The 57,845-nt window shown below is 34.8% G+C and overlaps 3 protein-coding genes across 4 annotated transcripts; 1 reads left to right on the top strand and 2 right to left on the bottom strand.

The window, feature by feature from the left end:
* Nucleotides 1-10,777: 10,777 nt before the first annotated feature.
* LOC110107056 (polygalacturonase-like) lies at nt 10,778-15,458 on the bottom strand. The gene is made up of 10 exons (XM_020837198.1): nt 15,455-15,458; nt 15,062-15,294; nt 13,019-13,150; nt 12,750-12,920; nt 12,521-12,541; nt 12,222-12,429; nt 12,030-12,111; nt 11,744-11,852; nt 11,265-11,381; nt 10,778-11,017 (listed from the first exon to the last, which is right to left on the bottom strand). The coding sequence occupies exons 1-10, from the start codon at nt 15,456-15,458 to the stop codon at nt 10,778-10,780; spliced, it is 1,317 nt and encodes a 438-aa protein (XP_020692857.1).
* A 5,656-nt stretch (nt 15,459-21,114) lies between these two features.
* Nucleotides 21,115-25,842, top strand: LOC110107064. Of its 2 annotated transcripts, none has more exons than XM_028697939.1 (4): nt 21,115-21,344; nt 22,806-23,292; nt 23,471-23,620; nt 23,715-25,842. In XM_028697939.1, exons 2-4 carry the CDS (start codon nt 22,817-22,819, stop codon nt 25,666-25,668), a joined length of 2,580 nt encoding a protein of 859 aa, XP_028553772.1. In that variant the 5' UTR covers nt 21,115-21,344; nt 22,806-22,816; the 3' UTR covers nt 25,669-25,842. The 2 variants fall into 2 exon arrangements, with proteins under 2 accessions (XP_028553772.1, XP_028553773.1); XM_028697940.1 differs by lacking the exon at nt 21,115-21,344 and having other exon boundaries at nt 22,909-23,050; nt 23,134-23,292.
* A 1,891-nt stretch (nt 25,843-27,733) lies between these two features.
* Nucleotides 27,734-40,427, bottom strand: LOC110107065 (metal transporter Nramp6). Its single transcript, XM_020837206.2, has 4 exons — nt 39,757-40,427; nt 38,885-39,021; nt 38,153-38,805; nt 27,734-28,435 (listed from the first exon to the last, which is right to left on the bottom strand). Exons 1-4 carry the CDS (start codon nt 40,410-40,412, stop codon nt 28,226-28,228), a joined length of 1,656 nt encoding a protein of 551 aa, XP_020692865.2. The 5' UTR covers nt 40,413-40,427; the 3' UTR covers nt 27,734-28,225.
* Between the last annotated feature and the right edge of the window lie 17,418 nt (nt 40,428-57,845).

The raw sequence follows: 57,845 nt of genomic DNA, 5'->3' as shown, positions 1-57,845 counted from the left end.
TCGCTCTTTCTCGCAGCCGCTGCTTTCGTTTCGCTTTCGTCCCGCTGCTTTCGCGACGCTGCACAGCTGCAGCTCATATTCTCGCAACAAGGCGACCGGCGGCGGCGGACGACGGTCGGAGACGGCTTGACTTGCCTCGACGACACGCGACGGCTCTTACTCCTTTTGCGTCGGCCTGACTTGCTCGGAAGGAATCCGTGAGGTTTTTTTTTTTTAACAAACTCTTGTTTCACCTTTACTTTCAATATTTAGAAGGCATAAAGAAATTGATGCTCTTGCCGAGGTCTTCATCTTCATTGGTCGGATCTGATGTTTGGCCGAACGGCCCGAACTTCTGCCCGTCAACCAGGAGTTATTTTTTTTCTTTGTTTTTTTCATTTTGCTGCAATTGATTTAAGTTAATATAGTTTATTTTATGAAACGAGGCCCTTAAAGCTGGTTTCATTTTGCTGCAATTGATTTAAGTTAATAAGTTTTATTGTTTGTTTCTTGGCATTTATATGATTGATTTTATAATCAGATTAATCTTAAGGCATCTTTTAGTTGGAATATTATGGAGAGATATTTCAAACGATCATCAACTCTAAAAATATCAAATGACAATAGCAATCAGGTAGAAGATCATAAAGAAAAGCGAATTCGAGTGAAAACAAATTTACCTAACAATATAGAAGTGAGCGTTGAAAATCAATTGGATACTTATATCATGGATATGCGATATGATGATCAGTTCACCTCATTAAAAGATATTGGAAGTCTTGCTGAAAAAATGATCCAATGCATAGTATATCATGTTGTTTTTAAACTACTGGAATTGGCATTGATATTACCCGCTGCTACAGCAGGCATTGAAAGAGCATTTTCTGCCATGAATATTATAAAAAAATCGGCTGCGAAATAGGATTGGCGATCAATGGATGAATGATTTATTGCTTGCTTATGTTGAAAAAGAAATTTTGAATTCTATTGATAATGAAGTAATCATTCAACATAGACCTGTCAATATTGGACCCGACCCGAAAACCCGACCCGAACCCGACCCGGAATTTTCGGGTTTGGGTTGACCCGAACCCGAAACGGGTCGGGTTCGGGTCCGGAAAACCGACCCATTTGCAAAAACGGGTCGGGTTCGGGTTGACCCGACGGGTTGCCGGGTCAACCCGAAAACCCGTTTATTTTAAAAAAAATTCAAATTTTCCTGCCCCCGCGCTGCCCGCTGCCCGCCAGCCCCGCTCGCTGCCCGCCAGCCCAGCTCTCTGCCCGCCAGGCGCCAGCCCCACCGCTTTTATATCCCCCCCCCTCCCCTTGATAAACTTTCTGGCTCCGCCACTGGCGACAATCATCAGAGAACTGTAATTAAGTGATGTTGGTCTGAAAATCACAATCAGGAGATAATTGTTAGATGATCATAACAGACAAAAGTGGTCCAGTGGTCCAATGATGATGATTAAGTCATGGTTTGAGGCAGGTGGCTAGGCGATCATTTTCCAACGAAGGCAATTGGATGGTGGTTCTTCAATGGCGATCGATTGGTGCTCAGAGATTCTTAGAGCCTATAAGTTCCATTGAATCTCAAGCCAATGTTGTCTCATTTATGCAGAGAATAATGACATATTATAGATTTGTAAAAGTGACATGCCCTAAAAATATAGCCAAAATCGAAAACATTTCATCAAATTTTGATCATAGATCATTCCTTCTTTGCTATTGTGATCTGAGGGATTATGTTAATTAATATTTATAAAAAAATAGGTGTATATAATTTAGAAGGGGGACGATTTCGGATGGTCGTGATTTAGTTGGACGGATTATTGGGGTACTCCGCCCAATGATTATCGGATGGATGTCCCACATCGAAGCAGTCCAGGCGGCGACGAATCGATGGGGGCTCAGTAAATGGACGTGCGGTGGGTCCGGTAGGTGGTTGGATTTTTGATGCAATCGGCTTAATCTTGGCCGTTAGATAAAATTAGTTAAAATTGCTCATTTTATCACCGGCTAAATGCTTTACAAGAAAATTTTAGAATTATATGCAATATAAAAAAAGTAACAATATTTATTACAATTACAAAATTAGGGAGGATGCTGAAGATGAAATATTTGGATGATGTAAGTTGCACGATGATGGTCATACAATGGTAGTCAGACAACTATGGCCGAGCGATGTTACTTAAATAATGAGAGCTCGATGACGGTGGTCGGATGACGGCATAATAGCTATAGCATTCAAATAATGGTGATTAGAGGATAATGGTTGACAGCCATATGACGACAGTCGAGCAATGGCGGTCGACGATGACCAAGAGATTGCGGTCGAACAACTGTAGTCATATCATCGTGGTCAGGAGATGGTGGTTAATTAGATAATAGTAATCATGTGATGGCAATTAGGAGCTAGTGGTTCGACAATTGCAATCAGTCGATGGTGCTGGTTGGCGGTGATATATGTATTAAATGTCAAGTAAGATTTCATTTTAGACTACTTTTTTAATGCTTCTTAAATCAATATTTAGTACAAAAATTAATTTTTTTTGTACTAGAAAGCTGCTTTAAGAAGCAGTAAGAAAGTTGTTCCAAACGAAGCCTAAAACTCTAGAATTTTTTATATTTTCAAGTTCTCTTATAACTTAAAGTTCATTTCTCTTTCATGTAGAGAATGATGATTTATTTATAAATATTATTATTTATTAATAAATTTATAATTGGAGTAAGAATATTTAGCATTAACTTTTTTCATGCTCATTAATTGAAGTAAGAAATAAGAATAGCTATGCGGCAGCCGCACCTCCTCTACTGTGAAGCTGCCACCTCTTCCCACAGTTAATCCTAACCCTTCATTTCTAATCACCAGTTGAATCCCATCCGTTCGTCTCCAATAATCTCTGTTAGGAGCACAGACAGCGTTTCCCAACGCAGTAAGGCTTCTTTTGGGACAACTTTCTTGCTGTTTTTTGAAGCAACTTTTTAGCACAAAAATTTTAATTTTTGAACTAAAAAACTGTTTTAAGAAGCATCAAGAAAGCCGTCCCAAACGAAGCCTAAGTCTGATTATAAAGCCATTTATAATTTGCGGATATTGCACAAAATCTACAGATGTAAATTTGTTTGGGATGACTTTCTTACTACATTTTAAAGTAGATTTATTTGTATTAAAAAGTAGTAAGAAAGCCATGCCAAACGAAGAGTCTAAGATCTTTCTGAATTTTGTATCTAATTTTATGGATTATGTGAATTGATTGGAGTATTTTTATAATATTAGTTATGAAGTTATTGTATGAAAAATAAATTACATTTTGTTTGAGACAACTTTTGGGCTTCATTTATGACGGCTTTCTTACTGCACCTTAAAATAGCTTTTTAATAAAAAAATTAAAATTTTTGTAGTAAAAAACTGCTTTAACAAGCAGTAAGAAAGTTGTCCTAAACAAAATCTTCGACACTATTTTTTTTTTAATAAATTGTTGTAATAAAAGTTATTTTTAAAAGAGTAAGAAAATTGTCTCAAATGTAGCCTTAAAAACTTTTTCCCTACCACAGAAATTTTTGAGACGCCTGCTCGCGCTCGCCCAAGCGAGCCCGCTCGCACTCCCCCGCGCGCCCGCTAGTGCTCGCCAGCGCGGCCACTCGCGCACCCATTTCGAGTCAACCTGTTTCGGGTCAACCCGGCAACACACCGGGTCGGTCCGGGTTCGAATATCCGACACGTTTACCTACTCGGGTCGGGTTAGGGTCGACCCGTTTGAACCTGGATCATTTCCGGGTTCGACCCAAACCCCACCCATGACCCGAAATTGACACCCCTATCTGAAAGCAAAGTAGCAGAAAGCTCTCCCAAATTGACCAATCATTTATTTATTAAAATCATAAGCTAAATAATGAGTCATTAATGCTTAAATGAAATTTATAATCATTTATTTATTTAAATGTTTATATTTATAAAATTCATTATTAGTAGAACCAAATAACTTTGAGCCTATGATAAACTAAGATAGAATGATGAGATATTAACAAATTTAATTAGGATTTTTTTAATTAGAGGAGAGATTAACTCTTTAAAAATAAAATTTATAACACTAATTAGCTCTTTCATCTCAATAGTCATAAGATGTTCACATGTGAAAAGTGGTCACTAAAGGCATAGGAAGTCCTTTCATCTATTATTCTTACATCAATAATTATGGAATCTCACCAAACCTAAGCCCGGATCTAACATTTGTAGGACAAGAAAGTCTCTCTCTCTCCTCTCTCTCTCTCTCTCTCTCTCTCTCTCTCTCTCTCTCTCTCTCTCTTCATATGTGACTAATTAAATTGATTATTTAACTTTTATCTAAATGTAAAATTAAAATTAGTATATGTCTCTAATTGCATAAGAATATAATTATAAATTTCAAGTGTAGAGGCTTTCAAATGCCTATGAGTCAAATATATAGGTTATTAGAGATATATTTCATGTATTGAATATTTTTAATCGATAGAATATATAGATAAAACCCGAATTTTCAAATAGCATACCTAAGCTTTTCAATCATCCTTATAACATTCAAGAGCTTAATGACAAATTATATTATTTTGTAAAACTGATGAAAGTCAGGGTCTCTTTAGGGAGTGATTATTATGTGCGGTGTCCGGAGGTCAATTCGAATGCGCCATGTCACCCAATGCAATGTATATTGGATGACATGGTGCATCCGGATTGACATTTGGACGCGTCCAGGCACCGCACGTAATAATTTTTCCTGTTTATGATGGTTGCAATATTTTATAAAGTTGATTGTGAAGTTATTGTGAAGAAAATAACTTTTGCTACTATGAGTACATAAAACAACTTTTCATCACAGAAATTCTAAAAAGAAGTAAAAAATCAAGAAAAAGTAGCAGCTAAATGAAATTGTGATTAGTGTCTGAAAGCAAAATATGTAGCCAAAAAGCAGTTCTAAACAGACCCTCAAATCTCAATCTACATAGTTTTTTATCTAGCAAATCACATTTAACTGTTGATTTTGACTTTGAATATTACATAAGATGATAGGTTCAAAAATATAATTGAAAGGAGAATAATGATTTTCTACTTGTTTATAATGTAGATTAAGATCAAATCTCTTTAATTAACAATTGGATGTAGCATGATGAAAGATAAGTCAAAATAACATCACATGAAAGTTTGACTTTAAGCATATAGAAGAGTAATAGTCTATTGATGAAGACTTTTCTCTTCCCATGAGGAAAATCATGCTTATTTTGATCTTAATCATGATAAAGATATTCAAAAGGTCAAAATTATCTTTTATCTTTAATGCCACTAAAACTTATGACATGAAAATAATTTCAAAAATATATATTTTTTTAATTTTGTTAAGCTATTGAATCTAATTGTTTGAGATAATAGCAATGATTGAAGAGAGACTTTTAAATGGCTTATGATTAAATATATATGAATTATTTTGTAATATTTAAGTGTATTTAACTATTATTTTCTTGATGCTTTCTCTTTGCTTTTCAAAAATTTATATATTGAAAAGTTATTTTTTACAACCAAATCCGCTAATGTGCGATAGCTATGAGAAAGTCCTATTTTTTTCAAATTAGAATATATTTATAATATCTAAATGAACTTTTTAAAAAATTATTTTCCTCACAACAGCTTTACAAAATAAACTCTTAGTATCTAATCAATACTATTCGACATAAATTGAAAATTAAATTGTATGTTATAACATAGCTTCGTTTGGAATAACTTTCTTACTGTTTTTTAAAGTCGTTGTTTAATACAAAAATCTCTTGAAAGTTTTCAAAAAAAAGTAATTATATAAAGTTGTGTCAAACAAAGCTTATGATTAGTAAGCTAGGCTAGGCTTTGGAGATATATGAACTAATTTAGGTGAAAATTTGTTGGCACAGAAAGGTATGGACCAGCCCCTCAGTCTGGACCAAATGGTCTATGTCCTTAGATACACTGTTTGGCTAGAGAATAATTTAAGTTGGCTCCATGCAGCTGTGTACACATAAATAAGCAGCAGTTGAACTTGGTTCTCAGTGCTATCATTAAAATAAAAGTTTTGTGGAAGACATCAACATATAAACTACACAGTTCTCTCTCTCTCTCTCTCTCTCTCTCTCTCTCTCTCTCTCTCTCTATGTATTTCTTTCTCCCTCTCTTTCTTTCTCTCTCTCTATGTATCTCTTTCTCCCTCTTTCTCTATGTATCCCTTTCTCTCTCTCTTTATGTATCTCTCTCTCTATGTATCTCTCTCTCTATCTCTATCTTTTTCTCTCTCTACATAAATATATAGCTAAAACCAAGAGAATTTGTGTTTCTATGTATTGAGACATAACATGCCAACTTGTGCATTTTATTATTACCATTGATGGTGATGTCAAAGACCAATCGGTTTTGATATCATAGATTTCTTTTGTGAGGGGTGGGAAGATGATGAATTTTTTATTCTTTTAAAAATAATTTTATTCAATGTAATATAAAAATAGTAATATATATTATTAAGTCATATAAAAATATTGAGTTCAATCTTATATGAGAGTATATAACTTTATCAAGTGGTTGATATATTCTTATAGACCAAAATTTTTAGGTTAAAATGGATTTAGCATAGAGCTAAACAATTATCATCCTTTTATTCGTAGATTAATAAATGGTGTCAAAATAGATGATTCGATTGAGACTAAGGTTTTTGTTTGGGAAGAGTTTTTTTATCACTTTGTAAAAAAGTTATAGAGAAAATAACTTTTTAAAATTGTTATATATAAAAAAGCAGCTATTTAAGCCTCAACATTGATCTGTAGCTGTTAATATCATCGTAATAAATATTTATTTGGACTTATGATGATTTTAACGGGCTGTCAAAATCGAGTCACAGGTTAGATTCGGGTCCAACCCGAAACTGACCCGGCATAACTCGACCCAACCTGAACTATTTTTGACAACGGGTCAATTTTTTGGACCCAAACTCAACCCACTTCGGGTTTGGGTTAACCTCATGAACCCAACCCACTTCGGGGTTTGGGTTAACCCGACCCGACACGAAATACCTGAAACTTGGAAGAAGAAGTGCGCGAATGGCATGCCGAAGAAGCACGTGAATGGAAAGCCGATAGATGGTCATGGCACGCCAGCGAGGAACCTGAAACTCCGTCTGCAGACTCTGCTCCGCGTCAAAGACAGGCGGCGAGGCAGCAATGGCGCCTAACGGACCGAACATTGACGGAGGACGCGATCAGCATTCGACAATGCCCTTGTGGGCTTGACACAGATAAACGTTGTCAGGATGCGGACGACTCGACTGATAGGGGTTCAACATCTGCGACTGATGGGGATGCGATGGATGGACAAACATACTCAACTAATACGGTCTCGACATATAGATAGAGCATGAAACGGGTCAAATCGGGTCAGATTCATGTTTACCCAAAAACTCGATTTTACAAACGAATCGGAAATTCTAAACCAGACCCGAAATTTTCTAGTCAGGTTCAGGTCGGATTTCGAGTCGTGTCAAATATTGACACCCCTAATTTTAACCGCCACTAATTCAACCTTCCAAAGTTTTCAACCACTGCTAACAAAAATAGCTGCAAAACTATAAGTTTCAACAATTAAAGCTTCATCTGGGACAGTTTCCTTACGGCTTTCTCCAACATTTTTCTAACACAACTTTAAAAAAAACGAAAAAAGCAATAGCCCAAAACTATCCCAAACAAACTCTAAAACCGCTATCATCTTAAACATCATAAAAATCTTTTTACAGCAACCACAAAATCATTGCCGAAGAACTTTCCAACTGCTAGCAATCACAAATGGTAGGGAACCACTGCAAACTTTTTCCCCCCCAACGGTCAAAATCATCAGTGACACCCTATAAAATCACTTTTAAAAACAGCTTATTGCTTTTTAAATTTAAACAAAGCATTCACATAAAATAGTAAACGATAGAACGCTCCAATCTCAAAGACAGCTGCACCCCACTCTCCAAAATGAAAGACCAGAAGTCTCTGCATTATGAGCAGTGCACATGCTCTCATATATTATCAGCACCATTGCTTTCAGCTGCTCTATCTTTGTCCATTTTCTTAGGTAGATAAAAGAAAGAGTCATGCCGTGGATTGCGCCAGCGACTGCATGTCCAATCATTAAGGTCTTGTTTGGAATAGCTTTCTTAATGCTTTTTAAAATAACTTTTTAGTATAAAATTTGTTTAAGTTTTAAGTTTTTGTATTAAAAAACTGTTTTAAAAAGAAGTGAGAAATTTGTCCCAAAAAAAAGCCAAAATTATTAATGGCTGCTCATCCCAATTATTAATACTGTATAAATAGTGTTTTGATGAGCCAATGGGCCATCACCAAATGATTTTTATCAATATGTTTATAATATTGAATCTATCAAAGATTTTCAGCTTATCATCTTCAAGCACATGCATGATCATTCAAGATATAGTATTTAATATAAAGAAAAATATGTTCAGTGTAAAATAAAGAAAAATATATATATTCTCATATCCTTTCAGATTATATATATAATTTAGGATATGAGAATAGAGATATTATGCAGCTCATCTTGATCCGTTGGTTGGGTGCTTTGACTATTAACCAAGAGGTCTTGAATTTGAAGCTTACATATATTATATGGTGTGAATTTGTCTTAATTGTTATTTGCATCTGTTAAATACCATCGGTTTTAATCGCTGGGATAGCCAAACATAACCCTAGGTCTTAAACCTGGTCGGACGTTGGCTTCTTAATCTTGTTCTCTCGCGCTTTTGATATCCACCCTTCATGGCCTGCATGCGAGCATGATTCCCTCTTCCCGTTCTTTTATTCTTCATGCATAAATCTTAGTATTCGATCGGAGAGTGAGTCGACCAACTGCGTAAAAGTATTAAATCCGTCCGCTCGTGTCCAACTCTTAAAACACTTGCAAAGAAAAAAAATGGTGGTTATAACCGTCAGTATAGGTCAAAATTTATGCTACGATAGTCCTATTTTTTGGTAGAGCTCGTACCATATTTTAACAACAAATTTATTAATTTGAGGTGAACTATTGGTTGATGTTCTCTAAAACTTTTAAGAATAAGCTCCTTCAATGGGGCTCTTTATATTATGTATTTAAAGAATGAAGTTGCACAGTCTTTTTTCAGTAGAGAGTCACCATCAATGATCAATCAATTAATAGAATGAACATAATAACCACTTGGTTAAGAGGCCATGGAGATGGAGAACAACCTACAAAATTAGCAATATAACAATCATCTTTAGAACGAGGAACTCTCCTAAATTAACTATTTATAACAAAATCTCCGGTCGTACAATCCTATCTAGGCGTATAATGCATATCATTTTTGTAGAAGATATTCCAAATATGATTAATGCTTCATTTGGTACGGCTTTCTTACTGCTTCTTAAAGTAGTATTTTAGTACAAAAAATATTTTTTTATACTAGAAAACTGCTTTGAGAAGCAGTAAGAATGTCGTCGCAAACAAAGCCTAAAACAACTCCAATAACATTGCAGAAATTTCAAGATATATAGAAGATAGGAGATTATTTGTTACGATATTAACTCTTCAATGCTATGAGATTAAGAAATTTGCAATAAAAATTTTGTTTTATTAGAAAGAAATTTTGCCATCCCATTATATTTAATTAGCTACAAATTGGCATATGCGACTCAAAATTATAAAATTATTTGGCATAAATTTCCTTACTAAATTTAAAAAGGTTGTAGCAAAGTGGGCCGTTTACTGTGGGCTAACTCGCATGCGGGTATTCCTAAACTGGGCCAAATTAGAAATACACAACCTCTTCTGTAATGAAATGGGCCGTTTGTTTTAGTTACTATTGGGCTGCTTTTGAGACCGGTTTATAAGTAATTTTAAAGGAAAATTTGCGGTTGACCTATCCCCAATTTATTTCAGAATTGATGGAAGCAATAAAAAGCAATTATATGCTTCTAATAGTTTAATATTTGCCTCTCTACTTAGGCTTCATTCGAGACGATTTTTCTTGATGCTTCTTATAGCAATTTTTTGTATCAAAATTTTAATTTTTAAATTAGAAAACTACTTTAAGAAACAATAAGAAAGCCGTCCCAAACGAAACATTAATCATTCACCATTTCCTTCTCATTTCTTCTACTACTACATGTGTATGAAAAAAAAAATGGAGAGATCGAGCTGAAAGAGACATAAATGAGAAAAATGGCTACAACGGTGCAAAATAAGCTGTTGAAATGCTCGCCACCTCCTTCTACTATACATTAAATCAACAAATTAGGTTTCGTTTGGGATAACTTTCTTATTGCTTTCTAAAACGGCTTTCTAGTACAAAAATTTTTTGAACTTGAAATTTTTGTATTAGTAACCTGCTTTAGAAAGTAGTTAAAAAACCGTCCCAAACAAAACTGAATTCATTTGGGACGGCTTTTTTACTGCTTCTTAAAGCAGCTTTCTGGTGCAACAAATAAAACTTTTATACTAAAAAACTACTTTAAGAAGCAATAAGAAAGCCGTCCCAAACGAAGCCTTAGTATCAATGATAAGCACTTCCAAGTATATATATTTTTTTCTTTGAAGTTGAGTATTAGCTAGATATGTTCTTTTCATGTGAATTTTATTCATCCATCAACTACACTGCATATACTTGCAACAAGCTAGTATACAACTACATCACATATGTTAAGAGATATACAGTCACAGAAATTATTTATATGTTTTCATATCTGCAACCATGCATGAAGTTATATTCTATGTATCTATCATGAACATGATTGTTCATGCATCTTCAAGCTGTAAAGCACAGGGTGGTGGGATGACTGTCCCTTCCTTGGACCACTTGACATTTGCACAGAAGCTCTTAGCTGAGCCACCACCATTTTTAACCAAGTCGATGTCCTCTAATACTATCCCACTGCATGGAAAGCTTTTGCTGCAGTTGAAATTCATTGCAAACTTCGAAGCGCTTGTTCCTTTGATGTTACTGTACTGTACATTGCTCACTTGCACAGCAGATTTCTGCATAGAATAATATAATAACTTTTATTCATAAATATTCATGTTTTTTTGTCTGATATCTTCTCTAAAAGTTTAAGGTTTTGTTTAGGACAGTTTTTTTTTATTGTTTTCTAAAGCAAGTTTTTAGTATAAAATTTTTTACTAGAAAATTGCTTTATAAAAGAGAAAGAAAGCTGTCTCAAACGAAATCTTAGATTATACGTTCATAGTTTATATTTTGGTTTGTGAGTTCTTATTGATCATTTACCTGTTGACCACACGGCCTTTTGGAGTCGCAATAGTTTTGGTCTATGATGATTGGATTTTTGACATTGCTCATTTCAATGTTTTTGAATACAATGTTCTTAGCATAGCCTTTTCCACCCTAAAAAAGAGAGAGAAAAAAAAAAAAACATGTTGATGTGAGCATGAGGAAATGAAATAATATGATTGATTTTATTTGTTTGTACTAAGTTCATAGTATTTATGAACCTAAAGATTGAAGAGATGCATATAGTTATTTTCTTTATTATGATGCTATTCTTAAATTTAAGATCTTAATTGATCCTTAGATGACCTAATTAATTTGATCATTTTTTACTTTTAGATTAGTGTAATTTATGCTATGTATATATCTATTGAATTTACTTTTAGATTAGTGTAATTTATGATTAATCAATGAAAATTTATATCATATTTATATCAAAATCAAATGTATGAATTTTGTTCCTTAATTTAATTAATTACCTGCCATGTCTTAATACGAACTCCATTTGAAGTACCACTAAATTGTGCAGTGTTTACAGTCACACCTGAGACTTGGGCAGTGGAGCCCTTTGCTCCCAGACTTCCAATGCTAGATAACATTAATAATTAAGGAATGTTAAAATACATTAATTAATGCAATCAATCATAAAACACATCCAATTTCATTTAAATTAATAAAGCCAAATAGATATAACATTAAGGTTTCATTTGGGATAGCTTTTTATTGCTCTCCCAAATGAAGCCTAAGTTTATTTTTTATATGCACCTGATTCCATGACCTGGGCCACAAATTATGTTATTGGCATGCACATCCTGAGATCCAGTTACAATTGAGATACAATCATCTCCTGTAAGTTGCAATAATATGACAGAAATAAATTTACCATTTTTACCAAATAGAGGTAAATATTCACCCGAAACATCATGTGTATATATATGTCAATGATATTATACATACCAGTAGCAATGGTGCAATGATTGATGGTAATATTTTGTGTTCGTGTGACATGGATTCCATCTGTATTAGGGCTATTGCCTGGTGCACTTATACTGAGACTCGAAACTATAATATTCTTGCTATTCTCGAACTCCACGTGTATTTGTTGGCTATTTATCACATTCAAGCTCTCTACTCTCAACCAATTACAAGAATTAAAAGTCAAAGCCTACATTAAAAAAAAGTAAAATTATTCATTTATTTATATGTCAAGAATATTAATTTCATGTAATAATGTAATTTATATGATGATTACATACCGTAGGTGCATCTTTGCATGGCTGAAATAGGTAGTTTTGTACGTACAAAAAGGCAAGAAATCAAATTAACATGTAAGTACAATTAAATACATATAGATGAGGATTTAAGAGCAAAAATCAAGGCTTCATTTGGGACAACTTTTTTATTGTTTTTTAAAGCAGCTTTTTAAGAAGCAGTAAGAAAACCGTCCCAAACTAAACCTAAATAAGGAGGAAAAAAAAAGCTTACTTGTGATTTATCTACTTTGCATGATTTTTGCCACCAAACCTTTCCATTGCCATTGATGGTTCCACCTCCTAGAACAGCAAGATTGTTTACTTTGTTGAAATAAATCCAAAGCCTTTGATTCTTTCCATTCCAATCTGATGGGTTTGAAGAAGCTTCAATTGTCCCTTCAATCTGAAAAAAAATTATATTTATGCACAAATATTAATGCATTAGAGACCTTATATAACTTTGATGATTTGATTTATATATGATGAATGTTATGGTCTCACCATGACTGAAATATCTGAGTTGCAGGGGCCAGAAAATGTGATGGGCTTCAATAGGTATGTGTTACCCTTAGGAATCAATAGAGAGACTGGGCTATCAGAGGAGCAAGCTGCATTCCATGCCTTTTCAAATGCCTTGCAAAATAAGGTAATTAAGTAAAATAGATGTGAGAAATGGCTTTTATAGATGAAGTAATGATATTATTGTTATGCATAATTACATGGAGTTTCATATAGAATTGACATGTAAATATTTATGAGTGCTTTCAAGTATATTTGTAAATATGTTGGCATAGAATAAAGATTGATCATCTTCATTTAATATTATAAAAAATAGTAAGTTGCAATTGTATTTTTTTATCAACAACATTGATACGTCGTCAAAAATCGCTTTAATCGAATATGGATCTCGAGATATATTTGATGAATTAGAAACTTTTAAAATTAAATTTGGGATCATCCAAATTATAATTTAAGCAAACTTATAGCAAATTGAACGTCTCGACGAGACAAACTAAATGACATCAAACAATGGTCCAATCTGAGCCCCAATATGCCCAAATCAAGGGCTTGAAGAATATTTAAAAGATTCATGACATTAGTTGGACAACTAAATTAACTTCAAATTTGACATACTTATATTGAAATCAAGTGGCTTGATGAGACCAATCGAATGAGCCCAAGAATGTATGATATTCTAGCAACGTTTAAGCACATGAATGTTGAATTAACAATTTATGATAGAGGGAATCAATATAGTCCATTCGATGGAGTGCTCCGGATTTGCAATAGATTTTTTACTTTTTTATAGGTCATGCCACTACAAAAAATATATAAATAGGCCCCCACTCCAACTTACATGAAGTGGGGCGTGGACCCTAGGCTAGGGAGTGAAGAGAGCACTATGGCTTGAAAAATCTCGAGGCTCCATCTAAGCACTATTATGGATGAACCCTCGCTACCTGGCCATCATCGCCAAGCCTCCTTTCGATTGCCGCCATAGGAACTTTCATTTAAAGACCATCACAGCCGAATTCCTCCACGATGTTGTTGCAATCTTACCTCTGTTGAATTACAGTTGTCACACCTTTTGTAGGCCAACCACCTCCCTCGGACCACTATCACCTAATTATAATTCATCTGACCTCCATCACCCGACTATGGTCCCTCTGACCACCATCGCTCATCTACGATCCCACCAACCTTCGTCACACAACTATGGTCTCCCCGACCTCAAGCCCTCAATTATGATCCCTCTAACTATCGTCACCGAACAACAATCCATCAAATCTCCATCATCATACTACAATCCCTCCGACCTTAGTCGTTTGACTATTGTCCCTCTAACTTCTATCGCCTGACTACAGTAGCTTTGACCTTATACGATTCCTCCGACCACTGCCCCTCCAACCTCCAAGGGCCGACTATGATCTTTCCATTACTCTAGCTCGTCTATGATCCCATGCATTGACCTCCATCGCCCTGCTACGTATGGTCGATTCGACCTTGGTCGTCCAACTATGATCCCTCCTCCTACCACCATCTCCTAACTACAGCCCCTACAACCTTTATTACTTAACTACCATCCTTCAACCACCATTGCCCGCTACGTTCTTCTAACCACCATCATCCGATTACGATCCTTCTAACCAAACAAGTAGGCAAACGATCTCTTAAGAACATCTCTCATGCCATTAAATACATTCTTCCAACTACAATCATATAATGTGTTCTATACAATGTGTATTTACTATATTGAGCCAATGTCTTCCCCCGAGAAAAGGCGTCATTTCTAATTAGTGGGGAAAATTGGTGAAATCATTTCAACTATGCCAAGTCCCGCAATTTTTCTCTTTCTTGGGTTTTTTCACTTAAAAAATCAAATGTCTCTTATAACTCTTGCACCTTCTCTCTTAATTATATTTATGTGTGCTGGATCTTCATGTAAAACTAGGGTCATTAAACTCACTATCTCTCCAACATACGACAAACATAAAATAGAAAAAAAATATTACAATATTAAAAAAAAAACAAATTTAACCTTACCATGGTATCATCGGCTCCACCACCTTTTGCACCATAGTCCTCCACACTAACCATTTTCTCATTTGATCTTCCTCCAAAGTTTCTTATTTGATCAATGCTCCTCACCAATAGACCCCCTTCATCTCCTTCCATCTCCTTATAAAAGCCAGCAGCATAAGCCCCCACACCATGCAAAGAGAAAGCTCCCAAAGAGCTCACATCTTGATCAAAGTCAGCCACACATGAGGAGAAGCCTTCAAATGACAAAATGAGGAGAGAAAACAACAGAATCATTTTTTAGCTATATCGAGAGAGAGAGAGAGAGAGAGATATAGAAGAAGAAGAAGAAGAAACAATATCAATGCAGATATTCAGAATAACTACAGATATAAGAGAGACCAGATGATTACTTACCCATGCCTTGATGCTCACATATATATACATATAGTAAGTTGAGGTATGGCAATGAGAAGACATATTTAGAGAGAGAGAGAGAGAGAGAGAGAATTATTTTCAGCAGAGATTGAAACGTGAGGGTCTCTGATCATCACCCTTTCTTTAATCTTCCATCACATCAGTGTTTGCCACGTGTCTTATTTATTTTCCTCCATAACCCCGGTGCCAACGAGTCAAGCCCAGCTAAAGTCACCTATCATTTGATCTTGAATTTGATTAATTAATCGAGTTTGAACCTGCTCACAAGTCAGCTCATTTATAATTTTTATAATAAAAAGCTTAAAAATTGAAAAGTTAGAAGAATAATAATGAAAAATCACGTAATATCAGAAAACCCTAAATTGAATATATAATTTTAAGTGAATTTTATATTAATATTTTTTAAATGATCCATCACACGATCGAGCTAAAGATTCGAGTCAGGACTGGCCTACTCAAGCTTAGCCCTTCAGTTCATGGAGTTCAGCTCACGAGTCATTTATTGAGTCCAACCTGAACTGGACGTGTCAGCTTGACTCACTTACCCATCTCCCATAGCAATATATTTACTCGGCAGAGGTTCAATTACATTGTTTGATGTCTTTCCAAATTGATCAAATATCACATCATAGGATAAGCTAAAGATGGCTTCCTGTACTTAACTGAACACAGTGCATGTAACTATTTAGGTTGACAAATTTTGTATAGAGAATTCTTATTAAAATTTGTCTACAAAAATTTCCTCAAAAAGTACTGTTACTTCCTTAATTTTTACAAGTTTTAGTAAAAATAAAAAAGAATCATAAGAAATCAATTAATTACATTTTTATTTAATTAATAGATTTAAAAATATATTGTTTTTTTCTTGCACAAAAATTGTATTTATTTTCTGCAAGAAAATAATAAAAAATATTAAAATATTGATAATTTTCTTTTAAATAAAAGAAAAGGGTTAAAATAATGGAGATAATTATTTATTTTTAGTTTTACTAATTAAAATTACATAGGATATAAATTCATGCATGTGAATGAACAGAGAAAAGTTTTTATGCGTTTATTAGAAGGGTCTATGTTCAGTGCATTTATTTCTTTTTTCATTAAATATTTATTTATATATAGATGAATATTAAATAAAATATTTTATTATAAAATTTTTCTAATTTAATGTATGCTAAAAAAATTCTCTTCATAACTACTATAAATTTGGGGTAGTTCTGTAAATATTTAACATTTACATTTTGCCATCTTTGTGGTTCAAGCATTATGCTCATGGATTTTTAAGATATTTATTTCTCTAGTTTAAGATCAAGGGTCTACTTAGGATGGCTATAGCATTTTATAAAGATGATTATGAAGCTGTTGTGAGAAAAACAACTTTTATATATATATATATATATATATATATATATATATATATATATATATATATATTATAAACCTTAGTTTCAGATTACTTATGAAAATGAACTGATAGCCAAACTATTTGTTGGCTTCAAGTATTTAAGGACCTGAATTGCAGCAATTACTTGTAAGAATCAACTCATATAATTAGTTAGTTAATCCAATTTGATTTCAATTGTTTCATTAGCTGTTAAACATTAAAATAATCATTAATCAACTGATTAATTAAGAATATTTTGTAATTATTTGATTAATTAACAGATAATCTGTCGTTAATCACAGTATTTCGTTGAAGATTTCTGTAGGATCTCTCTGATCAAATCTGATGCAAATGTGAAACAAAGAAGTCAGCAAATCAATTGAAAGAGATAATTAATGATGTCATTAACAGTATATAACCTTACTTAGTCTCGAAAACTAACTAATATTAGTATAGAGAAGACAGATCTTTACGTGTATCTTAGTGCAAGTAAAATATATTTAAGTACTGTTATATTTTGCTTGTCTCAATTAAATTTAGCTTTGACTCACGCCATCACGATTGTTTATATTTCATGTATTATTCATTATATATTGTAAGAGGATCAAAATTATTTTTATTTTTATAATTTTATCTTACCATTTTATTTCTTAATTATTATTATCATTATTAATTATAGATCATATATAATTTTAAATTTTAAGGCTATGAGAAGAATGCATTTTATTAATTTTTATAATGACTTAGGGTTTGTTTGGGGTATCTTTCTGGTTGCTTTGTTCTTTTAGCTAATAATAACAATTTTATTTGGTTGTTGCATTCTTCTGTTTTCTCATTGCTTTTTAAAATTTTTTATAATGAAAAGTTGTTTTTGTAATCAAAATAGCAAAATTATTTTCTCCACAACATGCAGCTGTATTATTATGTTTATTTAATGCTACAGTTATCACAAACAGACCCTTAGGATCTATTTGGGATGGCTATAGCTTTTTGTGATGATAATAGTAAAGCTATTATGAGGAAAGTATTTTTTTTTAAAAGCTGATGTAAAAAAATAGCTTGTTGATATATAAATTTCATAAAAAAAAAATGAAAGCAACAGTTAAATAAAATTGAGTGAAAAGCAAAACAGTAAGAAAGTTATCACAAATTGTCTCTTAATCGGTCATTAAATATTTTTTATAAAATTGTAATAATTAGGGTGGGTGATATGTAAAAGTCATGCAAAAAAGCAAATAATCACATCATATTTAAAAAAAAAAAATCTTTAATATAAAATGTGAGAGATAGAGAGAGAGAAGTAAATTTTGAAGTCCTAAATGAGGATAAAACCAATTCCATTTGGCCAATTACTTGTTAGGTATCTAAGCATGGGCAATTGCGCTTTCATATCACCTTCATCAACATCACCACAACTTTCAAAGCAAAACCACACGTGTCAACCATCCAAAGCTCACACGTGTTTACACATGTGATATTAGTTTGACACTTGTCTAATCTCAAACCTAATTATCTCTCTAATCAAAGTAATTTATGAATGGAGCTAAGATTAGAACATAGCTAGCTTGTAAGCATAAATGGTTTGGATTACCATAAATGGTATGGATTAGTTGAAACTAATTTCTTGAGTGTGTGTAACTGTATGACTGCTCCTAACTTGCTAGAGAGAAGAACAAAGGTGTTGAAAATAATGAGAGATTAAAAAAAATATATTATGATAAGTTTGATAGCCCTTGGATGTGCATTGAGATTAGTGCTAGACTAATATTGATGTAAATCTAAAAGGCTAACAAAATTGTATATTAAATAAGGCATGATATCCTTTGACAAAATTTATTATAATATTTTTTTAGGATATTAAACTTTTATATTATATATATAAACAAAATAATTTATTGTCTAGGTCTTAATATTGCATATCAATTGATTTGGCAATAATAATGGAGTTTTAGCTATTAAAGATATGAGAGAAGTGCAAGTTCACACTTTCCTCGCAATGTCATTGTGGGAGTAAATAACCTTATGAGGAGAGGAAAGTTATACACAAAATTCTTAAGGGTCATTTTAACTAACTTGACAATGAGCGAGGGATAAAAAAGATACACGTTGTTGAAAAGAAGAATAAAAATCCAACAAGTGAGTATTACAAAGATAACGATCAACCTTGGTGCGGAAGTGATCGTTAATTTGATTATTGAACTGAGTAAAGGAAAGATTTGAACTCGAAAGTCCCAACAACCCGAGCTCAAAAAGATAATTATTGAAGTAAGTCATGTTGGATCTTGTAGTTTGCCTCAATCTTTTTTAACCAACCAATGTTATTAAAGCTTGATAATTCAATCAAAGATGTTCAAATTTTCTTGCTATAGAGAACATCATTGATAGCATAAATAAAGGTAACTGATAACTGAATATATGTAGAAAAAAGTAATATTCTTGTTAATGAGACAAGAGGTAGAAACTAAGGTAGTAAATGTAGTCCTCAACTGGTTTCATTTGATCCAAATTCTTCCACAAAGGCAACTTTGAACATTATTGTAGCAACTTTTTATTGAACAAATTATACATCCTCCTATTAAGAAAAAACATTCACCAATTTGATCATATTAATGTTAGTATCAAAGAAGCAAATTAGAACAATGTAAAAATTCTAGAACATTTTCCTACCATCCAAAACAAGAAATTATGATACATACCATAACCAAAAAACTTACCCTAAGTTCCCTAACCGCCTACCGACATATGACCCTACTTGTCATTACCTTTAAAAACCCCACCTCTTATCACAAAATGTAGAATATGTAGTACCAGATAGAAGACTTTTTAGGGCATCCATTACTAAAGAGAGGCAGAGCGATGAAGAGTAGAGCATTGTTTAAGATAAATGATATATATGTCATCGAAACTTATTCTTAAATAGGCCTAAAAGATATATGTGAATGTTATGAACCATAAAGTTCAAATATTTGTTTAATTAAAATAGAAGACTAGCTAGCATCTCCCCTAGCTACTATGCTCTAGGCTCAAATACTAACACTACCTAATTCATGAGACCAAACCCACAACATTACTAGTTCATTTCTACTACTTTGAATTGTTTGAATAAATTGATGCTCAAGCTAATCTTTGTCATAGGACGTTATCAATCTTGTGAATGTCCTTCCTCAACTAGATCCCGTTATGAATTTCTCATGTCTTCTTCTTCATGTGATACTACAGATCCTATCGAAGGACTTCCCAGTAATATTTTATCGCAACTTTCTCTTCTCGATCGAGAGTTTTGAGATTTTTAATAAATAGTTTCTCAATTTTGAGTGTAATAAGTGGAGTAAATAGAGTGTTAATAACTTAATAGCAAAGGAAAAGTTTAAGATAGATATTTAAATATTAATAAATAATACATAATATAAATAAGTATAAATCCCCTTAAAATGTTATACAAGTATAACCTTACCTAAATTATATAAGAATGAATTTAAAATTATTAAATTTTCTTAGATTAAGATAATATATAAAAACTATATATCGCATCAACTTTAAAATATTAATAGTTTTTAAGCCTATTATGATTTATATAAACAAATTATGGATCTATTTGGGACCACTATAACATTTTATAAAATTGATTGAGAAGAAAATAACTTAACTATTTTGTAAAAAAAAAAAAAGCTTTTTACCCCAATTTTTTTTTTAAATAATGAAAAAATAGCAAGAAAGAAATAGCATTGAACATTTTTATTTAGTCATTTTTTTAATTATTTTTAGTAAATATTTATACTAAAAAGTTATTTTTTATAAAAGGTTTTAAAAAAATTACTTTCTGTACAACAGCTTTGTAACAATCGTATAAAAAGCTACAATCATCCCAAATAGATCATAAGATTTTGTTTGGGATAATTTTGTTACTGTTTTCTAGAACATTATTTTTAGTAAAATTTTTCTTAAAATAGCAAGAAAGGAGTGGCCAAAAGTTATCCACAGTCTATATTGTTGTCTTAAAAAAAAAATAGCGAGAAAATTATCCACACAAATCCTTGTTCATGATATAATGACACGAATTTTGATGAACTTAAATATAATTATATTAATACTGAGATTAATATAACATAATATCAAAATAATATACTAATTTCAGCTTAAATCCATCAACATCAAAGTTTCATAACCTGCTATCTACTCGCAGATCCGAGATAAAAGGGGCGGCAACAGCTTAAACCCTAATTTCTCCCACTTCCCGCATTTTGTTTTCTCTGAAGGCCAATTTCTTGTTGATTGCGTTCGTCCTCTTCAACCCGTCTCAACAATTTCCGATCTTTTTCCAGGTAAAAAATGTAACTTGAATTCAATGCTTGCGGAATTTCTCTCACTTTGCCGGATTCTGGATTTGCTTTCGCCAATGCGGCGGTTTCTTGAATTTAGCTTCGCACCTCCGCAATTTGTTTGAAGATATGGCAATGAAGTTAGGGTTTTAGAGGTTTTTGAATTAAGGTGATGGTTTTAAAAACACAGCTTTTCGCCTTTTTCGCACCGCATATCTAACAAATCTGTAGGAGAATAGAATAGTTTTTTGGTGAATGAACCATATTACCGTGCTGCTGCTGCAACCTTTTCTTTCATGATTCAGAAGCCAAAAGCTTCTTTTTTTCTCCTTGTAAACTATTTGACAATGAGTTTGAAGTAGCATCACTGGCACTATTTCCTTTTTTTTTTCCTTACATTTTCAGCTTGTATATGAAGATTTGCAACAGATTGGTTCTTGAAGCAGCAATTCTTTCGCTTGATTTTTATGGAAAATGATTAATAACAAAATATATTAAAATCAGGGGATGTTTGTTCATTATTATATAGATGTTAAGGTTATTAAGATGTTAGTGTTGTTTATGTGAAACCCCTTAAGTGAAAGAAGTTAAACTCTTAAACATCGAGACGACTTTTGGTGTAATGGTTGGAATTTGATTAAGAAATTGTGCAGTTAAGCGTGTCATCCTGGAGCAATTTTGGGATGAGTGACCTACTGGAAATTTACACCAACATGACAAAACCGTAAGGCTCTTAGGCCAAAGTGGACAATATATCAATAGTTAAGAGTTTGGATTGTTAAAGTTTAGACATCTGTATTATCTGGCTAACATTGGTTGTTTGGTTCAATACTATCATATTTAGGGATTGTTTGGCTGCAAGTAGGATCCAACTCAAATAGTATTTTGGAAATCCCTTAAATCTACATTTAGTCAATCTTGAGAGGATTAAAGCCTGAAAATTATTTGGCATGATAATTGTTAAATCTTTAAATCAAGATATATATATATATGTAAGTATTTAAGATTTGTTAGAGAGTGAATTCCTTTAGTCCTTGTTGGGGTTTAACCAATAATGGCATTGAGATAAAAATTATCATAATCGTAGGATTTAAATCCCTAAAATTCTATCCGGCGGGATTTAAGCTAAATCTTTCCTAAATTCTGCTTAAAATAGGATACTAGACAGTCTGTAAATTCCTAAATCTTGCCTAAATTCTGCTTAAAATAGGATACTAGACAGTGTGTAAAAGATGTTTGCTCTATTGAGGTTATTTTTGTATCAGAAGTTTTAAAAAAACCTGCCATTTACATGCTGCTCATCTAGATGCTAGCAAAATGGAAAAGAAATACTTGTTAAATACTTTTTTAATATATGTTAGTAGCATAATATTGCATAACAAATTTCAACAAGCCAAATAGTGCTAAAATGCTTTGCTTTTGATGAGGATCTTTTTCTCCAAAATCTCTGCATCTCAACTATTATTTTCATACCAGTCTAGGTGGCTTTCATTTTCCATTGTTAGTTAGTTGTTATGTTTCTGTAGAAGTATTTGTAATATCTCATGTATTTGATATTAGTTTATTTTATCTGGACCACTTAAACTTCTATTAAGCTAGTATGGAGTAATTTAATGGCATGACATGGCAGGAAGTAACATTATGACTGAAGAAGTTGTTCCAGTTATGTGCTATCATGGCGGAAGAATCGTGATGCATGGTCGTAAACCTGAGTATAATGGAGGTTCTATGGAGGGCATTCTGATAAACAAGTCAACTTTATACCCTGATTTATTGAAGAAGATGAATGAATTAACTGCTACTGACCCTAAAAAATTCAAGTTGATCATGAAGTGTAGGTTTCCTACAAGCGGATCGGATTATGTAGCTTTAGAGGTAAAGGATGAAATGACAACTAAAATGATGTTTGGATTGTATCCCCGGGTTTATAGTTTGGAATTATTTCTGGATTGCTTCAGAATTAATGAAAGTGCTGAACTTGAAGAAAGAATAGTAAGAGAACCAATGGAAATGAGAGCTGAAGGTGGTGATTCTCTTAGTTCTTCAATGCATGGTACAAATAAGGACACTGTGACCAGCAACTCAAACCACTTACTCGATAATGCTTCTCAACCCAGGTATTAGGCCTTTCTACTTTGATAATTACTTGTGAGGATTTTTCACTTGTATCAAATTGACAAGGTGACAGTGCATTTTTATTACTTTCACAATAAATTTCAAGTGTTCATTCTCAAAATATGTTTCCTGTTTTTTTACTTCTTTTGTTTCATTTTATAACGGTCAAATTATTGTCAGGATACCTACCTGTGATATCCCTGGTAGGACTACACGCAGCAAAACTAGATGCTTGACCAAGTTGGGAGCAACGGGCCCTATTTGTGGTTTAAAATTTCCATTTGCTGAAGCAATTGCAAAGGATGGAAATCATACAACCGATCCCATTGAGTAAGTTTTTTTATTGCTTTGTATCACGAATTTTTTTATAGTCACATGGTTTAGATGGTACTTATCATGATAGACATGTTATTGATATCTCTAGAGTTGAGAATATGGAGGTGGATTCAAAAGACAATGGATCAGATTGGAAGATCTCTGATGAAGAAGATGCTGAAGATGAAGATGAAGATGATTTGGTTAGTGATTCGATCATAAGATACACTTGTCGAGGCTTCGAGGACGATCCTGCATCTGGCGATCGATTACTACATGAAGGTAAAATGTTCAAAGATAAGGAGGCTTTGAAGCAATCACTACAGGAGTACTCTATTAGAAGACATGTTGAATACGAAGTACTTAGATCTACCAAAAAGATATTCAATGTTAGATGCACTCAGAAGGGTTGTCCATGGCAAGTCAGATCAAGACTGGCCAAGCGTCTTCAAAGATTTAAAATCAAGTATTACGGCGGCGATCATACTTGCAGTATTTCCACATCAGTTGGTGATCACAAGCAATGTGATACTAAATTTATCTCCAAGTGTATATTGCCATTAATGAAGCGCAAATCAACAGTAACTCCTGCTGAGATCATAGTATGGATGGAAAATGAGTATAATATAAAGATCAGCTATTCAAAGGCATGGTTAGGATTGAACAAAGCTTTAAAGAAGATTCATGGCTCATGGGATGATTCATATACCATGCTGCAAGAGTATCTGAATGCCATCCAGGAAGCCAACCCAGGAACCGTGATACAATTACTAACGAACGAAAAGGGGGAGGTTAGGGAGTTTCACCGTTTGTTCTGGTCGTTTAATGCGTGCATAGAGGGCTTTCGACACCTACGACCATTGATCACCATCGACAGCGCAGAACTACATGGTAAATACTCTGGAAGTCTTTTGGTTGCAACCGGCGTTGACGGTAATGACAGTCTCTTCCCTCTCGCATTCGCTGTTGCCGAGTCCGAAACCGAGGAAACCTGGACTTGGTTCTTGGGATGCATTAGAAGCTCTGTAACAGATAGGGATGATATTACCATCATTTCTGACAGAGGGAGAGGGCTGGTGGAAGCTGTAAAGGCTGCATACCCATCCAGATTATCAAGCCACAGATATTGCATGAGGCAGCTTTCATGCAGCCTTAGAAAGGAATTCAAAGATGAGACACTGGTGAATCTCTTCTGGGAGGCTGCGAAGAAAACCGAGGCTTGCGAATATGATGAGACCATGAAGATACTCGGCGACCGGAATCCAAGTGCAAGAGCTTGGCTGGAAAAAGTTGTTGCAGAGAACTGGTCATTTGCACACGATGGAGGAAAACGCTTAGGAATTATGACTACCAACATTGTTGAAACTTGTGATAGTCTTCTTAAAGGAGTAAGAGGGCTTCCTATAAAGGTACTTGTTGGAAAGACTTTGTCCCGTTTAAGCAAGATTTTCAGTAAACGCCATGAAGAAGGATCCAGAATGCTGGGTATGATGACTTGCAGTGTTGAATCACAACTGAATGAAATTGTGAACTTGGCTGTGCAACATATGGTGGAGCCATATTCAGCCACAATCTTCAAGGTATATAGAGTAAATCATCGAGTACATACTGTAAACACAGAGGGCTACAGTTGTACATGCAACAGGTTCTTGATTTCCTGCATTCCCTGCGCGCATATCGTCGCGGTTTGCATGAGCTTGCAGATTTCATATTACAATCTGTGTGCAGAGTACTTCACCTCCAATGGCTATAGAGAGACGTATAAGGTGAAGCTGAATGGTGTTGGAGAGGAGACTGGTTGTCTTTCTGTGGAAGGAGGGACGCCCATTACACCACCAGCAATGGCAAGGAAGCGAGGGAGACCAGCTTCTGTGCGGATAAATAAGGGCTTGCCGCCTGCAACCTATCGCTGCAGTAAGTGTAAGCAGGATGGGCATAATTTTAGAACTTGCAAGTCTCAGCCTGTCAGTGAAATTCAGATTGAGAACAGAAGTTGTTCACAAAATGGTATTGATGAACGTGTAACTGATTCAAGAGAGAAGCTTCAGAGTAGGCCATTTTGATTTTGTGAAAGCAGATTGTTGGCGGTCATCTGCTTACCCAAAAGCTGTTGTTAAGAACTTTTTTTTTTTTTTGAAGAACTTTCAATGGTTTTTTCTTGAGGTGGAATTTTATGTTGTGAAATGGGGATCTGTTCTTGTTGATCGCCATTTATTAATGTTTTCTTCTGCTTACCACATTTGTTGTCAATTCTGAAAGTAGAAGTTCTAATCTGGAGAGTGATAGAAGAGGGAGGGGGAGATGTGAATGAGGAGAGAGGCGTGAGGAGAACATATAAGAGAAGAGAGAGAGATGGAGGAGAAATTATTTGGTGTGATCAACAGACGGTTTGGAGGAGAATCAGAATGCATCATGTCATTTGATATACAACAAAAAGTGATGTGACGGATTCTGATTTATCTCTGGACAGCATTCGGTGATGGGGTGACCGCACAGAATAATTTCTCAAGATCAAGAAGAACATAGAAAGGCTGCCACAACTTAGGAAGAGGGGGGATTTTTAATGCAATATTCAGTTTATTATGATGCAATCACTTAGATTTTATTTGTGATAGTTTTTTTATTGTTTCTAAAAACATCTTTTTTGTACACAAATTAAAATATTTGTATTAAAATTTTATTTTAAGAAATAATAAAAAAATCATCCCAAACGAACCCTTAGCCTTCAGCTAAAAAAAAAGTGTGTTAGTGCTAATTGCACTGTTTGATTTGGGTTTGAGATTTTAAATATTATTTTGAAGCTCTGATTTTCTTTTAAAAGGAAATTGATTGTTTTCAAACTTTAATATTCAAAGAGAGAGAGAAAAAGAGAGGAGGTTGAAACAATGATGTGCTATAAACAGGATGGCAATTAAAAAAGATTTGATCGGCAACATAATTTTTAAACATTTATAAGCTCTTTTACATTTGTTTTTCATCTTTTTTTTTTTATTATTTGTTGTACATTCTTATTACACATGTTTATGCTTCTACAAACAAGAAATGCAAAATTGTCTTCTTAATTTTTTTTAAAATCATTTTAAAATATTTTGAGGCTGAAATTATGGCTAAAAAATTCAATAAATTATTATAATAAAATTATAAGCTTAATTTTATTTTAATTTACAAACATCAGTAGCTCAAAAAATATTTTTATGCCAAAGTATTATTATAAATATGATCATTTTACAAAGGGTAATTCTAAAACTATACATATCAAAATTTTTCCTCTCCTAATTATAAGTTTTAAAAATTTCTTGTGGATATCATAAAACTTTAATTAATTCAAAATTAGGCAATTTCAAACATTCGATTTCCCTCGTTGAAGATAGAACCAGTAATTTCGACGACTACGAACACACACAAATGATATATTACAAATTTAGGCTTCATTAGAATCGATTTTTTTTACTACTTAAAACAACTTTCTAATAAAAAATTAAAATGTTTATACTATAAAACGGCTTTAAGAAGCAACAAAAAAACTACCCTAAATGAAACCTTATGCTCGTGTGAGTTTGATGTTTTGTTTGGGCAAACTTTCTTACTGCTTTTTAAAAGAACTTTTTTTATACTAAATTTTCTTTTCCAAAAACTTCTTATACTAAAAAACTGTTTTATAAAACACTACAAAAGATGTCACAAATGAAACCTAAATAGAATTGTTCTTAATATCATTCAGCTCGTATTATCAAATAATATTATGACAATTATAAAATAGCTAAAAAAAATTAAGAGTTATTTAAACAAAATACTTGGGGCACTCGGAGACTTTTTAAGATTCCAAAAGAATGTCAAAAATCAGATAAATTTTTTTAATGGCGTAGCAAAAATAACATCATGACATCTTTTTTATAGACAATATTCCATGGCTTCAATAAGAAGCTCTGAATAATAAAGATAAAATAAGAAATAAACCAAACAGAAACAACTAAAATGCAATTAAGATTTCGTTCAGGACAGTTTTCTTCCTGCTTCTTAAAACATCTTTCTAAAAAACTGCTTTAAGAAGCAGTAAGAAAGCCATTCCAAACGAAACCTTAGCCTTTATGTTTGATAACAGGAATAATGCAATGGAGTTCCTTATTCTGATCTAACAAAAAAAGAAAATTTCAATCAAATAAACAGTCAACAGCTGCATTGTTCAGCATTTTACATGCAACAGGACTTTCTTATTTCAGAACTACATTGTTCTTACAAAATTGTGATACAATAAATGGGAAGAAATGCCTTTTCTCTACTGAAATGCAACTATCCTATCTGCTTAACTTTAGCAAATGAAATTAAAATCAAGATACTAAGGATTCGTTTGGGAGAACTTTCTCATTGCTTTTTAAAACAACTTTCTAGCACAAAAATCTCTAATTCAAGAAATTTTTTAACTAAGTTGTTGTTTTAGAAAGCATTAAGAAAGCTGTATCAAACGAAGGCTAAACTAAGTTCAGCACTAAATTCTAAAACTGCAACAGTGTTGATTTGTATTGTAAATAGACGGCAGTGAGAAAGATCAATGTAGCAGGGAGCAGATTGAAGTTTACTTCACTTCACTGTAGCCTTTATGTCTAATGTTGTTAGTTATTCTCATGAGAATCTCTTGCAGACTACTGATAAAAACTGATCTAGAAGATCAAAACCTCTTAGGATGAGATATGAAACGAAAGCAACATAGATAGCTAAGATAACACATATTATAGAACCAAATAGTAGGCCGTTAACTTCAGATGAGAAAAAATTCAGAAGAAGATAACCATTAATTATAATCAATAGAGCGGCTACAACCCAAGTGACTACCTGCAGAAGAAGGAAAATGAAATGTGAGAATTGGAGGTTCAGAAGTTACTCAATTTGGACTGCTATAATTATAAGGCTGATGCAGTAAGATGGTGAAATTTCGGAAGGGCGGTTATATCTTATTTATGTGCATTACTTGAAAAATTCAGCTTAGAACATCAGATGAGATTAGTTCGGAGCTAATGGGCTATAACATTCATGTGGAATAGTGCAATGTTTTGTGTTGAGCAAAAAAGAATCAAAGTATGACTTCATTTGGGACACTTTTGATCATTATTTTTTTTCCTATTTTCAGGAGTTCTTTTGTGCTAGAAAGCTGCTGTAGAAAGCAGTAAGAAAATTGCCTCAAACGAAGCCTGTGTCTAGCATAGCAAAGTTTAAATACTTAAGAACTATTTTTTTGAAAATGAAGGGAATTTTGTATAAAATTCCTAAAAAACTTTTTTTTTTATTGGAAAAATGATAATATTTCAAGGCTTTGTATTAATGTATATAATGTGTAAACATGAACTAAGCCTTTCACTCCATCCATTGTTTCTTCAAATCCTAACATGCATCGCTAAGTTTCCCTATGCACGCCTACATTTCTTGAAACCCTTGCATTAAAAATAAAGGTCTTTAATAAACCTGTGATAGAAACCCACAGGTTTATGCTCATCTAAAATACCGCATGAGCATTGAGGAGAACATTTTGACTTTCTGTGGTATGGTATTGATTTAGTAGTTTCAATTTTGTAATTTTCTACTTCATTTGATGTAGCATGTCATGATGATAATGCCTGCGAGACTGCGATGTCCTCTAATTTGATTCCTTAGTTCAATCAGAATCCTGTGCTGTTCCCCTTCACCCGCTGATTCACTATCCCTTCAGCCATGGCTTTTAAGTGACTACCTTCTTTGGCAGCTATTCTTTGTTTCCCTATATGATAATCAATGTATCCAACTACTATAAATTGATATCAACGACTAGTTTTTTTCATTGTAGCAAAAATAGAAGTTGCTGATTGGGTGACTGTAGCTGGAGTCTCTATGCGATTGCTGCACTATTTCCCAATTTGATTCCATTATGACTTTGGAACAGTTTTGCATTATAGCTAGAATAGGGATTGTTTAAATTATGACTCTGTAATTTGATTCCATTGCGACTTTGGAATAGTTTTGCATTATAGCTAGAATAGGGATTGTTTAAATTTGGAACAGTTTTGTTTTCCCCGGATTTTGATTCTACTAAACTATTAATTTGAGAATTGTTTATTAGGAATAGGATTACTGAGATAAGTAAAAATTGAAAAGATTGCTTAATGAAACTAAGATTTCCGTTCAAATTTGAATTTATCGTGCATATGAATTGTTTGGATGTGATACAAGTATTGACAACTTCGGCAAGAAGATTTTTTTCCTTGTTCTTGTCTGAAGCCAAGATCTTCTTTGGTGATTTGTATCATTGCCCTTTTTTCATCCACATATTTTCGTATTAATTTTTTCAAATGTAATTGGGATTTCATCAACATATGCTACAAGCTTATCTTTAAAATTATAGTGTGAGTCTTAATCAATTTTTCTTAGATTTCTTACAATATTTATTTTAACAATCTTCAAATCATTGTTTGAAGCAAACTTTAAGTGGTTTTTTTCCCATCAAATAGGACCAAAAGTGGACTGTAAATTTGATTGCAAGAATTTTTGTGCATCCTAACTTAGATTGCATTAAGGAAAATCTATTAAAAGCCATCCTGCATAAATTTGGTATCAATAACCAAAAATATATCACAAGCATAATGAAATTAATTTTAGTGAATGATTCCAATTATTACTTCTAGTGAAAAGAAGAATAGGGAATGTCAAATATTTTATAGGAATTGCAGAACAACTTTCCAAAGATGTATCAAATTACAATTCTTTAGAAGCTGATAATCTATTGTCATGGTTTCGCTTATAACTTTCATCATGGAGTCAAAGTTTGGAAGAACCTACTTCTTCTACAAAACTATAAAGGAAACCAAGGATGCTGCCTAAAAAATCTAATCTGATCTAGAAAACACAGCCCAGCGTTCTGAGAATAGATCTAAAATAAAAAATACCCAGAAGTAACAACGATGTCACCAAACACTACAACTCCTTGCTTGAATTTTGGCAGGAAATATATCTACTCTATGAAGTTGAATGGAGTTGTTCAAGTGATAAAAAAATATAGAAAAATATTAGAAAAAGAGCAGATATTTAAATTCCTCTTAAGGTTGTAACTCTGATCTAGATGAGATTTGGAGACGATTACTTGGAATGCAGAATTTTCCTATAGCTGAAGCAAAAAAAAAAAGACAAAAAAGAGTAATGATGAACCAAACACCATACTCATTAGATACACAATACTCCGACGCTTGTAGGATCCACAACAATGACCGCCAATAAGTATAAAGGTCGAAGCTCTCAAGCTAAAGAATGGTATGAGCGCTATCACAAACCATATCACACCTTTGATCAATGTTGGGAGTACATGATAATCGAAAAATTGGAAGCCTAAAATCCAAAAAGGGACGAAGCAAATAGCTCATATCACAAAAAAAAAAATCCCAAAAAGTCTCTTGATTTTACATTTGAGTAAATGGAGACGCCTCTCCGTCTACTTAGCAAAACTACAGGCACTCAAGAAGCAAAGACGCATATGATTGGCTTGGCACAATAAGGTAATACAAAGTCATTCTGATACCGGAACTTAGGATTCCGGCCGACGAGAACTACTCCGATGCAATCTGTTCAAACCAAACAACCACCACCTGGAAACGAAGACGTTACCAGGATACAGAAACAGAGTTTCTTGAACTCCAGAGAACCATAAGGAACTTTATTCAATTCTTTGAAAAATCACCAATGTACCTGTCTAGCCGGCAAAGATCAAGTATTTATACAAGTTACAGCTACAGGCTAGGCTAGAGAACCGAAAATACCAAAAGGAAAAGAAAATGAAACAATGCTAATCAAAACAGAGCTGTAAACAGTAAAACAGTAAAAGCTAAACAGAGAACTTGGACAAGCTCCGGCGTCATTCTTCCGGGGTTGGAAAAGCCTCGTTCTCATAATGTGGAGTTAAGTCGGCCACGTTGAACACAGCCGAAATGTTGTAGTCCCCTGGTAGATCTATCAGATAAGCGTTATCATTGATCTTTTTGACGACACGAAAAGGTCCATCAGCCCGGGGTTTTAATTTGTTGAAAGCTTTAGGTGGAAATCGCTCTTTTCTTAATCTAATCCACACCAGGTCCCCTTCATTGTATACAATCTGTTTTCTATGCTTGTTTGCTTGAACCCTATACCTGTCATTTTGCTTATTGATTTCCTCTTGAACTTGCTGATGCAGTTTTTGAATCTCCTTACTTCTTTGTTCACCATCAGGATTATAAGCAGCCTGTTGCACTACTGGAATTAAATCCAATGGCGTTAAGGGATTTCGCCCATACACTATTTCGAATGGGCTTCGCCTGGTAGTCTGATTAACCGAGCGGTTGAAGGCAAACTCGATTTGAGCTAATATTAAATCCCATTGCTTAATATTTTTTCCCACAAAGCATCTTAGCAGATTACCCAGGCTGCGATTGACGACCTCCGTTTGCCCATCCGTTTGCGGATGAGCAGCTGAACTGTACTGCAGGCGGGTTCCCAATTTTCCCCACAAGGTCTTCCAGAAATAACTCATGAATTTTACGTCTCTATCGGACGTAATAGTCAACGAAATGCCATGTAATCTTACTATCTCCCGGACGTATAAATCAGCAATGTGACTCGCGTCCAAAGTCTTGTGGCAAGCTATAAAATGCGCCATCTTTGAAAATCGATCTACCACCACCATGATCGAATCTTTGTTACGCTGAGTATGGGGCAGTCCCAGCACAAAATCAAGGCTGACATCTTCCCAAGGCGCTTTAGGAACGGGCAATGGTGAATACAGGCCGGCATTGGTACCTTGGGTCTTGGCTAGTTGGCAAACACGACACCCCTGTACGTACCTTCCAACATCCCTTGATAATAACGGCCAATAAAATTTTTCTTGAATTAGATTCACGGTTTTGTCTCTCCCGAAATGCCCCATCAAACCCCCATCATGGCATTCGGTAATAATGGCTAACCGTGTAGAGCATCTGGGTATACAGAGACAATGGCCATAAAACATATATCCATCCTTGATATGAAATAGTTTATGGGGTTGGGACAGGCATTTATTCCATATTACTCGGAAATCTTCATCCGTTGAGTACAGGCTTTTAAAAGCTTCCATTCCCACAACTTTAGTCTGGATTGTTTGTAGCAACAAGTGACAACGGCTCAAAGCGTCAGCCGCACGGTTCAAATGTCCTGCCTTATGCTTTAACAAGAAATTGAACGCCGCCAGGAATTCCGACCACGTCGCGTGCCTACCTTTCAGCTTCTTCTGACTGTTTAGGAAGCGGAGAGCCTCATGGTCAGTGTACAGGATGAAATCTTTGGCCAACAAATAATGATTCCAATGATGCAAAGCTCTGACTATGGCATAAAATTCTTTGTCATACGTAGAATATTTTTGTCGAGCCTCATTTAGCTTCTCACTGAAATAAGCTATGGGATGCCCGTCTTGGCTCAAAACAGCGCCTATTCCCACGTTGGAGGCATCACATTCAACCTCAAAAACCTTATTGAAATCTGGTAGACTCAATACGGGCGCAGCTGTCATCGTTTTCTTCAGGAGCTCAAAACTGTTTTGGGCGCTACTTGTCCAAAGAAATGATTCCATCTTCAGGACTTCAGCAATTGGAGCGGCTATAGAGCTGAAACTCCTGATGAATCTTCAGTAAAAGGATGCAAGTCCATGAAATCTTCGGACCTCCGTGAACGACTGCGGAATCGGCCAATTCATGATCGCCTCAATTTTCCTTGGATCGGCTTCAATGCCTTTAGCCGAAATCACAAAGCCAAGAAATTCAATTTTATTATCTAGGAATTGGCATTTTCCAAGATGGCCAAACAGCTTCTGTTCCCACAATTTGCAGAGCACCAACCTCAGATGCTGTATATGCTCCTCCAGGTTTTCACTGAAAATTAATATATCATCAAAATAAACAACTACGAACTTACATAGAAACGATTGGAATACTTGGTTGATGAGCCTCATGAAGGTGCTCGGGGCATTAGACAGTCCGAAAGGCATTACTGTCCACTCATAGAGTCCGTCTCGAACCTTGAAAGCAGTCTTCCACTCGTCCCCAGCTCGTAAACGGATTTGATGGTACCCGCTCCTCAAGTCGATTTTCGAAAATATTTTGGCGCCATGTAATTGATCAAAAAGGTCATCTATGCATGGAATCGGAAATCGATATCGGACAGTGATTTTGTTAATTGCTCTGTTGTCCATGCACATTCGATAAGACCCATCTTTGTTTGGAACCAGCAGCACTGGCACAGCGCATGGACTTACGCTAGGCCTAATAAAGCCTTTTGATAACAGTTCCTCTATCTGCCTTTGTAATACTTCATACTCATCTGGCCTAAGCCTGTAAGGAGGCCGATTGGGTAACACAGCACCCGGCACTAGCTCGATCTCATGCTGAATATCACGTTCGGGAGGCAGGCCGTCGGGAATTTCTACAGGAAAAACATCTTGAAACTCCTGTAAGAGTTTCTGGAGACATGGATGACTTACTTCCGTAGAAGGAAATATTTCCTTTAGAACTATCATGTAGCTTGTGGTGGTCTCCTGCAAAGCCTTACGGCATTGAGAGTAACTTATCAACAAGTCCTCTGTGGATTTGGTCGAGAGTTCTTCCTCTAATGGAACTAACACCACCGGACAACCATTGTAATTGAATGTATACGTATTCTTAGCACCATCATGAATGGTCTGGCGATCATACTGCCAAGGCCTCCCTAGTAGTAAATGGCAGGCGTCCATCGGTACCACATCACACCAAAGTTGGTCTCGATATTTACCGATCGAAAAGTTGACCAAGCACCTTTTTGTAACCCTGACCACATTATCCTTTTGAATCCATGCCAATTTATAAGGGTGAGGATGTTCTTCTGTCTTCAGCTGTAGTTTATCTATCATCGAGCTTGAAGCCACATTCTCGCAACTTCCGCTATCGACGATTACTTGGCACACTTTGCCCTGAACTGTACAACGGGTCCGAAAAAGATTATGCCGCTGCAAAAATTCTTCTTTCTGATTTTTGAGTAAACGCTGTATAACCAACATTGGCCCTTCATCTGCAGAAAGAATAGTAGGAACCGGCTGATCCACAACAACAAGACCAGTCGAATCTTCCCCATTGCCTTCGGTCTCTTCCCCTTCGTCATCTTCTAGAAGAGTAATTACATGCCGATTAGGACAGTTGGAAGCAATGTGACCAAAACCATGGCATTTGAAGCACTTCCTGGCTGGATAATTTGGGGTGTTACTCGGTTTCTTGACAACTTGAGCAGTCTCGGGAGTCTTCATTCGACTGCTGGAGTTCGCTTCATCCTTGCCGTTATTCCGCTCCTTGAATTCTCCCTTGAGCCCCCACCTGTTCTGCACAATTTTTGCTTTTCTCTGCTGTTTCTCCACCTTAAGAGCCAGGTTAATGACATCCTGTAATGTCCAATAAGTCTGCAGTTGAACGACATTACTGATCGCAGGCTGCAACCATTCCAAGAACCTTGCAATTGTGTTTTCAACAGGTTCAACCATATCACATTTTAATGTCAACTGTTCAAACTCAGCTACATATTCTTCCACCGTTAACTGGTTTTGCTGAATTCTTTGCAGCTTTAAGAACAGTTCTTGCCTATATTGCTCCGGTAAATACTTCCTTTGAAGCTCCTTTTTCATTTTGTCCCAGCTCACAATTTTGCTACGGCCCTCCCGGAGTCTTGTTCGCTTCAGGTTTTCCCACCACAATGACGCATTCTTTTTCAATTTAATGGCCACGAGCTTGACAATGCGATCAGGATGTACTTCCTTGAATTCCAAGATTCGATCTACGGTATGAATCCAGTTTATGAACTCGTCCGGATCTAATCTTCCCTCAAAGTCTGGTAAATCAACTTTGATTCCTCCGTCGTCATGCCTTGTCTTTCTCACTCGTTCTCGTGTCCGACGCCCTCCTTCTTCATCGCTGGAAGTGGCATGATAAAATGGGTTTACACCCTCTCCTTCCTCTTGATCATCAACAGCTTCTCTTTGTTCAAATCTTTCTAATCTTTGCTGCAATCGTTGTACTTCCCTTTGCAAGTCTTCGATCAGCACTTCTTGCACCGGACGCTGTGGATTACGACGAGGCGGCACCTTCGCCGGCTCTGATACCAAACTGATACCGGAACTTAGGATTACGGCCGACGAGAACTACTCCGATGCAATCTGTTCAAACCAAACAACCACCACCTGGAAACGAAGACGTTACCAGGATACAGAAACAGAGTTTCTTGAACTCCAGAGAACCATAAGGAACTTTATTCAATTCTTTGAAAAATCACCAATGTACCTGTCTAGCCGGCAAAGATCAAGTATTTATACAAGTTACAGCTACAGGCTAGGCTAGAGAACCGAAAATACCAAAAGGAAAAGAAAATGAAACAATGCTAATCAAAACAGAGCTGTAAACAGTAAAACAGTAAAAGCTAAACAGAGAACTTGGACAAGCCGGCGTCACATTCCTTAATCAAAAACCGAAACATGTTGAATAATTGATGCAGACCATCAAATCATATGATCAGATTGCCGCAAGTATCTAAAACCTACATTAAGATTCATCAGCCTATTGATGTTTGGGTGATTAATGGTAAGAAATCTTTAGTTGTGAGATGACGAATGATTCATATGATAGATCTCCTATTAAAGAGTTTTTTATATGTGCTTAAGTTAACTTATAATTTATTATATCATAGTACAATGGAAAAAGAAACGAAATATAAAATAACGTGTTATCCTTATTATAATTTTTAAGGCCAAACTTCAGTGAAAATTATTGGAAATGATAATTAAATTAATGGATTATACTACCTTCTTACTGCCAAACAACCTCAAACCTGCATAATAATGTGGGTCTCTTTTTCTCTTCAAATTCTAGTATTATGTTATGAAATAAGCATTTGAGACATCAAATTTTTACTATTTGAAATCATATATCCAAATTTATTTATCAACAAAGATAATATTTCCGTCAAACGTGAAACACGTGTTGATGCTAAAAATACCCCAAGTAACTTTTCACCACAACCATACAAACCATCCACAATTTTTCATCTTATTCAAAGTGACATTTGAGAATTTAGAAGAACTACTAATTTAGCAGAAACTTGGTGTTTATAACGTTTGCTGATAACCATACGCAATAAAATTTTGAAGGCTATAATGAGTATGATGAGGACATCGTCAGCGATTTCGACACGTGTACCATCGGAGACACAGGAGATCGACGGCCACGATGTCAATCACTTTTAATTTTCTTAAGAAGCTCCTTCGCATGTGGTTTCACATCAGAGTACCCCTGAAAGTGATTAGGGTTACAATGAAGAAAGTTATCTCTTAATTTATATCTATCCCACTTGATCGATACAGTCCAACAAGAAGCTATAAGTAGTACCTTTAATCCTACAACATTCTCAGCTAAGACTTGTTGTATTTGTACATATTGCATATTATCATGACTTTTCAAGTCTTATATTGAAGATTTGTTTCCAAATCATTAAACTCTCAAGCCTCTGATACTTTATTTTAGTGTTTCTACAAGTGAACTTTTTTGCTTTCAAGTAACACTCCAACCACATCTTCCAATACCTCTTCCATAGCAAATAACTAATGGACCTTTAAACACCATCACCTCGTAGTTGGTTAGATATGTGACCCGTTGTTTTGTTGACCTATAACTAATGAGTTATTCTTTCTACTTCTGAGTTTTCTAGATACATTGCTACCTCTGATATCTGAATAAGTGTGCTTTAAAGCCCAAGAGAAATGATATTCATGGCGTCTATCAAGCCTACCTTTGGAGCATATTTATTGAAAATAAATTGGGTGAGGATATCCAGACCAAACTTCAGTCAAGAAAGATTATAAAACGCTAGGAATTATTTTGATATGAGTGCAACAGAAGAGTTTTTTCATGTTTATTTCAATAGTCATAGTTTATTTGTTTATGTTTTTATTTTATGTCATTTCATTGCATCACTGATATTATTTTTAGAGCAAAAGACCCTTTCATGAAGTATTGTCATTTATTTAGAACCCAACTTTTTTTATGACTGTAAGTGATTTCAGCCATGTTAAGAATGTGCGAGGCTTTCTTCATCATCTAAGTGATTAAGAAAACTAGGTTATCCACCATATCTTCTTTCATCTCATTCCCTTTCTTTTCCTTTTTATTCTCAATCGGTTAACAAATGACATAGACATGAAAGTAGTTATTTCCATCATTCCATAAACCATCAAATTTAAGGATAAGAAAATCGTGAAGAGTTGATATTAAAAGTACTATGAGATGAATGTTTCGTTTGGGACAGCTTTCTTATTGCTTTATGAAGCAGTTTTCTAGTACATAAAGCAATAAGAAAGTTGTCCCAAAAGAAGTCGAAGTTGAAATACTAGTTTTTGCATGGTGCTATACTGCTATTCATGCAGTGACCTAAAATTAATGTGTCCTAATAGAGGCTTATTATTGCTCAAATGTACTACAAGCAAAAGATAAGAAGGAGAGAAAAAGAAGAATATGTTACCTTAGTTAGATGGCCAATCTTGAAATCTCCCATGACTTGCTCCTTTGATACCAAAGTAAGAAGAGGAATGAGGGCAAATGGAATTTGTACTGACTGAAGAACATTCAACCATTCATTCAAAATATCTAATGCATCATCAGAGGTGTCAAAAAAGAGAGCAACAATCATTGTTGGCACAATAGCAAAGCTTCTGGTTATCAACGCCCTGAGCCACTTCTTCAATCTTAGATTGAGAAATCCTCCCATAATAAACTGCCCAGCATAAGTGCCAGTAATTGTACTGCTTTGCCCTGCAGCTAATAGTCCTATACCCCATATATAGAGAATAGGCAACAGTCCTCCCCCATACTTCTGTTCTAAATACTGCCCCGCATTCTCAAGGCCAATACTGTCAGCATCTTTACTCCCATAAAATCCTTTTGCAAAAACAGTTGTCACAAACAAATTTATTATGAAGGAGATGATGAGAGCAACTGTTGACTCTATGGTATAATAATTTAGTGCTTCTTGAACACGACTTTTCTTGTTAGGATCAACCTTTCTTGACTGCACCAAGGCCGAATGCAGATATACATTATGTGGCATAATTACACAACCCACAACCCCCACCGCCTGCCTAATTGTTTTAGAGTTCAATTTAGGAATTAAAACACCTGCAAAGAGAACTCAGAGCTAAGCATAGTGAGAAATGTAATAGGGCTAGTTATCAATGTCTTTGTAAGAGAGCATTACCAATCAGAAGCTCCCTTCCACTGGGTTTGGTTTCTCCAAACATCCACGCAAAAGAAATGGCCATCGTTGATATGAGAAGTGCAAAGAAAGCTTCCAACTTTCTAACCCCATAGTTCTCAAGGAAAAGAAAGATGAAGCTGCCAAAAGAAGTAAAGAAATAAAGATATATAGTGTTTGATTAAAAAACAAATTTAAAACAACAGTAGACATGTATTCAGGAGCCCTAAAAAAAATTATTCATATGCTCATTTCAATTTACCAACAACTCAAAAGTCAAATGAATAGCTAAGAAAATAGTTAACATTATTGGACGGTCCTTTCCAACAATAACTAGATAACGAAAGCAAATGAAAGAATCAAGGAATAGTTTCACTTCAACCAAATAAATTAGTGATAATTCTCAAGCTTCCTTAATAACAAGGTAGGTTCCAAAATCCATTTTCTAGTTGAAATAATTTTTACAATAGCAAACATCAATCCATACTTAATCAACGGGAAAGCAATACTAAGGTACTAAGAACCAAAAGCGCCAACTTGGGAGGCGGGACATGCCTTTTTCACATAAGTTGCTAATTAATGGGAGATCTCTTAATATAACTTACAATTTCATATTTGCAGCATACATGAAATAACACAGCCAAATAATTTTCTTCATATATAGGTCAAACTAAACTTGCATAACAATAGTACCCCATAGGAATTCAAACAGCAGATTCCAAACAAATACAGCGTAAGAAATCCGGTTTTTAAACTGAATTCAAGCAAATAAAATAGTAGATTCTCTAAATTTTACTGAAAAAAAAATTGTAATTGCAGGTCAAGATCAAGAAGCAGAAAACATTATTCATCTACATCTCGAAGTATAACCTTACCAATCAAGCGCGGTGATGACCACGCCAGCCCAAAGTGGCAGCACACCGCGGCTAAGGATCTTGATCGCAATAGCGCTCCCAATAACCTCCTGTATATCCGCACCAATCAACGCCACCTCCGCCATAACCCACAGCGAAACCCTAGCCCACCATGGGTACTCCTCCCGACAATGCTCCGCCAGATGCCGCCCAGTCGCCACCCCAAGCCGCGCCGACAACATTTGGATCAAAAGCCCCATCATCGTCGCCCACATCAGCAACCAAAGCAGCGAGTATCCAGCAATCGCCCCGGCCTGGAGATCCCCCTCCAGATTCCCCGGATCCAGAAACGCTATGCTCATCAGAAACCCCGGCCCTGTGAATAGCCATAGCTTCCGCCAAGAGAAACGCCGTACCTCGCCTTCTCTCTCCTCATCTTCGGCGCCAGGAACGATGATCTTTTCGCTGGATTCGTAGGCCTTCTCCTCCTCCTCGTTGGGCTCCGGCGACCTGGAAGGAAGGAGAGTGTTGGCTTCCTCGTCGAAGGGAGACGGCATGGAAGTATTCCGGGAGCTGGCGCCGACGACGGTGGCAAGGGAAGCTACGAAGGAAAAGAAGCGCCGATTTTTGTCGGAGGAAGATGAGGGTGCGGGGAGGCTTATATCCACCGGCGTCATGCCTTCGGCCGCTGTCGACATCTTCCACCAATCCACCTGGTGCTTGTGCTTTAGGTGGGACCGAGGATTTCCTGTCCTCGGTGAAATTTTGGGAATTTTTTATTTTATTAAGGTAGTGACTGTTTTTTTAATAAATGATTTTTTATCACTAATATGAATTAATTATATACATATATTAATTGAAGTGAGTTTCAAATTTATGTGATTCCACCTCTTTTCTTTGCAATGATTTTTTTTATTTATTTTAAATAGTATACTCTGTGGACAATAGTCACTCAAATTATTAGGTATAGAGTCAAGACATAGAGATACATTCGGACTCCAATAAAATATTGACACCTGGAGGGGACATGTGGATTTATTTTTTTTACTTTATATATTTAATGTGTCCGCAGAACTTTAAGTCAAGCGTATGTAAAGCGCAGTCAAAACACGGGTAAAGTGTAGTTAAAGCACAGTAAAAAAGCGCAACAAAAGAGCAATCAAAGAACAACTAAAGCACAAGTAAATTGCAAGTAAATCACACAAAAAGATGCAACCAAAGTGCACTACATGTGTCAAATTTTAAATGGATGTCCGAACGTAGAGATATGTCTGAACTCCACACCTAATAATTTATGCTCATTTTGATTGTTTTCAACTTTATAGTTTTTTCTCCAATCCTTATATAGAGAGCTCTTCTTTCTAAATATATATATCTTCTTGATTTATATTATGAGTCGTGTAACTTCTATGAGTTTATTTCTCGGCTATGCATTGTTGCTCTTCTCTCTCTATATCTCTTCGCGCAAAGCCTACAAACCCTAACCTAATAAATGTGGAGTAAAGCATTTTCTCTCCCTCCCCGAACATGTAATCCAACATCCTCAAATGAAAATACTTTCTTAAATTTCATATTGTTGGATATGGGAACTTTCCCCTTCCCTAGATCAGTAATACTTCATATTAAGATAGCTTCAATATGAATGATCTTTCCTCTTGCACAAAAGATTGGGATTTATTCCTAGATATGTTATTGTTAAAAGGCCATTCTATAAGTCTCTTCTCTTTATTGTAAAAGCTAGAAATAATTTGGATCTTATTACTTTATCAAAATATTTCTTTTATTTTAAAATTTTTATCATGAGGATTTTAAGCCTGTATGGATGGAGGTCCCTAGTCCATTAATGAGAAACCATTCATTTTCAAACAATGATAATCGGATTTTAATAAGAACCTCTCGATAAATAGGGTCTCCCAAATCGGGAGAGTGCTAATGCCACCTCTCTTCTGAACTCTTGTCGCAGCTTCTAGTATCAATCACTTCTCATCGCTAACATTAAATAGCCATTGCGACAAATAATATGTGCCCCGCCTTCTTTAAACATATGCTAATTCCCTTTTCCTCTTTCCTTTAATCATCTACACTGTCCATTCTTTCATCATTCTTAAGCCACATACCAACCTCATAACCTTCCCCCCTAAGGCCCTAACCTCAAGTTTTGCATAATAAGACATCTTGTATTATGTCCTTCACTACACTTGTTGGAATGTAAGGGACCCTATGTGAGAACAGATAATTTCTCATTGCAAATATAGTAATAAGAAAAATACTATTTTACTTGTTATGCCTTCTGGAGTCTAAAGTTAATGTTGATTGTGATGTTGATCATATATCTACCAGGATACTTCAATTTTTCTCTAATGAAAAAGGCTATCACAATTTCTCAACCTCCAAGGAGGAAGAATTTAAGTTAAATAGGATTCTTCACAGATTAAACATATCCCTTTATTAGTAAACCAAAAACTAATTCATGGCCTTATTGAATTCTACGGTTCAACTAAAGTTTTGTTTGGGACGGCTTTCTTACTGCTTCTTAAAAGTTGAAATTTTTGTACTAAAAAGTTGCTTAAAGAAGCAATAAGAAAGCCGTCGCAAACGAAGTCTAAATCTCTCTTAATAGTTATTTGAATACCAAAAAACTTAAGGTTGAAACATTCATAATATCATTATTAGATGTAAATAAGAGTGACTTTATCTTTTCATATTACACATTTGAGCATTTGAATTTTAATTTTACATAATGCACCTAAATAAATAAAATTCAAATTGTGACTGCCTCCCCTCTAATGAATTTTTTAAATATCTGGATGAATTTTTCTAATATATATGCATGCACTATACATAAACAATAAAAAAATGCAGTACAAATGTAATGCACGATTGAAATGCCTTAAATGAAATATGTAACTGGTTAGTCTCTATATTATATAGCACTCTGCACTGCAAAAGAACAAGAAGAAACTTCTAAAACTCCCAAATTCCAATTTTTTTATTGTTGGTAAGAAAATAATGAATGGGACAATTTCATATGGAATCCAAAGAAGCTTAGTCAGCTGCCCAAATTGGACGGTCTGTGATAGTTCTTGTTACTTTGTTAGTAGTGCGGCATATGGAGAGAGCATCCATAGCGCATGAAAAGGATAAGGAGAGAAAAAGAAGAATATAATATGCTTGATGGAGTGCAATTTTTCTAATTATTTTGATAGGAAAATAAGTAGTTCCAAGAAATTACTTATTCTTCTAATTTATTCAATCTGTAATTTTGAGATTTGTTTACTTATCGGGTGATTAGTAATGACCACTAAAAAGCTGGAGATGATAATTGAAAAGTTGAAATTAAGCCTTCTCAAATGAAAATTAGCTATGGTCAGAAGGGTTGAAGGGTTGAAGGCTTCATTGAGAATAGCTTTCTTGATGCTTTATAAACTAGTTTTTGCTAAAAAGCTGATTTAGAAGTAGCAAAAAAATTGTCCCAAACGAAACCGAAGACCATCAGATGATTTGACTTACAAGATGAGCATATGGATAAAAGAATTATGCTTGAATTTAGAGAAGGAATAAGAGAAAAGAATAAAGCTGGAAAAAAAAAGGAATAAAAGTTTTAGATCAGATTATTATCTTTAAACTAACAGATGATTATCTCTCTTTTGCAATAAAAAATATAGTTGAATTCTACTTAATCATGTATCTCTTCTATATTCATTCAGGTGCTCTTATTCTGAATTATTGCCCCTCAATCTCAATATTTGATGGAAAAAATTTACATCAAATATCATGACAACATTTTAAAAAATCATTTGTAATGCTAATCTCAATATAAATTCAAGGACTCTAAAGTCCATTCTGACATATTTTGCATCTTAATATATCTACATAAATTTTTCCCTTATTTAATTGCTATGGAAAGCGCAATTCCCAACACGATAGAGTTGATAGATATAAGTGAGGGGCATAAAGAGAAACTTTAATTTAAGTGAAGAATTTATTAAAGCACAGATTGCAATCTCAACAAGATAAATAAAATACAGAATTAGATATATTTAGTTAATACTTGCAAGACTTACTAGATTGAACTTTGCATTGCAAATGTTTTTTCAGTGGAATTTACATATATACCATTGAATTTTTATATATGTATATATCTACCACTTAAATCACATATAGCAAAAATTATCTCAAATGCACACTAAGGCTTCGTTTGGGACGGCTTTTTTATTGCTTCTTAAAATTGCTTTCTAGTTTAAAAATTAAACTTTTTATATTAGAAAGCTGCTTTAATAAGCAGTAAGAAAGCCGTTCCAAACAAAACCCAAATATTTAATGTTGAATATTATAATTTTTTAAGAGACTAAACTCGTTAAAAGCCTATGTATATTACTATGTCAGAGCTTAATTAACTAATAATAAAAAAATACACCATGCATTGCCCTATAAGTTTATCAACTTAATATCATGAGCATACCCAAAGATCAAAATCTAGGCAGTCATATCACTGTGAGACCCAGAGATCAAAACAAGTACAAATAAAAGCGTACCTTTTATTGGGCATAATTTTCACTGCCTTCCCTGCCTCAAAACCATCAAATATCCGTTTAGCTCCGCACTTAAGCAGTCACCTTATATTCGCAAAATAAAATTATAAGAAAAAAAGAAGAGAATGTTCCAAGTCAATAATATAAGAACTGCTGAAATTTGTAGAAACGCTTCATAGTATGAATTTAAAATATTATATCCCTACAAAGAAAATATTTTTGTTTTCAAATCAATGAGTTTTGGTGCTCCAAATGGTTTGGATTCATCCCAATACAAATCTATAGATGAGAAATCAATCCTCACTTATAATTCCCTCTGGACATACTGAGGGAAATTTTTAATTCCTTCGCCAGCAAAGACTAGCTGATGCAGAATCCCAAAAGATATTATGCCACAGTATGATAGCCTATGGGAAATTATTATGTGTGGACACCGAACGTAGAGAATCATCAGGATTGTTGAGTATTTGTTGCTTATTTACTGTGTATTTTAAAATACGAAGTAAATACTTAGCAAATTCTCCGTTGTGAGTATTTGCTGAGTATTTAGTAAGTTTTTGATGAGTTTTTTTTAGTATTTACTGAGTATTTATTATATTTTGCTGATTTGCTACGTATTAGTTGCTTATTTATAGTGTATTTTAAAATACACAGTAAATAAACAACAAATACTCAGCAATCCGAACGATTATCTACGTCCGGAATCCGCACAGAATAATTTCTACTTCTTATGTAGATTTAAAGTTGATTCTTACTATTTCTGTGCTTAAAGAATTGAAACTCGTTGCATTTTAACAGATCTTCGTAGATTTTAAGAGGTTTTTTATTTGAGTTATTTATAGGCTACAAATAGGATGCTTAAGCATAAAATAATCAAAATGAACGTATCGTGTTGAAATAAAATTCCAAGTTTTCCTCTATTCTTATGCAAGTGTTTTTTGCATGTGTGTCTTCTACTGTTTCACAGTTGCACGCAACCACCTTTATGGATGAATCTTCTTGTACCTGCGTGGGTCATGATTCTTCCTTCGGGTGATTTCTGTCACTGTTCTTTAATCTATCAAGATACGTACCAAAATGTTTTTTTTTAAAGATGAACTTAATTGTTACTAAAACTCTGTGTTTGGTCACAACACAATTTGCTTATGGGATTTCCAAAATTAGCTTTTGAGATGAAAGAAGTGTGCTTTTAGCACATTTTCATCTATAACAACCCAACAATTTGTGAATAGCGACTTCTCATCCATAGCCAGTGGCGGAGCCAAAAATTTTATTCAGGGATATCTAAATTAAAATAGTTATGTTTGTCGTCTCATTTGGAAGATTAGAATACATTAAAATACTTTTGTTTGCAGTCTCAATACCGGAGCTAAGAAGAACTGTAAAATCAAAATTAAGAATGCAAATAACATGGTCCTTAGAGCTTAGAAGACATAAACATCTGCCACGGGCGGTCTTCGTTTGGGGACGAGAGAGGAGTGAAAGGAAAAATGAAAGTCGTGCACGAGGTCGTGAGTCACAAGTCGAGTCGCGAGAGAAGAGCAAAGTGGAAAACGAACCATTGATGCTTTTCATGTGTCCAGAAAAAGATGTGGTGGCTTCTATGGATTAATAAATAACTTTAAAATGAAGAATTACAAAAATTAAAGCAAGTTTCCTCATTGGCGAACTTGTTGCTCTATTAAGCCACTAAAAATTAGAGCATGTTTCATCATTCCGTACGTCCACAATGGAAAGTCATTCCTCCCTCTCTCTTTCAATATTTTACCCCATTAGTCGTTCTCTCTCAACAGCTAAAGCATTGCATGGTCCGGGTCCATTAGTCTTTCTCTCTCAATAGCTGAAGCATTGCAAGGTCCGGGTAAAAGGTGGATTGAAGACTTGAAATGGAATAAGTCTGTAATAAATAAAATGAAAATTATTAAGGTCAACGGGTCGAGTTCTGGTCGAACCCGAGTTGACCCGGACCTAAACGGGTCAACCCGAACACGACCCGTTTTTACAAACGGGTCGGACATTTCAACCTGGACCCGACCCGCGCGGGTTGCCGGGTTGACCCGACCCGACCCGCGCAGCAGAGGGCGGAGCTCACGAGTCACGATAGTGCGAGTGCGGACAGAGTCCGCTGAACCGAGCTTGCGGACGAAGTCCTCGGGACCGTGCGACGGCGTGAGTTCGGACTTCGGATGGAGTCTGGCAGTCCCTCCAAATCTATCTCACTTCAAATTCCTAATCAAAAACTCCACGGAAAACCGCCCAACTACAAGCATCTCTGCACCTTTGGCTGCTTATGCTTTCCCTGGCTTCGGCCTTATGCTCCCAACAAATTATCACCTCGCTCTCACGCTTGCATATTCTTAGGCTACTCCTCACATCACAAGGGTTATCATTGTCTCAACACTTCAACAAATCAAATTCACATCTCAAGGCATGTGGTCTTTCACGAACAAGACTTTCCCTTCAAATCCTCTCATACCGTCACTTCTACAAATTCTTCTCCAACTACTGCTTCCCCTCTCCTTCTCATCCCAACCTCTATCTCTATCTCCCATGTCCCCTCAACATCCATAACTACGGAACCCATCTCTACATCGCCGTCTCTCACTAATACCTTCACATCTTCTTCTTCCATTACATCCGCTCCATCCAATCATATTCCAACTTCCATTCCAAGATGCAAACTGGATCAAAGTCTGGCATAACCAAACCCAAGCAAATTCTTGATATATATGTAACTCAACACAATCCCTCCATTCCTATTACTTACTCCCAAGCCGCTAAATTACCCCAATGGTGATCGGCCATGTCGTCTGAATTCTTGGCTTTACAGCAACAGGGCACTTGGTCACTAGTCCCCCCACCTCCGGACCAACCAATCTTGGGCTGTAAATGGACCTTTCGCATTAAAACTCTTCCCAAAGGTCACATTCATCGGTATAAAGCTAGACTGGTGGCTCAGGGCTACACTCAAGAATATGAAATAAACTATAAGGAAACCTTCAGTCCAGACGCAAATATGCTTACCATTCGAATTCTTCTAACTTTGGCCCTTCACTGACAATGGCCAGTCAAACAGTTGGACGTGGCAAACGCATTTTTGTATGGTGACCTTAATGAAGAAATATATATAAAATAACCACCAGGATTTGCCGACGCTCAATTCCCCAACCATGTTTGTAAACTTCGCAAATCATTATATGGCCTCAAGCAAGCTCCTCGTCACTGGTTTCACAAGCTCACCAGTTTTCTACAACAATTCAGATTCGGGTTCAGTCGCTCTGATCCCTCTCTTCTTCTATATCATCACGACAATATTGAACTATATATTTTAATTTACGTTGATGATATTTTAATTACAGGCAATGACTCATTCACAACTCAACGGTTGCTGGAGCAATTGCAATCCAAATTTAAACTCAAACAATCGGGCGAAGCTTCATTGTTTTTCGGTATCCAGATTACCCGCAATCCAAACAGCTTCTTCCTCAGCCAACAACACTACGCCAACACAAATCTTCAAAACGCATGATTCACCGACTGTAAACCAAACCCAATGAAAATCACACCCAAATCCACAGCCTCCAACCTCTCAAATCAGCTTTACTCTGATCCGCAAAATTATCGCAAACTGGCGGGGTCACTGCAGTATCTAGCCATCACCATACCCGACATCGCCTTCGCCACAAACTACATCTGTCAGCATATGCACTCTCCGACTACTTAGGACTTTCAAATTCTCAAAAGGCTTCTATGATACATCAAAGGTACCTCTCATTTCGGTTTACCACTAACAATTGGAGATATGCAGCTTCGATCGTACATGGACGACGATTGGGCGGCAGACTCACAAGACAGAAAATCTATATTCGGACATTGCACCTTCCTCGACAAGAATCTCACCTCTTGGTCGGTCAAGAAACAAGCTACGGTAGCAAAGTCCACCACCGAAGTCGAATATAGATCTCTATCCTCGGCCACTGTAGATGTTCTTTGGCTTCAAAGACTCATCGCAGAACTCAAAATTCCTCAACAAGAACCTACAAACATATCTTGTGACAACACCTCCGCCATCGCCATTGCCAATAACATGGTCTTTCATGCCCGTACAAACACATTGAAATTGACTTTCACTTCATCCAGGAACACATGACAGCAGGCGCTATCTCCATCTCACATATTAACTCCTCAGATCAAATTGCGAACATTCTTACTAAACCTCTTCCGCTTGCTAGATTAGAAGACCTCCGCTTCAAATTAACCATTCAACACATGACTGCTTAATTTGAGGGGGCATGTTAGCTCATATATTTGTACACATGTCAGTTTCTCATTCGTTCTTTGTATTCTCTAGTTAGTTTAACTTCTATAAACATCAGTTGTACACAAAATGATTCATTCAATACAATTCAATTTATCTGTTCTTCTTCTATTCTCTTCCTCCACTGTTACCTTTTCACTCCATCCAATATTAGTCTCTACAATGAGATTTGAACCATTGGAGCAAGTAATAAGAGAGGTGTGAATGTGTTAGACCGGTCCAAGGAGGACCGGTCCAGCCGGAACAGTATTTTAATTTAAACGTGCGGCTCTACAAGCTAACAAGCCGAGCTAGGTTGAGCTAGACTATAGGCTCAAGCTTGAACTCATGGCTTGATAAGCTTGCCTCATGAACTCGTTAACAAGTCAAATTCAAATCGGCTCGAGAACCAACTTGGCTCACTTAGATGCATAGATGACAACATATAAATACATTTCAGACAATTTGGACGTTATCCAGTATAATCGATGAAGAGATCATATGCCACCATAGTTGTGAATTAAGTTGTCTGAGTTCTTCCTCAAACCAATCAATTGCGATAAGAACACTGCATTATGTTTTGTGTTCATATGACTCTCCCAACTTCACCAACACTCCCCAACATATATTAGGTTGAGATATGTGAGATATGAATATGCGTGAGGGCAACAAAAGATCGTGGTTCTTTACTCAAATGGAGAAAAGCTGATGTAATATACAACTAAAAGTGGGTCTATCCGCATTGCTATCCACTCTAATTTCAACCAAAACTCCAATCATTTGAGATAACTGTTGATTTAGAATTATTTCCAAATCTAATTAAAGCTTTATTTTGGAAAACTTTGATGGCAAATTTATGTAATTGATTAAGGAGTTGATTATTTCCCTAATTAGTTTATTTGATTGGAGATTTGATTGGGAACTTTATTGAAGATTTAATTAGGGGTTTGATTAGAGATTTGATTGGCTTTAATTAGGAGATTTAATTAGTGTACTGATTAGGAGATCTAATTTGTATCAAATCTTTACATTAATTATATTTTCTTTATTAAATCTTATTTCAAATCTTTAAATAGGGCTTGAGGGTTATTGTATTGTATGCATGAGAAGAAGTGAGAGCTTGAGAGAAATTGTAATCCCTATTTGTTTCTCCAATATAATACAATCATCTCCTCCCCATGAACGCAAAAATCTTCGTCGAACCATGTAAATTGCAGTGTTCTTTGTGATGTTTGTTGTGTGATATCTAATTTGTGTGATTTCCGTTGTGTTTATTGCACAATTATTTATGCTCAATGACATTTGAGTTTCATTTTTCATATTAGGCATTTAGGAAAAAAAATATCAGAGCAACTGAAAGAATGTCCCCTCCATGCCATTCTATATGAGGAGATCTTCTACTGACAATCAATATTAGAAATGTGAATCAATATTGCTCAAAAACAAGGCCATCCTTCTCTCCCATCTTGGATGACCTTGCCTCTCTTCCATCTCTCTACACTTAGGTAGCCCTACAACCCACACACCTCACTCTCTCCCTCTATTAGTCTATCTAGCCCCCTTCTTTTTCCCCATTAGAGAATCTCCTGCTCTCTCTTGAACCTCTAGGTTAGCCCCCTCCCCTCAAACCCGATCACCTTATTGTGCATACTAAATTTATTCATTGTCTCATATTGAGTTTGAATTCTGATGACTCTACATGTCGTATTTTGATGAGCTTCATCTAACTTGCTATTTTTTTGTGGTATTTCTGCCTGCCTAATGAAACTATAACTAAAATTCGAAATTAAAGCATTTTTTACATTTTTTACGATATTTAAACCATATTGCAAAAGGTGGAAGCTGAAATTCATTTGTTGGAAATATGTTACAAGCTATGCAGCTATTTTTCTTTGTTTTACTGCACAAAAGACTGTTGATACTAGATTGCCACTTCACATACTCGATTACCATCATGTTACTACGTTGTGCTACTCAATAGCTATGGTTCCTTTGAACATTTTACTGAATATTTGTTGCCAGTGGCCTCTTGTTCGTCGTCCTGCAAACTTCGACAACTAATGCCCCAAACAACAGGCGCCCAACAGCCTCAAAATTCATTCTCCATTGGATGGATTTCCCCAAGATTTATTCCTTTTCAAGTTTGTGCATCAATCTTTCCTATTCACCAATTTATCTATTCATGGAAAAAGTTTAATCATTAATTTCCTTTCCTGAAGTTAAATCTTTCCCAATTTTTTGATATTACTTTCTAAAATTAGCTCCAACAAATCTTCCATAATGCTGCTTAGTGCTCACCTAAATCTGCATTATCCTCCCATAAAGCTTATTTATTGTAAGATAACATTCATCTTTTTCCAATAACGCAGTCACATTAAATCTCTACTAATCATCATATCATATATTCCTCGCTATTTCTTAAAACTAAAATACAAGTAACTTGTCCTCTTAAAACTAAATTTATTGTTTCCAACAGCAACGAGGACCTTTAACCTCCATTTTCCAATAGTTAAATTTCCCCTACACACCATTCATACCTTTTCCAACTGCTTGCTGAAAAAGGTGCAGTGAATAACAACGGCTATCTAAAACCTGTAGCTCCCTCACCCTAAAAGGACTACATGGACTGGGTGATATATAATTATGAGAAATAGTACATGGATGAATCAAATTCTCTATCATGATTATGCATCATGTCTTCATCCATATGATAATTACAATAGTTCAAATCAAATCACTACCTATAATTATTAAGCATTTTATTCTGATGCATATCACCAATATAGGAAAGTTTATGTTAGATTCAATTCTTTGTTGCATGATCTTGGTTGCTACATTACTAAGCAAAGGCACGCCTCTCTACATGCTCCATTAACATCCCCAATATTACAAACTTCACCTGCAGGAGGAACCTTCAAGGTCCTCACAAGCTTTGCTCACATCACAAGCCCTTTGAGTTAAAAAAACTCCACTAACCAAAAAAAACCTCCGTATAACTATGTCCACGAAGATGTTGATCAATCAGCTATGCTCGAGCTTAATTTTGTGACCAAGCTTGAATCTAATTGTTGAAACTTGAACCAGAGGAAGAAGCACTTCCTCTTGAGTTTCTTGAGGAGGAGGGAGGGAAGAAGGAAGAGAGGGAGAGGAGCTGAATTTTAATTCTTAATCAAAACCCTAATACTACCTATTGCCTCCATATATAGGCTCAAACTACACTAATGCCAATACAAGCCATTCAAAGAAAACTAAAGAAAGTACACATCCTAAATCTAGGACACATATCCAACACTAATACAATACTCAAGCTTGCCTAATATAATGTCTTAGCCCAAGGCTAACACAATGATTAAGCTTGAGAACAAAATCATATCAAAGAAAAATGTGAATTATAAGCATTACTCATCTATATATATTGTTTCCCGGAATCTTGAGAAGGAAATGCAGGTTGACTTCGTGCTACAAATGCATCCAAACTAGTATGTGATACTTGTTTAATTGCTAATAAAAAAAAAAGTTTCATGATGAATCACTAGAGGCCGAACGAGAGGCTTCTCCAAATATAGCATACCTTTCCACCCAACACAAAGATTTAGGCGGGGCTTACGAAGGCCATTCCTCCCCAGATGACCACCGTGGAAGACATCAACGACCATTTTTTGAAGCTAACCTTTTCCTTACGGTTAGCTTCCAATGCACCTCCGAGCCTATGCGGTGACCTATGACCAGTAAAAGCAAAGAAAGAACGTTAAAGACATTTAGAATATCATAAAAAAGAACAAGCTCGTACAATTTGGAGATGGTCCGAGAGAAGAAGACTGCAGTTGAACTGTCGATTTAAAGTCGGAGAGAGATAGATGAATCCGATGCTACGACGGAGACAGACCGCCGGCGTGACGAGATTAAAGGCCCGGCGAGTTCGGATGAATGCGGCCCATGGGAGTCGACGAAGGCGATGGTGCTGTAAATGGATCGCGGGAAGGTTATATATATATATATATATATATATAACCTTCCCGCGATCCATTTACAGCACCATCGCCTTCGTCGACTCCCATGGGCCGCATTCATCCGAACTCGCCGGGCTTGCTATTAGAGTTCAAATATAATCCAAAGTTTACCAAAATTCTTATTTGTTATATGGGTTAGAATATTTGACCCAAATCTAACTCAACTTGAACAAGCCTAACTCAATATGACTTATTTAACCTATTTATATATAAAATATATAATTTTTTTATCAGCATAACTCATTTTGCCTGAATATGACCTATTTTACCTGAAAATAACTCGTTTAACACAATATTTAATAAATATGGCAACTTTGGTCAATGTTTGCAACCTTGACCCAATTCAACATTTAATCAACTCATCTTATAACCTAGTTTTTTTAGTTAAGTCCGTAAAATGGCTATCACATTATCCTACTTATGCCCTCTCACTCCATGTTAATTGCACTAACATTATACCCTATCCTTTTGCCCCCTTTGAAAGTCATTTATTTTTTCATGGACAACCAATCTTAGGCATCACCAATGCGAATAACATAAGAACTGTAATTATCTCATCGACAACTTTACATCTGCATTCTTTTTCTATTGAATATGTAATTTTAACATATGCGACTAATCATGATTCATGCACATAAAATTTTTGAATATAAGTTATAATAACTAACACTAATGTCTCAAGTTGTAACTAACATATGTTTGCACTAAAGACCTGTACCATCAATTTGTTTGCATGTACATGTTCACTCCCACAAATAAACATCATCATTAAAAACACTATCAAAGATATTTAGTTTCAAATTATTAACATGATATGCAATTAATCTTTGAGCTTTATTCAAGAGCTTTCCCAATGCATATTTGATTCCTTTACTTAAATAATTTTATTATTACAATTATGATTTTACCAAATAATCATTTTTGCATTATGACTCAGAAACTTCAATAAAATAATCACTGGATAGAAGCATACACAGTTGATAGTATTATTAAAATTTTATAAATTACATATTGATAATATTTCCATTGTGTTAATTGATCCTTTCATTCTGTTCATAAAAATACATCAAGTTTTATTATATGATTAGACCCAATGAGTTTCCTCTTGATACAACTTGATAATAATAAGTAATACTCATAATATCTCACATTTATTTATTTTTATGTATTTAAAAAAATGAGGTAGTAATCTCCCAATGAAGTTTTTTTGTATTGAAGCCACTATCTTCTATCACATACATGTCCACAACATCACCTTTTGTATGTTGTGGACATGCCATTCAAGAAAGAATTAATATAATAAATTATTAGCAGATCAAATGTAGTAATAAAAATTACATTACATTTCAGTTATGCTCTATTTAAAATATGTTTATAAAAAATTATAAATTTCATCATATATTTTGAGTGAAAATTATGATAAATTATTATATTTAGGCACCGTAAGTAGAATTAATTGTAAATAATATAAACATATAGTTTTTTAATCTAATGTATTTGCATATAGCTTTACTTGTGGTGTCTGGACATAATAATTTGTTAACGATTTGTAATTAAATTTAAAATATTGTCCTTTTTTGTTTTTCTAGGTTAAAGTTATGCAAACAACAACAACATCAACTCTTTGTCCCACTACGCGGGGTCGGCTACATGAATCCTTTTTCGCCATTGTGCCCTATTAAAAGTCAATTTCTCATTTAAATATAATAAATAAAGATCATTTCTAATATTTTCTAACCAAGTCTTTTTAGGTCTAACTCTACCTTTCTTAACATAAGTCAAATATAATACCTCAACTTTCCTATCCGGGTCATCAGCAGGCCTCTGCTTGATGTGACCAAACCATATAAGGAGGCGACTCTCTCTAATCCTATCTTCCACTGGAGCTACTCCAACCTTTTCATGTATATGCTCATTTTGTATCCTATCTCTAAGGGTAAAGTCATTCATCCACCTAAGCATCCTCATCTATGCAATGCTTAACTTAATATTATCCTTCTCTTTTAATGGCCAACATTTGGCACCATAAAGCATTGTAGGTCTCACCACCATCTTATAGAATTTTCCCTTAAGTTTGAGGGGGACTTTTCTATCGCACAACAAGCCCGATGCATTCCTCCACTTCAACCAACCAACTTGAATTATGCTAATAATATCCTCATCTATTTTACCATCACTTTGAACAATAGATCCAATATATTTAAAATATGTACTTTTATTAATAACTTGATCGCCCAAAGTCACAATCCCCTCACTAGGTCTATTGCTACTAAAATTACACTCAATATATTTAGTTTTAGATCTACTCAAGCGAAATCCTTTAGACTCTAAGGTTGACCTCCATAATTCAAGTTTACCTTCAACTCCCTCTCTAGTCTTATCAACAAGAAGAATATCATCAGCAAAAAGCATACACTAAGGTACATCCTCTTGCAAATGTCTAGTGAGAATTAACATCCAAGACTAAAGCAAGAAGGTATGGACTTAAGGCTGATCATTGATGTAATCCAACCGAAATAGGAAAATACTTGGTCAAACCATTTTGTGTTTGAACACAAGTAATAGCTCATGCATACATATATTTAATGATTTGAATATAAGCATTATTAACTCTCTTTTTTTTAAGAACTCTCCATAGCACTTCTCTTGGAACTTTATCGTATGCTTTCTCTAAATCAATAAAAATCATATGTAGATCCTCCTTATTCTATCTATATTTCTCCATCAAACCTCTCAATAAATGTATGGCTTCCATAATATACCTACCCGACATGAATCCAAATTGATTTTGAGAAACATTAGTATCACGCCGCAACCTACACTCCATAACTCGCTCGCATAGTTTAAAGTATGACACATTCACTTAATTCCTCTATAATTCACACACTCATGTGCATCACTTTTATTCTTAAAAATAGGAATTAATACACTCATTTTTTACTGATCTGACACATTTTTAGTCTTCAAAACAATATTAAAAAGTTTAGTAAGCCAATAAATTCCTTCATCTCCTAAGCATTTTCACATCTCCTAAGCATTTTCACATCTCTATTAGAATATCATTAGGTCCAACAGCTTTTCCATACTTCATTTTATTCAAAGCCTCTTTAACTTCGATTTTACTAATACGCCGATAAAAATAAAAATCTTTATTTTTATTTAGGGTACTAAAGTCACTAAAGTCAATCGTATATTCATATTATTCATTAAAAAGTTTAGCAAAATATCTCATACGCCTTTGTTGAATATCATTTTCTAAGAAAAGTATTTTTTGATTTTCATCCTTAATACACTTCACTTGAACTAAATTATTATTACTCATATCTCTTAGTTTGACTAACTTATACATATATCTTTATCCATCCTTAGTATCTAATATATTATATAAATCATTAAAAGTTAAGCTATTTGCATCACAAATAACTTTCTTAGATTCCTTACAAGCCTCTTTATAGCTTTCTCAATCATCAGAATTTTTACATTTAAATCAATTTTTATAACAAATCTTCTTGTTTTTAATCTTTTCTTGTACATTTGAATTCTACCACAAACTATTTTTATTATTAGAAATTTTTACCTTCGAAACTCCAAGCACATTTTTTACAATATTCTTAATATCACTAGTCACTTTTCCTACATAATATTAGTAGGGGTGTCAATATTTGACCCGACCCGAAAACCAGACTCGAACCAGACCCAAAAATTTCAGGTTCAGGTCAACCCGAACCGGGTAAAACCGGGCCGGGTTTGGGTGGACCCGAAAACCTGAAAATCTGAAATCAACCTGGTTTGACCCGTTTTTAATTAATTTAGGAGGGTTTTAATGGAATTTGATTTAGATTTAAATAAATTGAATTAAATAAAAAAATTAATAAAATATACCCGAATCGGGTCTGGTTCGGGTTGACCCGAACCCGAAGCGGGTCGAGTTCGGGTTCAGAAACCCGACCCGTTTGCAAAAAAGGGTCGGGTTCTGGTCGGGTTGAATAGTGTCGGGTCAATTTCGGGTTGGACCCGAACCCGACCCGTGACCCGATTTTGATAGTCCTAAATATTAGTATCCTTATGCACAGACAAAATCTTAAGATATAAAATATTACTCAAAAAAATACTTTTGTTAATATTTTTTAAAAGGCCCCATCTAATCATAGAAAATCATTTTACTTTATTTTCTATTTTCAGCCACTTTAACTTAAAGTCCAAAACTAATAATCGATGTTGGGTACATAAATTTTCACTCGGAATAATTTTATAATCTTTACAATCTAACCGATCTAATTTTCTTATAAAAAAAGAATCAATCAGCATTTTATTGTATCTATTTTTATAAGTGATAAGATGCTCATATCTTTTTTTAAATAAGGTGTTAACTATTAAGAAATCATAAACTAAAAAAAAAAAATTTAATATGGTCTTACCACCTTCATTTGTCGTTCCAAACTCATGGCCACCATGAATGCTTCTAAAATCATCTACCTCTCTACCAACATGTCTATTTAAATATCCTACAATAAATTTTTTTTTTTCAAAATGTATCTTTTATATTAATTCTTCTAAATCATTCTAAAATTTTAATTTTAAACTTACATCCAAACCTACTTGAGGAGCATAAGCACTTATAATATTAATATATAATCTTAGCATCAATAAAAATATTTAAAACTATAATTATATCTCCAATTTTATTATTTTCTATAACATTATCCTTCAAACTCTTATCTATAATCACACCTACACCATTTCTAGTACGATCATACCCCAAATATCTTGTTTATAACCTAAACTATCAATCTCCTTAGCCTTATCTCCAACCCATTTAATTTTCTGAATGCTCGTAATATTTATCTTCATATTGATCATAATATATATTAAATCCATTAATTTTCCTGTAAGGGAGCCAATATTCTAAGTTTATATCCTAATTTTAGTTTCATGACTAGTTTCTTTGCCTATAATCGTCCTTTATGTGGGAACCCTTACCTATTTAACACCACACCCAGACGTCGGTGTAGCGGCCCTTGCACACTTGTCGATGCATTCAGGCCATACAGCGCGCTTCCAAGAGACGCCCTAATATTAACATAATTTTTTAAAGGATTCATGTCATGATTATTCGACAAATTTTATGCTGGCTGTCGCTACCTAATGCAGCCCTCCACTTTTCTCATCCAGGACTTGGGACCTGACAACGATAGTGTTTAACATTATGCAAAAAAGGAGAAAATTTCATTGAAGAATAAAAAAAATTATGATTACTTGAAATTTTAAATA

This window comes from Dendrobium catenatum, unplaced genomic scaffold, assembly GCF_001605985.2.
Source record: "Dendrobium catenatum unplaced genomic scaffold, ASM160598v2 fragScaff_scaffold_1022, whole genome shotgun sequence".
Lineage (NCBI taxonomy): Eukaryota > Viridiplantae > Streptophyta > Magnoliopsida > Asparagales > Orchidaceae > Dendrobium > Dendrobium catenatum.
This window is presented reverse-complemented; position numbering and strand designations above follow the sequence as displayed.

Excerpts from the sequence above, each read along its gene's own strand:
- LOC110107056 (XM_020837198.1), bottom strand. Across the intron at positions 11,853-12,029 it reads GGCCCAGGTCATGGAATCAG|CATTGGAAGTCTGGGAGCAA; the intron begins GTGCATATAAAA and ends AATGTTATCTAG. Across the intron at positions 11,382-11,743 it reads TTCGTATTAAGACATGGCAG|GGTGGAAAAGGCTATGCTAA; the intron begins GTAATTAATTAA and ends TCTCTTTTTTAG.
- LOC110107064 (XM_028697939.1), top strand. The coding sequence starts at position 22,817 with ATGACTGAAGAAGTTGTTCCAGTTATGTGCTATCATGGCGGAAGAATC. Across the intron at positions 23,293-23,470 it reads GATAATGCTTCTCAACCCAG|GATACCTACCTGTGATATCC; the intron begins GTATTAGGCCTT and ends AATTATTGTCAG. Across the intron at positions 23,621-23,714 it reads CATACAACCGATCCCATTGA|AGTTGAGAATATGGAGGTGG; the intron begins GTAAGTTTTTTT and ends TGATATCTCTAG.
- LOC110107065 (XM_020837206.2), bottom strand. The coding sequence starts at position 40,412 with ATGACGCCGGTGGATATAAGCCTCCCCGCACCCTCATCTTCCTCCGAC. Across the intron at positions 39,022-39,756 it reads GTCATCACCGCGCTTGATTG|CTTCATCTTTCTTTTCCTTG; the intron begins GTAAGGTTATAC and ends TTCTTTTGGCAG. Across the intron at positions 38,806-38,884 it reads TGGAAGGGAGCTTCTGATTG|GTGTTTTAATTCCTAAATTG; the intron begins GTAATGCTCTCT and ends TTCTCTTTGCAG.